Consider the following 72,089-nt stretch of genomic DNA (forward strand, 5'->3'; position numbering starts at 1 on the left):
TACCATGAACCAAAATATATGACTTTTTTAAAATCGGCCGTTTACTCTGAGCCTATATTTTCAGAGTGACTTGTGATAGCGTAAATGAAACATCAGCATTGTGCTTGGTGCAACTTTCAATTTATCCACAATCTGCATGTCTGCTCGAACGTTCCGGTTGTCACTGTTCTTAGAGGATACTAATTTATCCTGACAGTGGATCCAGACAGATTTGTGGCAGGTACAGACCAGTCAGCATTCACCGGGAGAACAGCCTGAAAATAGTTATGGTCCGATGGCAACTGACCATTCTTTTAAGCTGTGCCCTTTTGCACCAAGACGGAACCAAGTCACAAAACTAGCAACACTGGGCAAGGACGAGTCGCCATTCGGCTTATCCCGGAACAAGTTTTGATCACGAAGGGATCGGATTGTATTCATGGTCATAATTATTCAAAGACGACATTATAATATAACTTGAAAGTTTGTAGAGTGTGTGATTTAGAGGTTGTGAAACAATGTTCATATCTTGACGACGTTTCTGAGTTAATTCTTGCTCCTTCATCAGATGAAGGAGCAAGAATTCACTCAAAAAGTCATATATAGAAGAAAAAAAAAGTTCCTTCTTTGAGAGGCATTTTAGAAGCTGTAAAGATGAAAGACAACAGAGTTCTATGGATAGTCAACTTATTTATTGCAATGAGTGCACCGTTTCGTGTAGGTACTAACACTGTTATCAACCGAGTGAAAAATCCATAAATGTCATGCATGCAAGTTCGTCCAACTTCTGAATGCTTTTCAAGAAGATCTTGAGCATCGAGCTAACAACTGGGATATAGTTATGTCCAAGCTGTCATCGAAGCTGTAAATATTATAGAGTTCTTTTATAATTCATTTCCCAGATGAAAAGGATGTGACACAGATGCTGCGACAAAACAAGTCATTTGCAATTTCATTGACTATTCTACGCCCAGAAGTCTGCAAGCGTCATATTTCGACAATAATTGTACGACTGACCTATTAACCCAAGTTTTTGTAAATGTGTGTGTGTGTGTGTGTGTGTGTGTGTGTGTGTGTGTGTGTGTGTGTGTGTGTGTGTGTGTGTGTGTGTGTGTGTGTGTGTGTGTGTGTGTGTGTGTGCTCTGTATAGCAAAACTGTGAGCAATAGCTGCAAAACTGTGTTAGGGTTAGATATTTTAAGCATCCAAACAAATAGCCTTGCGATGATGCAGGTATTGGGGAACACACATTTGAAGATTAATTGTCTTTGTCACGTAGTTTCGGGAACAATTTCCGTTATTTGTTTTTAAAAACAAATGTCAGCGCATTTTCACTTTCTTGTTTTTATATTAACACTCTGACTCCAAATGTGTCTAAAATCGGCTTCTTCTCCGCAAAGGAGTGAGTGAGTGAGTTTACGCCGCTTTTAGCAATATTCCAGCAATATCACGGCGGGGGACACCACAAATGGGCTTCACACATTGTGCCCATGTGGGGAATCGAACACGGGTCTTCGGCGTGACGCGCAAACATCCACTAGGCTACTCCACCGCCCCTCTCCGCAAAGGAACATTCAGTGGTGGGGAAGCAATCTATACAGGATCACGTTCCACTGGACCAGTCGCCCTCCGAAACTAACGATACTAGCTTGATTCGGTTCGACTTTCATCTATGTGGTTCGTGCATATATTACAGGACTGTTTGATTTTATCGTCGCTTTTGAATTGCAAACAAAAACAACAAACACAGCTCCAGATAAGATTTAGCTAATGTGGGTACTGTACCCACTGTATCTTTTGGGAGTGGGTATTATGAATGTTGAGTGGGTATTTCATTTTCCGTTACCCACTGCTTTCAAATATGTGCGTATTTCAGTCATTTTACTCACCTAAGTATTATGTCATTGAGTAAGTTTACTAAGCAGGTATGTTCTGCCTCATGTCATACCTAATCAAAACCAACTTAAATATAATGGAAATGATTTCATAAAAAATCACTCATCCTATACTGACAGTACAACACTTGTCCTATACTAACAGTACAACTTGATAGCAATCATGTCTTTTTCATTACGCAAGCGATTTTTATAAGTATATACCGTCAGCATTTGTTTTAAACTCTTTGCGTATCTAACAGTTTAAATGCGTAATTCGTACGCAACAATTATTTTTCAATGCGTAATTGGAAATTTCTATGCGTATTTTACCCAGATACGCAGCTTATCTGGGCCTCTGTATATATATATATATATATAATATACATTACACTGGAATGATCCCCATGGTCCCTAGTATGGTGACCTACCTTCAGTTGTTGGCAATATATAGCCTGTTTTTTTATATTGTATTGTCTTCTAATAGTTGAAAGGTTTTAGTCTTTCATACTAGTTTTGTATCTACATGTATATCTGTGATCCTCTAGTTATTTTACTGTCCTTCGTTGACAAATTTTTATAATTTACCATTACTTACTATGTATACCAATTAATTGTTCTCGTCACGATATGGCTAAAATATTGCCGATGCGACAATAAATTGTAACTCACTCACTCACTGGAATGTAAATTAAAAGAAATGACAGTATGCGTGTAAATGGGTGATACCAACCATCCAATAATTGACATGAATACTCCAGATGAAGCATTACATAGGACACTGGAAGGGATACTCCGCCAGCTTGCAGACGACTTTCTGTCTGTCACGTGTCACCACCACTTGTCTGGCCAAGATGGCTATGCCGCCGTCTTCTGCCTCAACTTGTTGACCTCCTTGTAACGCAGCTACAGGTACTGTTGTCTCTGCTGTCGCCGTCTCGAGTTCTTCATCTATAAAACATAAAGGCATTAGTTACTCGATCCCATACTTAACTATAGAATCAATACGTATACAATAGTAACTTTAAACATAGGTGTATGTTTTCTTTTGCTCTGTTGAGAAACAAGCGTGACAGTGACTGTAAGGTGTTTGGTTTTCGTTAATGTAGTTGTTTAATAAATCAATGTCCTTTTAGTCCTTTTCAAACTGGAACAAAAGTAGGATGGTCCAGATTCGATAAACAATAAGCAAACGAAAAACTACCATCAGCCACAAGGTCACCTTGGTTTATTGCACACCTCGATATCTAATATAAACCTTGGACATTAGGTCCTAATTATACAGTACCACGTGACATTGCATCTACACATCCATGTAAGCAGATTTCATGATACACAAACGGATAAAAAACCCACAACCTGAACAACACGATGTATTCATATGGTGAGGCGTGCTGACCTAGAAGAGCTTCTTGAGACATATTATAAAGCGTGGATGACACCAGACAAGCTGATTATTATTATTATGTTTTACAGATTAAGATGAAAACTCCAGCAGAGAGGGTTCGCGTGATCCTGGCACAGTCAGGCTGATAAGGCTCATCATCAGCTCAGGGCCCTTGCCGCCTCTACACGCAGCCCAGACAGCGAATGGGACTTCTCCCCGCTGCCTAGTCGAACCCACCAAGAACTTTCCGGAGGATATGTAGACTCCCCAACACTGCAGCCTTCCGTATTACCCAGAGTGTCAGAAGGGCTGTGCTCCCGGTGGAGAACCTGGGCACTCTCCTGATCTGCTCCAAGAGATCAGGAGGTACCAAACCAAGGGCACCGAGAACGACGGGGAGCATGACGTGTACTTGGGATGTAAGCGAGACATTTCAAAGGCGAGGTCTGCATATTTAGAATGATTTTCCTGAATCTTGCCAAACACGTTGCTGTCAAAAGGGACAGAAAATTCAATGATATAAATGAATTTATTGGCTTTATCAAAACGAACAAGATCAGGTTTGTTAGCAGGAATTCTTCTCAGGCTGTATATGGGCATATTCCAGAGAAGTTTGAAAGCATCATTTTCCATGACGCCCTGGACATGTTCAGGGTCGTACCATGGATGGACCTCGGAGTCAAAACCACAGGCATGGTGAAGACGGTAGTAAAAGCAACGAGCCGTGCCATCATGTCGTTTAAGATATGCTGTTTGTGCCAAAGAAGGGCATCCACTGACAAGGTGTTGGACAGTCTCTGTAAATTCATTACACAGTCGACATTTCATGTTGATGTTGTCTTTAAGAATCACATTTAGGCGATTGCGAGTGGGAAGTGACTGGTCCTGAGCAGCAATAAGGAAGCCCTCAGTTTCAGATTTAAGACAAGTCGACATCATCCAGGCGAAGGAGTCGGATGGATTGCTATTCTGTTCCACATACTATTATTATCATAGGATATTTATACAGCGCACAAATGAATTCACGAAACTGGTACATGCTGAAGGCGCTGGTATTTTTCCCCCACGATCATTGGATGTCAATCTTAACGGCACATCGTATTATCAATCTCAACTTCCAGGGGAGTGTACAACTGTTGAAGTTCAGGGGCGTAGGAACGGCTTATGAAAAGTATTGAAAATCAAATTGACATTGTAGTTATGGTAAGGTAGATATGGTTTCGTCTTGAAAAAAAAGGGGGGAGGGGGGGGAGCTGGGGCTAAGCCGCTCAACTCATCACAGTAGAAACAGCAGATATTGAGATATCAAGATCTATTCCAGTCTTTTCGGGTTAAGCAGTAAAGCACTCTATATTTAATGGAAGCCTCTCGGGAGACAAATGGAATCAGCCAGCTGATGGACCACACTGAATATTCATGATATCGAACAGGTAGCTGAGATCTGGTTTGTTGGGTTGTCAGTATTCTGCTACCTACGACCAGTTAGCATGGATATACTGCTGCTGCCAGTCTTCGTGTTGTGGATAGTTCATGTAACAGGTAAGAAGTGTCGATCCTGATGAGAGGTCTGTGTGGTATTGGTTGATATATACTCATGCCAATAATGGTTGTCAACACCCCCCCACCCCCCACCCATTATTGGCATGAGTATATTTTGTGCGATTTAAAGCAACGTTGAATTTCTTCACTAACATATGTCGTAATTTTCATGTGACTTTATATTTATGCATTATTTATACCAGACAAGGCACGTCAAGATTCCCGGTGTCTGAATGATACCCATGCGTCGCCTGCTTGATTTTGGCCTGACTATGGTCGGTCACATTCAGACTTAGTTTAATCGTACGGTCTACGAACGGGAACAATCCAAGAATTGATCGATTCCCGGCAGACAACCTTCCTGTTATCCTTCGGTGACCATACCACACCAGCAAACTGAAAAAAAGTCGTCCGATTCCTTGGCGGTCTGGCAGGTGCCTGTAGGGTCACTGGTGGGTTGCCGGAAGATCTGCCACAGACCCGTTACTGCCAGTGTTTGCCCTTGACCCTGAAAAGCTGCAGGCCCTAAGGACCCAGAACCATAAAAATTGTGGGTCCGGATCAAAATATGTAGGCCCTATATTTCAGCTACGATACAAGTAATTCCCAACAAACACAAAAAGTGACAACTAACAAAATGAGTTAAAGAGTTTAATTTAACTCTAGTGACTGACTAGTCGTCATTTACAACAAAATCAACATCCATGTTAAGATCCTAGTCTTCCTCGAAAACAGTAGTCGTTTCACTTACAGACAACAGCTACTGATCGAGATAGAAACTAAATTAGAAATTGCTGAATATTTTCTGGAAAATTATTGGGGATGAAAAAGCTGTCGGCTATAAAGATTTTTTTTTCTCTTTATTTCTTTTTTTCTTGGTATAAAGACATGCACAAAACAAAGGCTGTGGGTCCGAGTGGTTTTTTAGTCGGCTTCGGGCCTAAGGACCGACGCAAATTTTGAACGCTGGTTACCGATGGGAGTGTGGACCACCGGTCGCCGTAAGAAAAATAACTTTTCTTCTGATTTGTCTACGATGTGTCAGCGAGGTCTTTCCGATGTCAAAAAATAGCCGATGCCCACGAATGATCGTCCAGCTCCCCGTCGGGTATCTCTCAATGTTGCCGATTGTCAGCCCAGCCAGGCCCGGCATCGTAAACTAATCTTTCATGGCAAAAGTGGATATGTGACCTTGGCATAAGCTACCCGACCGATGGAGTGAAGATCCTCAGATTAAGGAATGGGTTCAGCAGTTTCCCTTCATCATTTAATCATTGAGGTTCTTGAAGGCAATATGTCGTACAACACCTGGTATAATCACCATTAGACTCGACCTTCATGGACGCATGCGCATTTACAAGTCGCAATTTAAAATCAACTCACTTCTATTTACCTACCTGGGAGCCGATCCACAAAGCGTTCGTAACGTTAGGACATGTCGTAACTCTATAGTTTATCATAGGCTTACGAATGTCGTAAGGCTACGAACACTTTGTGGATCGGGACCCTGCTCACTAAAATCTTCTTTTGATATTGTCTGAACAGTTTCTTTCTGAAGGATACGACTGTGAGTAAACGTATATCAACGATGTTTATGTTGACCTACTTCCAGAGTGGAATCGTATATGAAATGGAAAAAAGCCACATGTCTCAATTGTTCCTCGAATGTATGAACGTGATGCAAATGACGTGATTATATACGTATGTTCCAAACGTCATGCAAAGGTAATCGTAAGTTTTGTCTGCCATAATGATATATTAATATATCTGGGGCTATCTGGAGTTTATACTACTTTGATTTCTTTGCTTTAACTAGATCATGTGCCGATTGATGGTCTGTTGTTTGATTTGTAACGCCACACCCAATATTATTTCCACTACATGGCGCCGGTCTGTAAACAATCGCGTTTTGCAGAAACGTTCCAGTGATTGCTATCACAAGTATCCCGGGCTGGTTAAAGGTTTTTTGGGATATCTGTCTCTTCAAATACAGAAGTCCATCAGTGGGTCCACAACACTTTATTCGGCAGCTAAGTATGCAATTACATGATAGCGCAGCAACGGCAAGGCAGCATCATAGAGGCGATCGTCAGCCCACCTGCCTAGCCGCTGTCCGAGGGTCAAGTCCCGTTACATTAAGAATTCATTGTCTATATACTCAACTGACTGTCAGGCTGCCCTGTATCATATTACGATACATGTATGGTCAACCTGCAGTATCCAGCATGCACCTCATCCACAATGTTAAACTTCCGTGGCCAACCGGCCATACTCTAAGGTTCATTAGGGTTAATTACACGCAGGCAGCTGATCTGTACATGGCTGTGCTGATGGTCATGATAATAAGCTGCTGATATTTCATGTATATTGTCAGCACTGTGATTTAGATTGAGATAACACAACTTTAACTTAACTCAGAGAATATACAAACATGTCTATATTTCCCGATAAAAGCCATACCCCATCAAAGTGCCTACGACACAAGTATCGGGCTATGCAATTCTGATACAATGGAATGATATATATAAACCAATTCATTATGCCTGAGTACCCGATCCTAACAGTTATCTCATCCGACAAGCATGGCTTGCTAAATACTATGAGACCCGAATCCTTTTGGGGCGACCTTTTTATGATCCAGACACGATATGAAGCAAAAAAAAAAACAATGGATATTTCAAACAATATCTTTTGATGATTTGCAAGAAGACGAATGCATATTTCGGTCAATGTCTCGATGATTTGCAAGAAGACGGATGCGTATTTCGGTCAATGTCACTTTTGTCATGTCTCTCAGGATACAGGGCAAGGACCTTGTATTGCGTTTTGTAATAAATAATAAAGTAATCCATAGACAGTCGTTCTACAACTTGCAGCTGACATATAAAACCTACGGATCAAAAAGTCAACATATTACTCCAATGCACCAACTTAACAAACAATCACTTACCGTAATTACTCATGGGTAAGGAGTTCTGCAATAGAATATGATGTCTGCGAGTCTGTACGTGTATTTGTGTTTCAATAAATATTATATCATGTCAGATGTTTTACAGACGTCGAAAAGACCATATTAGCTAAATGGTATTCACACATGTGTGTGCGTATCCTATGTGACCTCACTGAGTGAAAGACTGACTATTTTAGATCCATACCAATTCGATTGCATCCACGATGAATAATGAATGCATCAAATACAATGACTAACTGAAGTGTAATTCGCGTGAGAACATAGAAAAGTGGTAAATGTACAGGTGTACAAGTATTGCAGGTGGAATTGACACTGACAGTGAGTTGCATGTGGCTATGTAATTACCCTAAATTGAATTTTCTGCAAACAAAAAAATTCAGGGACATTCTCAGTGCTTCTGATGAATACATGTATATTAGTAAGACAATGTTGCATGTGTTTTATTACTTATTTTTGGACTCGGCAGCCTGTATCCCGATTTGGTCTCAGTGATGTTAAGTGCTCATTTCAACTTTTCAAAGCTCATAATAACCTAGTGGAATAAAGTAACTGTGTATTATTTCATGTTAGGCGTTCCCTCATGCAACGATGGGATGGGGGACAACTTTTTAACCGCCTCATGGATCTGTTTCAACAGGACAACGCTCGACACCAAACAGCCCGTGTAACAGGTGCCTATCTCGCCAATGCGAACGTGAATGTCCTTCCCTATTCTTCCAAATCGCCTGATCTGAACCCGGTCGAGCAGCTATGGGACAAAGTTGATCGACGCGTCCGTAATATCCCCATTTCACTGGGCTGTGGCACGGAAGGACATTCGCGGACGTGCGCTGACAAGCTTCGGTATTTTTGCGCTGAAAATTGGACAAAATGCCAGGGAATGATTGGCGGAAAATTCCACGGAGCAACTGCAGAACACTCAGGAACGAGCACGGATTACAACGGAAAACATTCAGATAATTTGCAGAACACACTCGTAAACCGCGGACATGCCAGGAATAGCCACATTAGGTTACGGTACTAATCCAGATGGCGAGGAAGAACTTCGGAAACACTGCGGAATCAGCGCGGAATCTTTCCGTTCAGGATGGAATAAGCGCGTATGACCCTCGTAAATCACGTTCGATTTCGGATCGAATGCGTCATTTCTGCTGCAATTTCGGTATAGATCAAAGAATTTTCACCTGAGTCCGCTTATAAAAACGCTGTTTCGACCACAGAAGCTCATTCCAGCATGGAAAAGCCTACTGGAAATATGGAAAACTTGGAATGCAGAGTTGTTGAGAATGCCTTTGGCATCTTGGCCAATCGCTGGCAATTCCTTCTAACTACACTGCATCAGGGACCAGATGTCGTCAGAAGTATGGTTGGAGCCGCTGTCTGTCTTCACAACATACTGAGGACGAGGTACACTGACATTCAGGATGCAGTTTTCGACAGAGAAGACGAAGACCACGACATGGTCAACAGAGACACTTTAGAAGCATAGAAACAGCGGGAGTACCTCAAGCTCTACTTCAAGAGAAGTTCGAAAAGTCGCTTGGCAACCCAACATCATCAGACAGACCAAAGTTTGAAGTTGTCCTTAGATCTTTAGCTGAAGTTACATTGGACTAACTGTGTGTTGTGTAATGTGAACGTGAACAGTGACAGCTGGCTGGACACTACTTCCATTGTGCTAACAAGTGGGTACATATACTGTACTCCGGGGGTAACATGAAAAGGGAGATGTTTGCGGAAAACATGCAGCTGATGCAGAAGATGCAGCAGGACCTGTAGACCTATTTTGCATGACAAAAAGTATTATCTCTGTATTTCTCTCATTCCGACTTCATTCCATGGCTTCTTCTTTATTATCTATTCTTGTTTTAATATTGTAACAGCTGACCGCTCTTTAGTTATTAATGCGTTGACTTTTCCAGTTATTAAATTATAATGAATGTTTACTGTGTCGTGTTTTCATTTCAAGTTTCAAGCATGACATGCATTTTCAAAGGGGTTGCTATATGTAACCCCTCTGGGGATGCATTCAGGCCTGTTAAAAGTTGTCGTATGTTGCAGCCTCACCAGTGTGTACTACGAGGCAAAACAAAGTGAACACTACAAAACTTAGTGTCATAATAGCCAAACACAGTGCTTGGAACCTGCACAATGCTATTAATATTGGCACTAAGTTTTGTGGTGTTCACATTCTTTTGCTCGGCAGTAAAGATACCAAAGAAACCACTGCATTATGAGAAGGATCCACATCGCCTATAACAAGGAACTTGTCTTGAGATGGCAATCGAAATCTTCACAGTAATCTGCATTTGCAAGTATGGACTGCAAATGGACTGCGGAAGTTTGCGGAATGACCTTTGACCCCGAGGAACAAAGACGGATTTTTTCGGCAAACATGTTCAAAAGCCCGTTTGCGGAATATTTGTAACTGGCGGAAGACTAACGAAGACGAGGAACACGTACGCATTAACTGCATTGATCGTTGAAAGTCAGCCATATGATTTCACTGTCAATAAACGTTACTGAAGCGCTAGAGTGCTGCTGCTTTTAACACATTTTAATCTGTTTTAAACTATGATGATGATGATGTTTGGGAAACATATTCTAACGCATTATTACAAGCTGTGCACATTATATTTCCAAATATATATTTCTAAATAAATATAGCAAATGGAATCTTTTCCTGAATAGGCAATTAAAATAACACTATTTTTCAGCAGAAGTCACTTCCAAAATAGACACAAAAATGACTTAAACAAACTGAAGCATTCGGCGCGAGTCCTATTAATATTTAGCGTATGCGTTGTCTACCAGTTATGTGAACTCGCGTGCTGCCATACACCCGGTGGAATTTGAAACAAAAACACGGAATTAAATATGAAGGTGCCCAGAAATGTCAGACTAAAATGTCCCCATTGAAATGAAATGGAAGTACAGTGTTTCAGATTAAAGTTGCTTATTTAAATAGAGGTATATTGTTTTTAAACTCACAGCTATTTACATTCACATTACCCCAAAATTCGGAAACCGCACGTATAATCCCCAAGGCAAGCGTGCAGGATCGTCAGAGAAAACTACCCGTGAAGATCCGGGTTAGAATATTGATCTTCAGTAACCCATTCTTGTCGTATGAGGCGACTAACGGGATCGGGTGATCAGGCTCGCTGACTTGGTTGACACATGTCATCGGTTCCCAATTGCGCAGATCGATGCTCATGCTGTTCATCACTAGATTGTCTGGTCCAGACTCGATTATTTACAGACCGCCTCCATATAGCTGGAATATTGCTGAGTGCGACGTAAAACAAAATTCACTCACTCAGAGTAAACGCTCAAATAGGAACATGAGAGCAGTTATGTGAAGAAACACACGTGCGTTTTTTATTCTCTGGGGGAGACTTTTTGGAGGTTGAGTAAAGTGGCGAGTGGTGACGAATGACGTATTCACGATCTTGTGTAACAGTTGTACCTGTATTCAGTATCATGTTTCTGTCGATATCGTGATTGTTCAAGACAAAGCGTCGAGCTGACCTCGAAGAAAAACGTAGGAAAAAGAACCGAGGATTGGTGTCAACTGGAGGGCGTGCAGAAGACGTGGACAGCAACGTTCCTAAATCTTCGAACGCGAAGCAAACCCTTACGTATTCAGTAAACAGTGATTTTTGTCCAAACACAAAATCTAATAATTGCAACAAGATCAAAGTTTGCACAGTTCCATGAAATCGACAGACCAACTCTCATGATTTGTCTCATAATTTTGGACACCCGGATAAAAAAGTTGTTTAACAAACGATCATTATTTTGTTGTCAATTTTCGAGTGGGGACCTCTTGGTGGTAGATCAGCCACGTAATCAACGAGCGTTTGTAGTGAAGGTTCACACGTGTAACTGACACACCTGGCTGTTTTAAAAGTTTGGTTGTATTGCAATTATTAGGTTTCCGGTTAGTGAGCAATTCATCGGTCTCAAATGAAATCAATGGACTGTACGTTTATTTCCGTCGAAATGCATATAACCCACAACGGTTTTATAACGACCTTAACTTAGTGTTATTAGTGCATCTCTGCACTAAAATGTTCGTTATAACAGTAGTCTATTTAGAAAACGCACACTTTTCTCAAACAAGTATATAACGTGGCTAAAACTATCAACGGATCTCTTCCATGTCGTTCATGATATCCTGTTAGTTATTATTTGTGTCTCAGCAGATGGAACCAGAGATGCTCTTGAAGTTGTGTTTACCGATGTAAAAGTCTCAGTGTTATCAGTGCTATCAGTGTTATCAGACACGGAGAGCGATTAATGAATGACTTTCTTGTGGAAGCCGCGGTGGCTGCGTGTTAGACGGCTGACTTGGTGTGCTGGCGATTAGGTGCCTGACTTTGAGGGTGTGGGTTCGAAGGATGGGTCTCAACCCAACAAAAGTACTAGAATCTGTAGTTTACTCAGAAAGTGTTATCCCAAATCCCTGGCATCGATTACACTTCCACCTCCAAATGACGACGTCGATTAAGGCAAAGGTCGCTGAAATGTTCTCCTTGCATACGGTCCCAGTCTAGTCATCTGAACTTCATAAGATAGACTCTCAATACGAGGCCAGGTTTGCCTGACGGTGATGTGGGCGCATTTATGTTTGCGCATCATCCATCGTATGGACTGGTTGTTGTGTGGTCTGTTGTGACATTATTTAGACAGAACCTAGGAAATCTCCAAAGTGCTGTTAATGTAGCAGTATAGATGCCGTAGATGCATCGACCGAATGTGGCTATGTGTGTTATGGTGGATTATTTCGTTGACTTGCTGAGACAGGAGCAGGACGCCACCGACATTATCCTAATGCAGCTGAATGCCGGGGGTCGTTTTCCACCTACCACGAAGTAAAGAGAGCTTGACAACGCCTTGGATTTGGCTAAACGTCGCCCACATAATGGGATACAGTATCGTGGTACTGTTCCTGAGTGATCTGTGCATTCAAAAGACGACGTTTAGTCAAATCCAGGGTGTTGTCAAGCTCTCAATACTTCTTCTCCTTGCAGTGTGTAGGTTGTTGTCAATCTGTTGTATTACATTGTTTGCGAGGATTTTGCAACAGAAGTTTAATAACATTGTGTTTTCACTTTAACTAGCTGTGCGGAATGTACTATCTGATATGTATATATGTATATCGATACTGGTGCCCCCTGACATTCCCTGACATCCATAATACATTTATGTGGAGCATTCTGCTCGTGACAATCTTGAGTTTCATGATCACGAATAATGTTTTTTTCACAACCGTGAGTACGTATTTGTCAATACACGTATTTAAAAAATACGATCAATTTCCCTTCAAGCGAAAACATTGCATTGTTCTTTTGTTTTCTTGAGTGGGATGGTTCTCTGCTTCACATGGTTAATGTTGATAGCAGAACAAACTGATTGTCCTATATTCCTGTGTAATTTGTTGTTGTACAGACCGTTCATAATTTATAGCTAGTGGGGTGACGACGATTTTAAGGGCGGGGAGAGTTTACCCATTTTGTTCTGGGGATGTAGGGGAAGGGGTGTCATCAATTTGTACACATGTACTACTCGGGGACAGCAATTTTGTACAGCAGTGAAGCCCCGTTAGTCCGGACTCCGATAATCCGGATGTCTCGGCTCACGGACGATTTTAGCTTGTTACCAATCTATGCCTATTTAATTTGCCTCGATAATCCGGAAATTCGGTTTCCGGAACCGGACGGTAAGTAGCTGTAACCAATCAGTAAAATAAACAGTAAATTGCTTCACAGTCCGGAAGCTGTAAGTCGTGTTTACGAACCATAACAACCATAATTCGTCTGGATTAACGATATATATATATTAAAAAATTATGTATGCTTTAACCGGGGATGAGGGTAAGTGATTTTGTAAATGACATGCAGGGGGGTCACTTTGTATATACATGCTTCTCCATAAAGTCATCATCATCCCCCTCCCCCCTAGCCATAAATTATGAACGGTCCCTAAATAGCATCACATTGTTTGCAAAGATTTCATAACATTGTGTATTAAAAAATACTAGTTGTCAGGTATTACAATCTAACACAAGCAGTGGTACTATGTTACTATATTTTAATACTTTTGGAGTCAGGTGTAACGGTAAAACTATCTGAACAGCTATTGACTAAAGCAAAATGTTATAAACCTTTCTAGAACGCATTTAAAATACATAGGTGGGCAAGCACATGGCTTTATTATTTCAAGTTACATATAATATTTTCACCCTTAAAATCCAGCTTATTTTGGAAGCAGTTGCTGCCTGATGAACAATGTCATCACTGACTTTACTGCCGGTCACACCGATATTATATATTGTATCACTGTTGTAATTGTAGTGCCATTGAAGTTAGTACTGCCACTCTTTTGTGTACTGCCATTGTGATTACTTTCCACCGATTGATTTACAAATCTAGTTGCTGGTGTTGGTTTCGCACTGAAATCTTTTACGCATTGATTATCGGATTGACATTTTGATCCAATTTGGTAGCCGACTGGAAACCACTATTCCTCATCAGACCAAGACAAAACTCTAGAGGCGGGTGGTTAAAGCGTTCGCTCGTCAAGGTTTGATAACCGACATGGGTACAATGTGTGAGGCCCATTTATGACATCGCACTCCGTGATATTGCTGGAATATTGCCACTACGTCACTAATTTACCGTTATGACTTGACGCTTACGCCGATATCTAACAAGAAGCCTGAAGGTAAGGCGTTTTAAACTACCATGATAAACATACGTTAATGTTCTTGTATGCAACACATTTAAAGTTAAAGCAAAGAAATACAACATAATTTCACGAAACACGACCTACTTATATCGGCGTCACTGGCGTGTTGTGTTGACCTACATGTACAGGAGCCTACTGGGACACGTCCGCGACACGCCGCCATACTGACCATCAATACGCTACTGACTCATTCAAACATCACAGTAGGTTTGTGGTACATTGGGAAAATCACTAGGAGCATTGATTGAGATACAAAAGGGTTTTCCATTTTTTAATTATACCTAATATATTAAACCTATAGCAATCCTCGATTTAAAATATATGTGTTTCTACAAAATATACTGTCCTTCATAAATGCTTCTTATGTTTACCAAAGCGACGTAAAACCCAACTCACTCACTCACTCACTCACTCTTATGTTTACCGTTGGATGTTGAAAAGAAACTTTCTGCCACAAAAATGTAATGTTACAAGATGTATTTATAAACAACATATTTAGACACATGACCGTTATTAAAAACATATCTAGTCTCCATGCAATATTCCACAGCTATTCTGAACTGAACTGTTTCTTTGACCGAATCACTGAATTCTAAGCACAGCAGAATAATACAGTATTCATGCAAATAATACATTTACGTAACCATAAGAAATCCGCACCCAGGATAGAGAATCTTGCAGTACTTTGACTTCGTAATAAGCATGTGTTTATGAATCTTCACCAAATTGTAAATGTGCAGGTGTTAGCAAAAAAGGGGAGCGTTTTGGACCCGGCAACTCACACCCATCAAAAATACATGCAAAGACAAGTAAGTTATTCACCAAACAACAAGGGGGCACATATGGCAAAGGTCATACTAAGGAATTGCAGGGCCTCTGTTACGTCATTAAACGTAGAAGAGTGAGTGAGTGAGCTTAGTTTTACGCAGCTTTTAGCAATATTCCAGCAATATCACGGCGGGGTACAACAGAAATGGGCTTTACACATTGTACCCATGTGGGGAATCGAACCCAGGTCTTCGGCTTGACGAGCGAACACTTTTACCACTAGGCTAATCCACCGCCTCTAAATGTAGAAGAAGTTCCTGAATGTGAACACCAAACTATACGTTGTATAGGAAATGTGGAAGATACCCTCTTTACATAAATTCTCAACTTCCATACATAAAATATTGATTCAAAATACTGAGAATGCAGGGTCTACCGAAAAAATCCGAAAACATGTTGATAATCTAGGTAATTATGGTTTTATAACATGGGCATAAAAATATTTGATATAAGGAATCTGCTATTTTCGTATGGATTTGAATATGTGTGGCGTTTCCACGGTGTTGGTAACGAGTGCCTATTTATTAAAAAAATCCTTAAAGAGCTGTTTATGTGTTTCGTGAGAATTGGATAATGCCCTTAGTTTAAGTTCTAGGTTTGATATATATACATCCTTTAAAACAATTATAGAAACCTGAAAGATATTTTTCAAACATTACAAGCAAGAAACATAGAACTATATTATACGATTTAGACTTAGTTTGACATATAAATGTATAATGGTTAATGCTGGACAAAAAGAGTCACTGGCTGGACATTTGTATGACGGATATCGAAGACGGATGTCATCTGATATTTATAATTGATGCGTATGTCAATATAAGAAAGGTGCATATTGCACAGAAATAATTCTGTCACCCTACTAGGGAGTGTGAGTGAGTTTAGTTTTACGCCGCACTCAGCAATATTCCAGCTATATGGCGGCGGTCTGTAAATAATCGAGTCTGGACCAGACAATCCAGTGATCAACAGCATGAGCATCGATCTGCGTAATTGGGAACCGATGACATGGGTCAACCAAGTCAGCGAGTCTGACCACCCGACCCTTTAGTCGCATCTGACGACAAGCATAGTCGCCTTTTGTGGCAAGCATGGGTTGCTGAAGACCTATTCTACCCCGGATCTTCACGGGTCCCTTACAAGGGAACACTTATCAGATTAAAGTAATCATACAACGAATCTGTTTATGTAAAATAAGCCCTGTTTCTAACACATTAAGAAATAGTTTAATTTGGTGCAATTAATTACATAATGTTATGATGCTTTCCACTATTTGCACTGCCCATACTTTGGTTGTCATCATAGTACGCATGCGCGCCGGAGTCCTTACGTACAATAAACCATCTTGAATCTTGAAACAGTTTTATGCACGAGTACATCATTTGGATCAGTACTTACAGGGTATGCTTGAACGAAACCCAAATTACAGCAAATAATTACAGAAAATAATCAAAGAATTAGATAATTACCTCCAGTTTTCCAAGTTAAACAATTAGAAATGCACTGGAAGCCTTTCACGACACAAGTGAAACCAACCGGATGACGTACCCCACTGAATATTCATGATATTGAGCGGCGGGAGGAAGCTGCCAGACCGTTATTGAGTTGTCGGTATACTGCTGCCTGCGTCTCAACAGCGCGGGTATGGATATAATCCTGCTAGTTTGGGTGTTTTGGATAGTTCATGTAACAGGTAAGAAATTTCGGTCCTTACAAATTCCATGTTTTGTATTGCATTTTGCGTTGGTTTAAATAAAGCAAAGTCGTTGAATTTCTGCCCCTAAATAGATCGTAGTGTTTATGAGACTAAGGATAGTTTTGAATACACTCGGATGGTTGGGTTCTTTCTATACAATAAACTGGTTTCTTTGGGGACTGGTGTCCTGTTGAACAGAGGTGGTGTCGGAGACACGTGGTTCGAAATTTGTTTACTTTCAAGAATAATTTATGTTTGAATTGTCCGAAGCATTTATTGTATATATTCAAGGGCACTGGAAATGCCTTGCATTTACAAGAAAGAGTGAGTGAGTTTAATTTTACACCGCATTTAGCAATATTACAGCTGGCGATTGTAGTCAGATTTTGCCATACTATAAAATCATTAAAATACTACGTCTAAAAAATCTGGTAGGTTTAAATTTACCTTGAATGTTTCGGGACTTACGAACCCTCTCAGGAGGACAATAATTTTGCACTACTTCAATCCCCTTCGAAGGTACAGCCACTAACAATCTCAGCTGCTGAATCATACTACCAGTTATAAAAATACATCTATCAAAACAGATCAATCAAAATGTATCAGTTAAGTATTTTTCTTTTAAATAATCAATAATAAAATGACAGTTAACATTATTAAAATGGTCTTTAATCGTTTTTGCACTGAAATATTAATACAGTCAAGCGGGACATGTTTGACCGTGATTCCTTCATCACAAGGGATACAAAACGGAGGATCCTCGCCATTTAATAAATATTCATGTTTATATCCGCTGTGGCGAATACGACATGACCGTATAATGACCTCTTCAAATCTGGACTGACAACCAAGTAGATGTAACCGATGGTTGGTTTGATTGCATGTAATTATATTGATACCTACTTGAGTGTCCCACCTCTTTTGCATTAGATCATGATACAAGATCTAATGTCAGCTTTGTAGTTATGGGGTCAGAAGTGGTGTCAGAGATTTGTAGAGTGCTGTCTTTGCAGCAAAATCGGTCATTGTGTTTCCAGAAATTCCAACATGGCTGGGTAACCAACAGAGGACGATGTCGTATTGGCCAGTAGCAAGATCAATTATAATTCAACTACATGTATTTCGATTAAAAGTGGATGTTTACAAGATAGATTGTTTTTGTAATCTGAAGGCACGAAATAGTGTCTAAGATTATATATTGTTTATATTTAGCGTGTCTATTAATATATCTAAGTGCTTTTAGTATTGCGTGTGTTTCTGCCTTGAAAATTGAACTATCATCGGGTACTCTAGAAGATATTGTTCTGGATCTAATGACAGACGCAGGTCTTTGGCGTGACGAGCAAACGCCTTAACTCCTAGGCAATCCCGCCGCCCTGTATGAAAGTATGACTGCAATGGTCTTCATTTTTATCCGAATAGGAATAGTTCCCTTAGTCGCCTCTACCGACAAGCATGGGTTACTGAAGATCAATTCTAACCCGGATCTTCACGGGTTCAAGACGTTATAAATGCCTCCATTGTTGAACATATTTATTCAACGTTTCTCTTTACTTGAGACAAGCTAATGCCTTCAGGATAGTAAGATATGTCATGGAAACATTCACTTTTAATCTAAATTCTGGTATTAAATGAGGACTTAGAGGATGGAGAAGATTACAATGTCTTTTGTTGGTTACCAAGCCATGCTGGAATCACCGGTACCGCAGGGACTAAGGCAACATCCCCCTAATTCGTGACACCACTTCTGATACCTTACAGTAATTTTGAACCTATAACTAGAAGCGCCATCAGAAATCTAATGCAAGAGAAGTGTGACACCCAAGGACATATCAACGAACTTCTTTTTTATTGTATACACAACGTTTCCTTGCCCTTTCGTCAGGTGAAGATGATGATGTTTTGCGTCGGCTTCTGGCTGAGGCCAGTGTCGCCTACGGGGTAGGTGGGAGCTACATAAATAATTTACCGACGACGTCGTCATATCGGCCACAGCAGATTAAAACATGACTAGTTATAAAAAAGTGAAGATCCTCCATTTTGTATCCTTTGTGATGAAAGAATCACGGGCAAGCTGTCTTACTGGTTTATTCGCAGGAAGGCGACTTTTTAGTTTTAGCTTTTCGAACGAAGGCGAAACACGGTACCCTTTGATGTTTAGTGTTGATGCAGTTATGTTTAAGTAAGGGCTTACCGGGAGATTAACAGGGGATTAAAGTAAGGGTGTCACTAAATTTGTACCAATGTCTACGTGAACACAGTTCCTGGGTCGTTCATGCTGACACTGAGTTCGTGAACAGTTTTTGCCGAACTGTTATTTGCAATTTATTGGTTATCATAATAATTGTGAGTTCGTATCAATCGCATAAAACAACAATGTCAACAGTTTAATATAAATATGCCGATACAAGAGTCATCATTACTCGATTTCTGAGACATGGCGAACACTCAGCTACAGTGCAAGTATGTATCTACAGCTCGAGGTGGAAGGTATTTGGTAGTTGGTAGCTATATGTACAGAATCAGTAAGAGGAAAGCAAATGAGGTAGATTATTGGAGATGTACCACGAAAGACTGCAGTGCCTCACTGACAACGAAGAATGACATTCCAGTGAGAGGCGACGCAACTCACAATATATATCATTATTATTATTTTACAGATTATAGATAATATTTTTTGTAGTCAATCCAGCACTTGGAGAGGTTGCGGTGATATGTTGAAGCCTCTTCCAAAATCATTATTATTGCTATGTTTTACAGATTAAATGAAAATGCAGCAGAGAGGGTTCGGGTGATCCTGGCACAGTCAGGCTGGTAAGGCTAATCATCAGCTCAGGGCCCTCGCCCCCTCTACACGCAGCCCAGACAGCAAATGGGACTTCTCCCAGGAAACGCTGCCTAGTCGAACCCACCAAGAACTTTCCGAAGAATATAAAGGCTCTCCAAATCTGCATCCTTCTGCATTACCCAGAGTGTCAGAAGGGCTGTGCATCCGGTGGAGAACCCGAGCACTCTCCTGATCTGCGCCAAGAGATCAGGAGGTACCAAACCAAGGGCACTGAGAACAATGGGGAGCCTGACGACAGTGTACTTAGGATGCAAGCGAGACAGCAAGGCGAGGTCTGCATATTTATCATGCTTTTCCTGAATCTTGCCAAACACGTTGCTGTCAAAAGAGACAGAAAATTCAATGATATAAATACATTCATTGGCTTTATCAACAAGGTCAAGATCAGGTTTGTTGGCTGGAATTCTTCTGAGGCTGTATAAAGGCTTATTCCACAAAAAGTTTAAAAGCATCATTTTCAATAACGCGTTGGACATGTTCAGGGTCGTATCATGGATGGACCTCGGAGTCAAAACCGCAGACATGGCGGAGACGGTAGTAAAAGCAGCGAGCCATGCTATCGTGTCTTTTAAGATATGATGTTTGTGCCAAGGAAGGGCATCCACTCACAAGGTGTAAGACAGTCTCTGTGCATTCATTGCAAAATCGACATTTCATATTGATATTTTCTTTAAAGGTCACATAAACCCTAGGGGGGTAAAAATACATAAATCACTAACTCGCATCGTTATAAATGAAACCCCGTCATTAAAACTACTCATTTCGACCTTTAATTGACTTAAATCGACCTTTTTGACAACAGTGCACAATTCTCACCCGCGAACGAAATTTCAACCAATCAGAGCGGCGCGACTCTGTGACGTCATATGAGGAATAGCTTGGAGGGCCTGTGCAGAATTCATCTACATTTTAGGGGTTAAATTATCTTGTTTACAGACTTGTATAAACCTGAAATCGTGACAATTGTTGTGGAAAATGAAAGCTATATGTTCTCACAATCTACTGTCATTTAATTTTGTCTCATGCTTTGCCTAGTTTCCGAGTTACAACTTGTTTTCATAGACGATTCTGTCAAAATCGATTGGTGTCGTTAGGCCCTATTTGTATAATGACTGATCCAAATTGATCCCATTTCTGTGCTTTTTTACCTCGATATTTAATCATGTCATGTAAAAATCTGTTTGTATTCTCAAAACAGTGTCGGCCCATAAGTTTTCACATGCAATACAGCAATTAATACTCCCTTGTTGTAACCCGTGTTAGGTGGTATAAACCTACACATGTTATTTGTCATCATTCACTTGATGGTCAGTTAATGAATTTATAACAGGTATAATTAGTGGTAACACACTTAAATTACCTGACAAAGGTTCCCATTTGGCATTTCTTGTGTCTGGAGTAAATATTCAACATTATAAACATCGATCAAAGGATTAACCGATAACACGCTGATTGATTAATTACTTTTATCTTACACAGCGGAATTGTCAAAAGGTAGTGTTTATGTATGTAGATTTACTAATCTATACTGAATACACTCTGTCGTGTCGGTGTCTGCGTAAAACAACGTCCTTCTTTCAAAGGATTAACCAGCAATACATTGATTGATTGCCCATTATTGGCTAACTAAATTACTGTTTTAAAGAAAGGCGGACATTATGCAATTAGTTGCCAGGTGTGCTATCTTGGGTGACCAATGAGATTATACACCAATACCTGAAAAGATTTATCTCTTTTTCGTATATTAAACTGTTAAAAGACACATCATTTGGAACAGTTTTGTGGATATTGATGGATACATTCCTCGAACAAGGTAATGGCCTGATATTGTTCCTATAACTTTAATCTGTTTTAATTTTAATATTTGCATTTTGTTTTTTATTCATTTGTCGTAGCATTCAACAGAATCATTGTTTTCACCGTGAAGTGTAATGAGACAGACAACATGCACTAGGTGTGTGTGTGCGAATTATGATTCACATTGGCAAACTATAAAATGTCTAGATATTACAGTTCTGTTATAAATTCACTATAAGTATCAGCAGATCGTCTGCTTTTATTTAGTTTCAAAATGCATACAAGTATGATAATAAACTAATTAGGATTATAAGACCAAATATAAAGACGCACATTGACTAGTATCTACATACTGGTGAGTGGACATTAACCATGGGAATGTAGGAAGAAATTTATCGCAAGAGTATTGTGACTTCGACTCCCACCTCGCTTCCCGTGGAAGAAATCGTTATGTTATAAGTTGTGTCATGCAAAATCCGGTTTGGTTATGATTCCAATACATATTTAACTACGAGTAGAAAGTAGTCTTGATTTTCTAACTTGATGAAAACAAACCATAATCTCCTTTAATTCTAACAGATTTTTTTTTTTAAAATGGCGGCACCTCTGTCGGGAACATCCGCCAGTCTGAGGATAAATGGTATTTAGGTTTGTTTCACCGAGTTGTTAAATCAAAACTATTTTCTACTGGTAGTAAAATATGTATTTTATTGATGGCCAATAGGATTTTGCATGACAAAGCGTATAACATAACAATTTCTCTCGTGGCAGCGAGGTGGGTGTCAATATAGTACTACTTACAATATTATTGTTACTTCGACCACAACCTCACTTCCGAGGAAGAAATCGTTATGTTACAAGTTGTGTCATAGAAAATCTTTATGGTCATCAATCATATGCATATTTTACTACAACTAGTAAGTAGTTTTGATTCTTTAACTTCCGTGAAGCGATCTGAACACAAGTAAGATATCGTTTCAGGCTTCCACAACGCTCGCTTCGCACTCACAAACATAACCCATTTAGCACGAACTGCGGGGGTCCTGTGGAAATCTGTGCATGGGGACACCATCGCCCGACCCCTAGGAGCAATTGACGACAAAGCAACGATTCGGCATGTCGTCGTTGATGTCGAGAAATCATCAAAATGATGAGCGTGCTACACATTTTCTATACAACTAACTGAAAATCGTTCCTCATATGACGTCACTGCAGTGCTCTGGCGACAGAGTTACGTAACCTGTTTGTGGTTTCGTTGGCGGGCGAGAGGGAAGCAGGCGACTTTTTTGGCCACTTTTAATCGCTCGGTATTAAATAACCTCAAGTTTTTAAAGAATAAATTTGGTGTTCCGCATAAGACTAACCACAAATCTTTCATATGTAATGGTTAAAAGAGTGACAAAAAACAAAGTTTAGTGGTTCTTTAAGAATCACCCCTTGGCGATTACGATTGGGAAGTGACTGGTCCTGAGTAGCAAAAAGAAAGCCCTCAGTATCACATTTAAGACCAGACGACTTCATCCAGGCGAAGGAGTCGGTGGGATTACTATTCTGTTGCACGCACTGCATGTACACACGATGCAATGGCTTCTCAGAAAGCATCTCCACAAAAGACCGACTCTAGGCAGACTTGGTGAAGGACTTCACCTGGTTTACTCCCATCGCTGTACCATCCAGCAGTACATCGCCATCAACAATATCAACCTCAAATTTGAGATTGTGACCACAACCTTGGCACGCTTAAAATAGTTGTGGAATTCTTTGCTTTCATCATGAGTCTTCACATGCATCACCAGAGGATCATCCGATAAATTAATATGTGCAAAAGTACACAATAAAATTCTATCATGAAGAGCCTCCACATTAATCAAACCCCGACCTCAAGAATCGATTGGCATGTATAAACGATTGGGAGAGGAACGAGGGTGGTGGGCTCTGTTATCAGACATGACCCTTCTGGTCAGACTGTCAAGACTCTGGATGTCTTGTTTTGTCCAATCAATTACTCCAAAGGAATAGGAGAGGACTGGCACAGTATTGGTGGATTTGACCCTGATTAGAGCATTAAGCTCTGAGCTCCAGATTTTCTTTAAGCGAGCTTTATACTCGGCCCGAAGTTTTTCTTGAATCTGGGCATTCTGGAGCTTGTCTCGAACTTACTTGCATTCCAAGATAGGTGTAGGCCTGATGTTCCAAAAGATGCTCAATAACTCCTCCCCTCTGTAACGTGACCGATCCATCATTAACTACCTTGCCACATTTCAAATGATGAGTATTACATTTGTCGAGTCCAAATGTCCTGCCAATATCATTAGAAAGGACTCGACAAGGAGAATCTGCTCTTTCAAATTGAGTTCTCCTTTGGCAAGTAGTTCGATGTCATCCATGTAAAGGAATGAGTAAGCGGTGTTGGGGTGTTGGGGATCTGTGCAGAGGAGGTCCGGGATGGTAACCCACCTCTTTATTGAGCAGAAAGCTGAAAGGATTTAGAGGCAAACAAATAGGCAAAGGACTGAAGGAGTCCCCCTGAAATATTCCCCTTCTGATTGGAATAGATTCCGAAGTCTACACCTGACCTTGCGAGTACATCTCAAGTTGAGTCGACCAGCAACTCATTAAAGACTTGAGTGAATCAAGTAGTCGCTCCGGGAGGTCAATACAACGCAGAGACTTCAGAATCCATTCATGAGGGACAGAGTCATATGCTTTTTTGTAGTCAATCCAGCACAAGTAGAGGTTGCGGTGATATGTTTTAGCCTCTTCCAAAATCATTTTCTGTACAAGAAGTTGATCCTTGCACCCCCAACAACCCTTTCCCTTCTGCTCTGTATAAATTATATCATTGGAAGAACAGTAGGATGACACGAGGTTTGTCAAACACCCTGTGAAGATTTTATACTGAGTATTCAAACATGTGATAGGGCGGAAGTTTTTGGGATCAGTCAAGTCTCCTTTCTTGGGAATGAGTATAGATGATACTTTCTACATATCTTTTATTAAGAAGGACAGTGGAAGTGGAAGTGAAATATTTTATAAAATGATACGATTACAGTTATTTTGTACATATGTATGATTACAATGAACATGAACGTCTTGTGGTTGTCGCCTTCCTCTGAGATTAGGGTTCTTGTATAAACACCTGAACCCATTGTTGCAAATTTCCACCCTTTTCGCACAAAGACGAAAACGGCCCATGTTTTTACACGCCCCAAAAAGTCGCCTTCCTGCGAAGACACCGGCTAAACATACAAAGCAAGATTTGGCTTTTTAAATCCGTCCCATCAGAATTACCCAACCGTACATTCGCTAGAGCGCAAATCAAATCAACAGACTACTTAAGCACAAACAGGCATCGACGCCATCTTTCCTGGTTCCCCATCCCTCGGAACCATCCTCCAAGCTAATGGCCCTAACCTACTCTCCTAGCAAAAGAAACCCCCCAAAAGTGATCAACAAGAGTGAATGTGATGACTGGTGAATAGGTGAAACCTCCCGTCCCGTTGTTACTCGCAGAACATAAAACCTGAACAGAAAAGGCAGATAGCAAATCAGCCCTCATAGACCAGCAACAAAAATGCCCTACCCATCTAATCCAGTTTGACAAAGTTGAAGTCCTATCCACCAGAATCAGGACTTCACAAACAGAAAGCCTTTGATCAACTGATACTGAGGGTATCACACCGGCCTGTAAAGAATTAATCAAGCCCACAGCCTCTATCATAGCACCCTATCGGTTTGTTTTTACTGCTTGATCCCTCCTGCTTATTGGCACCATCACCTGTACTATTAAGGTTCATAGTCCCAAAGGGGCAGTAGGGTAGTCTAGTGGTTAAAGCGTTCGCTCGTCACGCCGAAGAACCGGGTTCGATTCCCAAAATGGTGAAGCACATTTCTGATGTCCCCTGTCCGGATATTGCTGGGATATTGCTAGAAGCGGCGTAACCTAAACTCACTCACTCATAGTCCTCATCAAATAATATGCCACATGCTATTCAATTACATTCTGCTGTTAATGTTAATCTGTTGTTTGTGATAACATACTGTGTGTATATACTCATCACTTTTTGATTGGCAACGGTGTGAGAATTTATGCCCAAACGTCGCTCTGTGCACAAAACATGAAGTTGTCAGCAATAAAGTTGTGTGCTTCGTTATCCACGAATGTATATGTACTTCCTGACCTGTTTTCTAAGTCTATATGATTCATGAGAACAAACGTCATCTTCGGTAAAGGGATTTCCATCTCATCAATCATTGAAACCTCTTCCAGCATGCTTAAGTTGCTGAATTCTTTTTTATGTCATGCTAAACCAATGCGCAGTATTTTACAATTTCACGGTCTAGTGAGAAAATTTAACAAAAATGCATAAAACAATAAAACCAAACTTTTCTTTGAACACAGAGTTCAAAGAACAATTGTAGTAGTCAATTGTGAGTGAGTGAGCGAGTATGGTTTTACGCCGCTTTTAGCAATATTCCAGCAATATCACGGGCGGGGGACACCCGAAATAGGCTTCACAATCGGCCTAAAGATATTTCACGGGGCGTATATGGCAAAGTGGTACTAACATGTATTTGAATAGGGGTCTTCCTACTTACCCAACTCCTATTGTTTCAGTAGAAGAAATCACTGGGGTGTCCCCTTTAATCCCTTATTTTGTTCCCTGTGAAATAGTATCCGGGACCAAATGGGATAAAATACTACTACTTTTGACTCAATGTTTGTCTATATTTATTAATCACATATACAAATTATCCAGGTATACACGTTATCCAGTTATACAGCTTTTAATATACAAAATCAACATCATATCACATATTACATCAATATTTCGCAGTATACCTTTCACACTTAATATCCAGTTAAATGTGATACTGAGTCAATGTTTGACATGGCAGTTCTGGCACCAGTTGTTGGTTCTCTCTTGTACATTTCCAAGGTATGGTTCAGGTCAACATATCTTCTCTTCCTAGGTGAAGGTCTGGCACCGTTTCTTTGCTGTAGAACATATGCCTCTACCCAGGCTTGCTCCTTCTTAAAAATGTGGGGGTGACTTTCGGCAAACTCATCACTCACTTTACGATGCCACCCCTCCACATGATTTGTTGTCCTAGGACATTCCGTTCTGAAATGGTTCCACACTTCACGGCCATGATTACCCACCACCCTCCTTTTCTTGATACTGAACTTACAGTCCCTGTAGACCAAGTACTGACCGCCGCGTTACATTGGGTATGAAACAAGTGCTTACTTGAACGTTTGTCATAGTGCAATGGAGAAACGAGGACATCTCCATAGTTTATAATACTTGTCATTGGCATAGTTCACTCAATTAAAATTCAGTTTATAACAAATGATATGAATATAGTTCACTTAGTTTATCTTGTGAAATATGTTCACCGGTGGTCATGAGATTGTTCCGTTTGGCCATGATTGGAGTGCTGGGTGAACTTGTGTCACAACCAAAGCAGGGGTAACAAATTCACCCTGCACAATCACTGACCCGTAACTGTTAATCTCTTTCAATCCCCCCAGCATGTTGGGTAAGTGGGAATGAGCCTTTGAATAGATCCCACAAAATTGTCAAGCATGACCTGCCTCGCCGGAAGTACGTGGCATTCACACTACTCGCATACAGCGTTATGTCTTTCCACTGACACGGTACCAAATATACAGATTTTCTTAACACTAAGAACACATTAATTTTGTTTTACGTCTTCTTTGTGCAAATGCAGAGACACGTGAGTATTTTGAGAAGCACTTTAGAAGTTGTAAAGATGAAGGAAAACCAAGTTCTATGGATTGCGTTAAAGAAGTTGACTATCCATATGACGTGATTTTCCTTAATTTAGACATAATGCGATAAGAACAAGTAGTGTTGTTACTATCCTTTACAACCGTCAGCGTAGGACATAATGACTCAGAGAAGGACACCAAAATTAAGAATGGGATTATGGATCACCAGTTTGAGTGAGTGAGTTAATATTTAAGTCACATCGGCAATATCTCAGCCATATCGTGAAGACCAGTTTGAATGGCAAAGACACCATGCCACGCAAATACTAGACATACGCTGACACTGCCTCATTCAGGGGTTCCAGCAAGATTTACAACCATAAGTTTCAGCCGGGAATAAAAGTATACAGATATTCCGATAAGATATATGTAAATATCCTTTGAATGAGTTGGTCTTATGTACCCTTTCATGGAAACAGTATTTTCCTAATGCTACTGCCCCATCGAGAGCACAGTCACAATCAGTCTCAGTTAATAAAGATATACTACCGATTTATATACTAGGCACATAAAGAAACTGTGCATACAAACATTTTAAATCTAAATGTATCAAACCTGTGTAGACACATAAGGATTTAAACTCAGAGATTAGTGACATGTATCCAACATGCATGCACGTGCCACGTTCCGTGACGTCAGTGGGTTCGTCCTTGAGACGTGCAATACGTTGTTGCACGTGCATTCCGGGAATGAGAAACAGAGCAAATGAATGCCACACAATACAATCACTTTGGGAAGCTCAACCCCTGCCCTTGCGATCGTTCAAAAAAAAAATTATACGGCTATTGAAACGCATAGCATGCCAAGGCTCACGTCTGCACAACGTCATGAGGCCATTGGAATGGTCCGTGGGGGAATGTCTCAACGACAAGTGGCTGCAAATTTCAACTGCCATCGGAACACCATTTCTGCACTGGTGAGACGCTACCAGAACACAAATGACGTCATCGATCGGCCACGTTCTGGACGTCCACGTGTAACAACGCCAAGACAGGACAGATGGATAAGGGTGACCCATCTTCGCCACAGGTTTCAGACTGCAGTGATGACTGCCCGAACCATCACAGGACTTCGCCGTATCCACCCCAACACAGTTCGACAACGTTTACGTCATCATGGGATCAGACCACGACGTCCCGCCATACGGCCTATCCTGACACAACGTCATCGACAAGCTCGCCGAATGTGGTGCCGAAATCATGTCCGCAGACCCTTGTTTTGGTGGAGAAATGTTGTTTTTACAGATGAGTCCAGGTTTAACATTTCCCATAGTGATGGACGTCAACGTGCCTATAGACGCGTGGGAGAACGTTATGCACAGGCCTGTGTCTTGGAGAGGAATTGCTTTGGTGGTGGTTCCGTGATGATTTGGGGTGGAATAACAGCACGCCAAAGAACTCCTTTGGTGATTGTTCAGGGCAGCTTAACTGGTGTGGGCTACAGGGATCAGATCCTTCGACCTCTGGCAATTCCTTATCTGCATCGTCATGGCCCTGGGTTAACATTCCAACAGGACACTGCCCGCCCTCATATGGCAAGGGTTGCTATGGATTTCAAGCAACACCACAACGTTGACTTACTGCCTTGGCCTGCAAATTCACCGGATCTCTCCCCGATAGAGCATGTTTGGGACGAGATGGATCGACGTCTACGCCGTCTTCCTCATCCGCCAGATAACGTCCTTGACCTTGCAACAGAACTTGAGAGAATCTGGCGTCACATCCCACAAGCCTTCCTTGCACGTTTAATAGGCTCTATGCGTCGTCGATGCACTGCTGTTCTCAATGCCGATGGTGGACATACCCGTTATTGAGCTTGTGACATGGTCGTTTGACCCCTGTCCCGCTTGTGGACTCCTGACGTCATTGTGATTGACTTTTCAATTGAAATTCTCCCGACTTGTTATGGTCTCATGATCCCTCCATTAAAGTTTATATGTACCTTTGACATTGTTATCGTACTTATCAACTGGGATAATAATTTGACAATGTACAGTTTCTTTATGTGGCTAGTATATAATACATCGCTTTCTAAATACTTTTAAAACTAGAATTTTTATAACATATATTTCTTCAAAAAGCACAGTATTAACTGATAATAATTCGACACCAAAATTATCCTTTTATGTTTTAACATTGAAATTTTTAACCTTTATGATGGATTAATCAACACAATCACGCCACCCTTTACGCTAATCTCCCGGTAAGCCCTTACATCAACAATACTGCAACAGGTTATCTCCCATTTGACAGACACCCATTTGACAGACACCCAATTTGCAGACACTGAACTAGAAGGTTAATTAGGGTAACACCTACGGGTATAATGGAACAGTCCACTGTCTAGTGAGCCTGAAACAGGTTCGTTACTGAGAAGTTGGATTGTGGGTAAATAGAACTTTGTTGTGATTAAATAATAAATGATTTCTATTCTCAAAATTAATTTTACTACCAAATACTATCGAATATAAAAACAGGTTTGTCACTGAGGGGTTTGATTGTGTTTATTGATAGAAAAGGCCCCTCCTAATAATAGCATATGTACAACAGAAGTTAACTGAGAAAACGTTTTGCTAGAGAGATATAGATATGTACATATTTGAAAACATTCTGATTTGTAGTAAATGAGACACCTGCATTGCCATGTAAGATACGATTAATACCAATCAGTGTTCTAATTTTAACAATACTGTCTAAAGATTGTAACAGTTTATGTTTTTGAGTAGTAACACAATGGACACAATAATAATAATTGGCTTGTATAGCGCCTAGTTTCCATAACAGAAGCTCAATCTAAATAAATCGTAATTAAGTGCACTTGTCATATATCTTAATATTGTGTACAAAACATATAACTTCTTTATTCCATAAGAATAATATTTAGGTTCACATTTGTCTTTATTTGATTTATATGATACATAAGTGTCGCAATTTCTAATAGCTAAGATAATGTTTTCAATATGATGATGCCGACTCCCGTTAGACTAGAACATCAAAGGGTACCGTGTTTCGCGTTCATGTGAAAAGCTAAAACTAAAAAGTCGCCTTTCTGCAAATAAACCGTTTAGCCGCCGTGAGAACATATATGCTTTTGGTATGTTTTTATACCATCGTGGCATTTGTTGTGACGACGTATTTGAAGTATTTAAAAATCAAATCAATTACACTTGAAGCATATAATTGAAAACGTACAGTGATCATTTGTCTTATTTATAATATTATTAACGCATGGATCTGTGCTTCACAAGGTTTATGTTGATAATTGAAATGCTCACTGTTCAATTGAAGTGTAAGTTGTTGTTAGACTGTTGTAATAGTATTACATTGTTTGCAAGGATTCAGTACAGCTTCATAACACCTTTTTATAATAATTAGTTTTCCGGAAAGTATGATCAAATATAAGCAGTAGGTAATCTTAAATGTATTTGAACAGCTATTGGCTAATACAACACTCTATGGAACTTTCTAGAAGCATTTCTACTATAATACCCGTCAAAAGTGTGGACTCAATTAAAGCACTTACTATATGCATCAAATTACTGAAAAGCGTGTGCAAATGTCGTGTATGTGAACAGCTTCGTTTTAGTGTAAAGTTTGTTAAGAATTCTCCAATTTTCACCGAGTTTCATCATTTATTGAACCTATGACAATAACCTGTTCAACGTTACGAATTTGTTTTACAATACATCACTTCATGTGTAAACAATACCTAATATTTGGCAAAATCTAGTTCAGAACGGTTGTACTGAAGTAAGTGAGGTGAGGTGAAAGTGGGTTTAACGTCGTATTTGAGAATATTTCGCTCATATGACGACGTGCATGCGCGTGTATGTGTATGTGCGGCTGCTTGTACTAGCCCAGACTGAAGCTGGTTTTATAGTGCTAGCCCACTGAGATACCATGCCGCAGTGAAGCATGAATACCCCACTCAGACACATCATACGGACTCCGAGCCGACCAGTCCTTGTTGTACCCATTAATGCCGAGCTCCAGGCAAGGACCAACAAGTACCATATTTTAACGTCTTTTGGTATGACGCGGCAGGGGATCGAACCCGCGACCTTCCGCTCTCCTACTGAAGTAAGTGACTAGCTTTACACTAGTGAGTCTAAACTTTTTGATGAGTAGTATATATAGGTGGACAAGCACATGCTCTATTATCTCACGTTACATTAAGACCAGCGGTTGTGTTGAGTAAAACCAACCAGTTGTTGTAACGTACTAATATCCATTCACTCTAACAGAGTCAGCTCGTTGTTGTGTTAGCAGTATACTGCTGTCTGTGAATCAACGGTGTTCGTATGTATATACTGCTATTTCCCACCGCCCCTGTATGAAAGTATGGCATCAGTATTTTTTAGGTTCCGAGTCTGATAGAGATAGTTGAAGATATTGAGTTGATATCCAAGTAGCAGGTAGGGTGGAGCAAATATCTTTCTGTTAAAGAACAGGTTAAACAGTTTTCCTCATCAATAGGTTATTGATGTTCTTGAAGGCATCGATTGTGGTTCCACCTGCTCTCATATATATTTGATGTGGATTCGAGAAGACATGCTAATGATCGGGTCGGAATTGTACAATCGATTTTGCCAAATATTACCTATTGATTATATTTTTGTCACTTGCTGGAATCCTATTTGGTATTTTCAGTTATATCCATCAGTACAGTGTAAGATGTATATCGTTCTTGAAAGGCATTTAGAAGTTGGACGAACATGAATATATGACACATTTTGTTATGGATAACAACTTCTTTTTATGCTTTATACGACGTTGCAGAGCTAATTCTTGCGCCTTCTTTACTTGTACACATAATCCGTTAATCAAAATTAACATATTCTTTATTTCAAGAAAATCTGTAAATGTGGTATTGTCTTGTCCAAATAACAATATCGTAATAACAATTAAGAAATACAGTTCGCTCTACCACCATGTATAGTGTAATAAAACACACTTTCGCCCTGAACTATTATAGTTAAAGTGCGAGGACGCTTGCGTCCGAGTGCTTTAACGTTAAAATAGTTCAGGGCGAAAGTGTGCTTTATTACACTATACATGGTGGTAGCGTCCGAGTGCTTTAACGTTAAAATAGTTCAGGGCGAAAGTGTGCTTTATTACACGATACATGGTGGTAGAGCGAACTGTATTTCTTTTCTAAGATGCCAAATTTAATACTTTCTAAGGATAATTACGATTAATTTAAGGCAGAAAACAAACGACGGTGTCGGTGACCTAAATTAAGAATCCTCGCACAGGGCTAACTGACGCGCTTTTCTATTGATGTGTCTGCCCCCCCCTACGTTAAGACGAACGTTACCAGAAAAAAACAAATGATAACAGTTTGATGACGGTTTACGTTCGGATTAAATATCTTCTCTGATTTATTTTAATTGCATCTGTCATAAACGTAAACCATATGGGGCAATATGAACGTCGCATTTCTTCTACCAACGTAAGTTTAGATCAGTACATCCAGATGAAGCTGGGAAGTCAAGCGACATTCCACGATTGCATTGTGGGAATGTAAACATTGCGAACGTTACCGTGTCGCTGAAAACTTGCGAGTCGAATTGACACATTTTAACCGTCGTAAAACATAAACGTAATGTTTCCACCAGTGATGTTAGCTGCGTGAAGCAACTGCAAACCAAGAAACGGGATGCAACGGAGTAGTTTACTGTAGGGGGCCGTACGAGGCGATGACAACTGACATGCATCGTGACGTCGCTTACATTGTGACGTAACGTAAAATGGTTCGATTACGAGGGGGCACACTAGAATGGCGCAGTGACGGGATAACGTCATTCAATTGTTACGTCATACAAAAACTATACCTTTATTGTCCGATAATGTATTTGTTTTCGATTGTTCTAACCGCTAGGCATCTTAGAAAGTTAAATACAAGGAGACAAGACATTACAAAAGTCTTTTGATAATTTAATATGCTTCTTGATCAATTTGAAGTCTCTAAGGTGGAAATAGGTGTGTCTAGGTCAAAAGCCCTTGGGACAAAAGCCCCTTGGTACAAAAAACCCGTCGACCAAAAGCCCCTCAGGACAAAAGTCCCTCGAAAAATGACCAAAAGCCCCTCACTTTACGTATTGGGAAAGCCTGAGTTTGGCTGTGAGAAATGTTTGCTTGTCAATTATTATTATGAAATACATGAATCGAGGGGCTTTTGACAGGGGTGCTCAAATTATCGAGGGGCTATTGTCCAGAGGGGCTTTTGATCGAGGAGCTTCTGTACCAAGGGGCTTTTGGCCGTTTCCCGAAATAACTTGTCTTGCCTCAAAGCAAGGGATGACTCGAAACTGACACCTTGATTGTTTGCTTCGGTACAGGGGCCATCATCAGAGTTTCAGTGGAGGAAACCGAAATTTAAACAGTGTTGAGTTTGAACCAAAAAATGATAAATTCCATCTTGTCTGCTTTCCGTTAAAGACAGTGAGTTCATATCCAATGTCTTTTGTGCAACAGAAGAAGACACAAGTGGTCTAAATCTCATTTACATGTGGGAATCATTGGCATACAGGTGAAAGCCACATCTGTACTTCCGGATAATATCTCCTATTGATAGTGTGCATAGTGTAAACAGTATGAGGCCTAAAACTGATCCTTGAGGAACGCCATATGCAAGTCACTGCTTCCGTGACTCCTTGTCATTAATAGCAACTGATTGACATCGGCTGCTTGGTACGACTCAAACTACCCCAAGGCATCTCCACCTAGGCCGACACTCATTTCGAGTAAGGACAGGAGAATGATCTGTGGTGTCGATTACTGGGAATACGCCAAGCTCCAGGAGAGCAGCGGTGCCTTCGAAGTGACGGACACAAGCTACTCATTCTGAACACGGTTCATGGCAGATTCCGTGCTATGGTCGATACTGCTTTTGGTTGTGCATGTGTGTTGAGGGTCTGACTAAAAAAGTCTGTTTTACTCTTTGACAGATACGCTGATGGGTGACTGACATGTGCTTTCAGGACATGCTCATCGTTTTGGCGAACACCTGATGTCATGAGTAATTACCGGTGATCTATTCATACACTTTTTGATACCTTGTCTCCTTTCATACCCTGTGACATCGGTTTAGGTGGATGCCCCAGACTAATTAACGTAATATATTCAGGAAAGCAGTGTCATTCGCCAGTGTCAATAAATGGAGAATTCCATTTAAAACAGCCCATTGCAGGAGTCGCGCCACTTCTTTTGATCTCTTGTAAAGCCGAATTCATCGAATTCGAAGTCGTGACACGGGTGTTCATCTTTGCCATCGAAAACAGTGCATCACAGGAGTCTCACAACATGTTTTGTAATGCCCCATTAATCCGCTGTATATATTCGTGACAGATGCCTAGTCAATATGATTATCTGTAAGTGCCATGCCGTTGTTGTGGAGCAATGCCATTGTAGTGTCGTCACGTTGGCACTCAGCGTCAATGTATATGTGCCTTAACATTGGCAATGACATTGTAGCAGGCAAATGGAAACTACATTATGCTCTGCGTTCAAGAAAAGCTTTGTTGTTTTGCACTTGTAACTGATATTTTCTCACTCGACCGTGAAATTTGAAAGCGCTGCTCTTTGCTTTGACTTACGGGTCAACAAATTCAGCATGGTGAGGTTTTAGTGTTTGCTGACTGATGATTAGGATGGAAAGTCCCTTTCATAGGTTTACACCAGCTTTCTCGTCATTTGCCAAAACAGCATGTTCAGCCTGAACAATAGAAATATTAACTGGTGTATTATACGTTTATGGGTGGAAGGCAGCGAGATCAGTTAACTCTTCTCTAAGTGTTCTTTCTCTCATCGTCTCTTTCATATGAATATTTAAAGCGTTTGCTCGTCACAAAGAAGACCCGGGTTCGATTCTCCATATATGTACAATGTGTTTTCTGCTGTCCCCTAGCATGACATTGCATGACAAAGCATCAAAAAACCTTATTCAGTAACTCACTTGTTATAAAATGATGTGATCGTTCATGTTCGTTGTATTGATTCTATTGGCGTATCACCTTCAAAAATCATGCTAAACAGGAATTCATATGCAATCTTAGAATGCAGCTGTATTAAGCACTTACAATTACCTTTGTGCTCACTAAGAGCAAATTTGATAAGGCGAAAAATAAATAACCGCACTCAGTAATATTGAAGCTACAAGACTCCGGCCTGTAAATCATCGGGTCGGTACAGACAATCACGTAACTGACACTAACTTTCATCTGCATATTTGGAATATGCTGGCATGCATGATAAAAAAGCCCGCGAGCCTTATCCAATTAATCATACAGGTACATATTAAAGCTATCAAATGCATAGGAAAAATATACTGAACATCATTGAAGACGCACCAGTCTAAAACTGTCGCTATTTGCATCAAGATGGATTTCAGCATGACAATGATCAATGAATATAACTAACATGAAGTCGAAGGGCATGTCCAGTTGAAAAAATGCTTTAGAAACAAATTCCTGTCCACAGTATGACTCTTAATTCCAAAATGCATCAACATGCAGCCACGCCATGAAAAAAGCGCGAATTTCATTCTGATTTCATACTGACTGTGATATTAAAAGCAGGTGTACGAGAACCGATGCTCATTGCTTCACTAACGATTGTGAAACGAGGACAGAGATGCCGAGGTGAACACCTCACGAAAGAGAACGTGCAGTAGGCATGATTCAGGTTTGCACCATCAGCAGGGATATTGCTCGACAACTTGGACTTTGCCGCTCCACCATCGTTAGGCTCCATCAGGATCGCCATATTGACCTTGTCCATATCAGTGATTGAACACTGCCGACTGCCAGGACTGCTGCACCAGTTCAAGGTTGACGTGGGGGTCATCAGCGCTGACTCCATGCGACGCCATCTACACGCTACAGGGCTCCATGCTCGACGTCCTTACGTTGGACCAATTCTGACTGACAGACACCGTAATGAGCGTATACAATGGGCTAGCAGGCATTTTCAGTAAAGCTTACAACAATGACATGGTGTGGTAGTCACTGACGAGTCACGTCTTCATGTACGTAATGCTGACGGCCGACTACGTTTTTGGCGTAGACGTGGTGAACGTTATGCTGATGAGTGTGTGGTTCAGACAGACCTTTGGGTGGTGGGAGTGTCATGGTCAGGGGTGGAATAAATTACAATCCAAGGACTGCCTTCGTGTCTGTCAAGGGAGAGTTAATGCCCTTTATTACCGTGACCAGATTCTTCAGAATCACATCGTATCTGTCTTCAATCACCACCGAGATGTCCATACTTTTCAACAGGACAACGCACGGGCACACACAACAAGACTTTCCATGCAGTATCTGACCCAGCAACACATCCAGGTTATTCACTGGCCAACACAGATGTATCCCCCATGGAGCACTTGTGGGACGAAATTGGTCAAAGTCTTTCGCGGCGACAACAGATGCGAAACATCCGGGAACTTGAGGCTGCACTACTGCAGAAGTGGAATGCCATCCTCAAGAACTCTATTCGGACGCTTATTGACTCAATCAGGAGACGTTGAACTGCATGTGTCACTGCAAATGGCGGTCACACGCGATATTGACTTTTCGATTTGACCCCACGTGTGTTTGATCCTTTCTGACTGTGGAACATTTCAATGAATGAGCGTCTTTTCTGTGTTGTTGTTTTTGTCAGTCGTCCATCTGTTATTATCCAAGATAAAATATCCAATTCTTTACACGTGCTTTTAATAATCTGAACTTTTATAAGTGGTGCGTTTTCAATTATGTTCAGTATACAACAATCAAGTTAGAAATAAAACTAAACGTGCAGCCACAGCATACATTTGGGATACCGTGGCATGCATGAACAGAGTCCGCAAGCCTTTTCCAGTTACTCTTACGGGTAGAATGATTAACTGAAACCAATTCTAATTGTTTGATCGGCATTCTAGAAGTAGGTGACTCAAAAATGAAACATACATCTTTATGGATGACAACTTTTTATTGCATAGAGCGACGTTTCGATGTAGATTCTTACATCGAGGGGGCGCGGTGGGCGAACTGGCTAAAGCGCCAGGCTAGTGATCCAGCGAGCTTGAGGTGATGGGATCGAGCCCACCTGTGACCGGGTGTAAAAACCTTGGAGTCAACTTTGTGTGCAGACTCGTTCAGTGTTGTCACAACCCGTGGTGTACAGTACACAACCCTGTGCACTTAAAAGAACCCACGAATCCGTTGGTATATGACCAGATGGTGGCCACATGAATACGTGCAAACACCCAGTTGCGGGTACAGCAACGTGCAGTAAACTTGGACAAAGAACTGTGACTATGTGTCCCAGTCCACCCAGCTGTGAATGGGAACCTCGTAAGGATGGGAATGCCACAATAACTCGGTGCGCCTAGTGGCTGCAAGAGTTGTATGATCCTCCGGGGAGTTGAGATTGACAATACGATGTGCCGTTGAGATTGACATCCAGTGAACGAGGGGAAAACAAAGCGCCTTTGAGCAGCTGAGCTGAGCTGGATATCGGCGCTATACAAATGTTAGTATGTATGTATGTGTCGTTATCAAACTAAAAGTGAATACAACCAGATGATGAGGGGTATGTATACATAGTATGTTTTGACAAACGGCAGATTGACATTAACAACAACATGTAATTGAATAACAACTGGCAGATAATTATGAGAGGCCAGTGGGGGACTAAAAACAACAAACGAGACTGGTGACGAAGCCAATAAACAAGGGGAATTAAGTTGTAATAACAAGCCGATTGGGTGCTTTTATAGATTCTATAGTTTGATTAATTGTTCATAGGCCAATGGTAAGTAGTATCCTTGGGCACTGTTGATGAAAGGTTTGTGGCGGCGGATTTCGATGGCTTCCAAAAGTTTTCTTTTTGTGAAGTCCTGATTCTTGGTTGATAGGATTTCAAATTTGTCAAACTTGATTTGATGGTATAGACAAACTTTATGGATAAACAACTTCTTTATTCGGTAGATGTGACGTTTCGATACAGATTCTTGCATCGTTGTCAAGCATGGGTAGGGAATTGGTGATCGGAAAGGGCTGATTTACTGTCTGCTTTGGCTGTTGAGGTTTAATGTTCTTTTATGCGGATATCAACCCCCATCCAATCTGTCTGCTGGTATAGGAAGGGGGATGACACCTTTGTCATCCTCAGGAAAGACCAGGATCCAAACTCACTACTACAGGACCTCAACACCCAACATCCTCGAATTAAGTTCTCTATGGAGACAGAGAGTGAGAGCACACTCCCCTTCCTAGATGTCCATGTATCGAGAGACCCGTGCAACCAGATCCAAACCACAGTCTACAGAAACCCCACCCACTCCGACCAGTGCAACCAATTCTAACCAAGAGATTCACAACGTAAATCTATCAAATGCTTGAAAACAATTCAACCCCCAACTGTTGAGAAATACAAATAAACTTGCAACCACGAACCAATCAACAACATGCAAGATGTTTTCAGCTTTTCATTTTGGATTGACCCGTGAAGGTCCGAGTTAGAATATTGGCCTTCAGTAACCAATGCTTGTCGTAAGAGGCGACTAACGGGATCGGACGGTCAGGCTCACGGTTCCCAGTTGCGCAGATGGATGCTCATGCTTTTGATTACTGGATTGTCTGGTCCAGACTCGATTATTTACAGACCGCCGCCATATAGCTGGAAAATTGCTGAGTGCGGCGTAAAACTCACTCACTGAAGGTTCATTCTACCCCGGATCTTCACGGGTCTACTGAAGAAATACGGCATCTCCAGACAAAATCACAGCCTCCTCCCTCCCACCAGTATATGATATAAACATGATAACTGAAATATCAGCTGTCGAGACATATTTCTGTAATCTGAAATATGTGCATAAGATCAGCGTAAGACAAATTTAATGGATAATTCATTTTCCCCGTTTGCATTGACGGTGTATTTGCATGTGAATAAGAGATAAGGATAATTCCACAAGAAAGGGAATCCCCAGGATTGCGTATGATACTCAATCATTGACATCCATAAAACATGTCGAGCGTCATTCTCGTGATCAATGGTTAAGACCCGAAACTTGTGCACAAGATCAACTGAAGACTCGTTTAATGGATGATTTCAAGAATTCCGTTTCTATTGACGAATAAGAGATGACGATCCTTCCATTCCTATGGTCCTTGCTCCTTGGATTTCCAGACTGAATCAGAAGCTTTGCCAACATTTCCTTGCTTTTAGCCAATACGTTTGTTTAAAGTCTCGTTCAATAATGGTGAAATGGCCAGTTTCATTCCACTTCTTTACCCGCCTGAACCAGATTCAAGGGCGACATGAAAAATGACTAAGTTTCTCAAAGAAAATTGATTCTACTGCTCCAGCCTTTGGTGTCTACATCTCGTAACGTTTGAGGGGCGGTGAGGTAGCCTAGTAGTTAAAGCGTTCTCTCGTCACGACGAAGACCAGGGTTCGATTCCCCGCATGGGTACAGTGTGTAAAGCCCATTTCTGGTGTCCCCCTCCGTGATATTGCTGGAATATTGCTAAAAGCGGCGTAAAACCATACTCAGACTCCATCGTAACGTTTGAGGTAGAATCGAATCTGCGTTTTCTCAAAATATTTCAAAGAGCGTCCTGCGTCTCTTGCACATATGTTGTTTGTAAAGTTACATGTCCAATCACAGGCAAATGAGGCAATGTACTTTCTCTTGCTTCGGAAAATATGTTTAATGTCAAAATATATGATATCGCCACCATTGTGCTCGTTGTGTTCTCAGGTTTCCAACCCTTATATTTAATAACTACTCACATAAAATATACCTCATTCAACATTTTAAGCGCCACTCGTGGCATATCAAATCGTTCTTCACCCCCATTACCCCTGCCAGTTTCCGGTTCAACGGGGTGAAGGAACAAGAATAAGCAGAAATTAAAAATAAATATCATATTGCATAATTTTACTATTAAACAGTTAAAGATTATTTATCTTATCTGCCGTCGTTATCGTTGCAATATTCGTAACATTTATTCTGAAAAAGAAACACTTCTGACGTAGCGGGTGAATGAAAGCAAGGGAGGTAACTCTGGACGACGATTGTCATCTGCGAACTCTCCATATGGCCGACACATGATTCAACAAGTATATTGAGAGTTAACTCCCCTGTTCCTTCACTCCGTATTTTGTCACTTTTATTTCCTTCTATATCTGTCTAAGCGTAAATTCTAGAATGCAGTAATTATGTTTAAAACCCAAAGGTAAGACTTCCTAAATTATAGCATTACATTGCTATATTTACCACACAAAGGTTGTCTGAGACTTGCCAATAAAGACGGTAACACATTCGTTTACTATCCCGACTTCATTACCATGGGTAGTAAATTTGCATATTTAACAAATATAATTTGGCGTTTGCCCTTTGCTGTAAAACAAAGAAAACACACACACACACACGCACGCACGCACCACGCACGCACGCACGCACGCACGCACGCATGCACGCGCTTACGCACACGTACAAAATGGTCAAGTGTTGTCTTCTTTACTTTTCAGATTCTGAACTGGTAATATTTTCAACACCAACAACTCATACCTACCACTCGCTGTTTGATCATAATGTTAAACGAAGACACCACAACTCCCTCACGTTTAAGGTGAAAGCCTGTGGGGATGCCCATGTAGCCTTGCAGACAAATTACCAGAATTCAAACCTCCAGATGTACGAAATCGTCCTGGGTGGCTGGAGCAACACCAAGTCAGTGATGAGGCGATGTGCCCAGTGTGATCCAGTAACGCTTTACCATGGAGCCGTGGTGTCCTGTTCTCAGTACAAACAATTCTGGACGAGCTGGGTCGATGGAACGATTAAGGCAGGAAGGGGTGAGACAGTTGGTCAAGACACGATCCTTTCTTACACAGATCCCAGTCCACATACCATCAACTACTTTGCTGCTGCCACCGGATGGGGTTCTTCTGGGGAGTGGATGTTTGGTAAGATTAATACAACTAAGATAAACTTCTAAAGTAAACTAAATACGACCTCATTGAGTCCTCTGTAGTTTGATACCAGTAGAACACAATTGGTCCAGAGTGATTGCGGAGTCTGTTTTGACCACAAGCTTCAAAGGTGTGTTTGTCGTTTAACACTGCACTCAGCAATTCTCCAGCTATATGACAGCAATCTGTATATAATGGAGCCTGGACCAGACAATCCAGTCATTTACATCATGAGCATCGATCTACGCATTTGGGGATATGATGACATGTGTCGACCAAGTCAGCAAGCCTGACAACCCAATCCCGTTAGTCGCTTCTTTCGACAAGCAGGTTACTGAATACTAATTTTAACCCGGATCTTCACGGGTCAGCTTTCGAGGTAACAGTTTCACAGGTTGTTATATAAGACAACTGTAACTGTCGGGTTTAACTGTTGTCACATGTATTTCCCTTTGCGCGGTCATATTAGTGGCAATTAAATGGCACCATGTTATGATGACAATAACGCAATGTCTTGTTGTTGTAGATTTCTGTGAGCCCAATCTGCAGTTTAAGATCCTTCAGAACAACTCGAAGTATGACGGAGGCACCACTACTGATTTCAAGACAGTTCAGTCCAGAGCACATTGTTCGGTCACCTGTTTCTCCAAAATCTGGTGTCGGGGATTCAGTCATGAGTCGTCCACGAACACCTGCAACATGTTCGATGATATTCCAGCAACGACAGCCCTCACCTCTGCTACGGGATGGACTACGTGGATTGTTTCCAAGTGATTATTTCTTTCAAATGTTTTGTCTGTTTGTACTGTGTTCCCAAACCTCTACATCCAATTCGGTGAACTTTTAGTGGGAAACCAACCAACACATCGTGTCGTCGATTAATTCAAGGGATCCATTCATTTGATGTCCATCGTTGTTTCGTCCTTTATGCCAAATGGAATCAATGTCGGCAAAAACCGAGACTGGTTACTTTCTGGCATTGACGTTTTACGTCAATTGCTTGTGACTGATTTCACACTGAATTTGCATTTTGATAACTGGGTAAATATTTTGTTTCAGATTAGAAATCGAACGTATTCATAAAGACGCACTTATGTCATGACTTGATGAAAAGTGTTAAAATGTACATGTACCAACCAAGAAAAATAAATGTTGTACAATTATAATTTGTATTACAGAATTAACTAGGTTCATAAATAGATACAAATTAGTGAAACAGTAATGGCAGTGCACAATTTGGTGGCAGCAGAAAAATTCAACGGCATTGCATTTGTAAAGGCAGAAAATATAAGCCCTAAGATTCTTCTCTAAAAGATACATTTAACACTACTTTAATACACGATACACTACACATTTTGCACTTCATCACACTGTATTTACGCCATTCTCGTCTGCCCCTCGTAATCAACCATACCCTTGGTAACCGACGTCACGATGCATGTCAGCTGTGACAGTTGTCATTGGCTGGTACATTCTCTTACAGCCCAACAAAGGCTTAGCACTTTGTAATTCTGCTAATAATATTCACCTAGCAGCAAAATAAGCCTTAACCTGATCTTCACACAGCCACTGGATTCAAATGTGACTGGATTATGGATTCCTTAAAGGTCCCAGATTACCCCTGACTCAAAGGAGCTTCAAAACATAGTAATTTACACACGGTACCTGACATTAGATAGTAATACTTTCATGACAACTAATTATAGTTAAATCACAATGTTATGAACTTCTACAGAATGGTAACAGAGCTAATATAAAACAAATACAACAATGTTTAAGAATACATTACCTTACTATATCACTTGTCAATATCGGAAAAGAAAGTTTGAACATTGCGAGAACTTCCTTTCGTAATTATGGTGACAAACCTCTGTTTGCAGTAAATAATACTGATACTTAAAGGGTAATTGTGAGACATATGATTGTTTACAAAAATAAAATAGTTGAAGTCACTAACGACCATTCCAACCAACTACTGATAATTCATCATCAAAACTGTGGTCTTTGCCTCTTATATGCTGGAGCATTCTCAGACAAAATTTCTTCTTTAAACAGATAAGTTATTAAATATATCTTGGCACCTGCCTGAAATATACCTGAGTTGATGTCAATACGACTTCTATTTCATAAAAAGTTGGCTGACGAAATTATCAACACTGTAATTACTGATGTCTTCCCTCAATATAAGACATTAAAATCTTAATCCAAAATCCTGACAAGTAATTCTGACATACATATTACATAACTCATTTCATACAGGGTTATTACAATGGCAATATTCAATAGGTTGGCAGTACAAAATTCGATGGCAATATAAATACAATGGTAAAAAACCCCAAATACAATGCAATCGCATTCGTCTGGGCAATAAACTATCAGCGATTATACTGTTCACTTCGTGCTAACAACGGTCAAGCATACAAAACATTCCTGACTAGTCTACAAACCTTCTGGAATATTCCGTGCCACATTGGACTTGTTTATAGCTGTTTTAAAGGGTTCCAAACTTGACTTATAAAGCATCAAAATAGTGTAACTTCCCTTACAACTGCTTACACTAGATAGTTATACCTACCTGACAACTAACTATTGTTAAAAGACAATGTTATGAAATTCCGAACCTCATCAGAAACGGTTTAATAGAATTACGACGTTTAACAATAAACGACATTGCCATATGAGAGTCCTCATTGATGCATGATAACGCTTAATCAATGTGAGCTGCAGGAAGTAATCCCCATCAACATTTTAGACTCACTAGTGTAAATGTAGCCACTTACTCCAGTCAACTGTTCTGAACTAAATTTTCTACAATAATCCATACAGTTTAAAGGTACTGTTTATACATGAGCTGATGTATTGTAAAACAAATTCGTGACGTTGAAAAGTTTATTGTCATGTGTTCAATATATGATGAATCTCGGTGAAAAATGGCGATTTTTTATCAAAACTTTACACCAAAACGCAGCTGTTCACATGCAAGATATTTGCACATGCTTTCAGCAAGTTGATGCATGATCCTCGTGCAATTAATCTGCATAAGGTTTGCAGATGATTCCCCCAAGTTAGTGGAGAAATTCATCTTCGTTGTAACCATATGTACATACATAACATATAGTGATTGATTTAAGCGAGTCTAAACTTTTGATGGATAGTATATATATTGTGTTATGTAATATGACAAACGTTGCACTAAGTACTAAGTGGCCCGATGTTTGTACATTTCATTTTGAGGAAGGAAAAATATCTTTGTGTGTGATTCTGTTATCAGTTGGACTTATAAGTTAGCTCTGAATGTGCCTTTGTTTCCTCGTTCAACGTATATGAAACTGTGTATTATGAAACTATCCTCTCCGTGTGCACGGCTTTCCCCGCGATATTCAAGAACCTTTTGGCCGAACGTATCATGGAACGATTAGGAGATAAACATCATGTGTTGGCTAATTTCAGGGTGTTATTGAGTATTTGAAGCACGGGAATTCTTTTTGAACCGACGGCGTTAGCCGGTGGTTCAAATTACATATTCCTCTGCTTCAAATACAATGGACGTGCCTTTTTGTGTTTTTGTGACAGGTGTTCCGATGGGGCACTCTATGTTCATCTTTATTGTTTTATGTAATGACTATGCCCTTTGACCTCCTGCCATGTGACGTAAATATTTACACTGTAATTTCTGAAACAAACCTTATTCATTTCCTTAAGTGGCATTTAGAAGCTGGTATGATGAAGTGGAACATCTTTTATTGATAGACAACTTCTTTGTTGCAGTAGTAGTTGCAGTTGTTGCAACAAAGAAGTTGTCTATCCATAAAAAGTGTTCCACTTAATCCTTATTCATATATATTTTTCTGTTTAAGTTATTATATTTGTTATGACGTTATTTAAAGAGACGGAATCTATTCTACATTTTGGCATATTCTGTTCTATAGAATTCTCTGAACAGGGGGAACCACATACTTGACAACACTGTCCACGACCCGACGATTCGGGTATTATGAATGCAATGTTTTATCGATCTTGAGATTTTTCAATTTTTAAAAATTTATCTTTACGCTATAGATATCAGAGTATTTGCAATGAAGTTATATAAATGTTAAAAATGAAAATACTCCAGCTTTAAGAACTGTTGCAGCAGAATATTGTTAAATGAATAAAGGAATGAGTGAGTGAGTGAGTAGTTGTTTGTTGCTTTATTCGATAATCCTGCTTTATTCGATAATCCATCCATACACGGGGGGGGGCTGAGGGATGTGTGAGTTATTATCTTCACTGTTACACTAGTCCTCACAGTTAAAAAACCCTCTGTGCTACCGTTGATGCGAATTGAAGTTCATTAGTGCAGGCTTGTGTTGTAGTTAACCACGCATTGATCACACGTTGAATAAATAACCGTAATAACATAAATTAAAATACATTTTCTTCAGTGACAAAAGAAGGGAGGCTGTGAACACACGACAACTGCTTTTCAGTCACCCGGAATGTTGGAATCGATATGCTTCTTGCATGATTGCGGTGTTGGAATTGATGTAACAAACTCTAGAGGGAAATCAATAAAACATGGTGATGAATGTGAAACGGTTGATTGTGAACGAGTTAGTATTAGTCTCCATCTGTCCTTTTTGCATTCTTGTGTAACCATGCACCCCTCGCAGTCTGCTGATATTTTGGTTTCGTTGTTGTTTAACGCCACACTCAGCAATATTCCAGCCATAATCGAGACAGACACTCCAGTGATCAACAGCATGAGCATTCATCTGCGAATATGGGATACGATAACATGTGGGTTAAGTCTATGCGTGTGATTATTCCCAGCGGAATAGGTTTGGGGTTTGGGGTTTGGGGTTTGGGGTTTGGGGTTTAATGCAAAAACTGAAATACAGGGCAGGAAGAGTAAATGAATTCAGTCAACTGTCATCCAGTGTGGCAGTCAAACAGGAAAGGTTGGAGTTGTTCAACTGACAAGGCTTCAAACAGCGTAAACATATATGTATATAGCTCCACTATGTTAGCTTGGCATGGGGTATGGCAGCGGTTTATAAATAATCGAGTCTGGACCAGACATGCAAGTGATCAACAGCATGAGCATCGATGTACGCAACTGGGACACGATGACATGAGTCAACCAAGTCATGGAGCCTGACCACCCGATCCCGTTAGTCGCCTCTTACCACAAGTATAGGTTACTGATGCGGCCTGTACTGGTTCGTCACAAATTCAGATCGGTTTCAAGCGTTTCCTGTAAAATCGCACGCACGCACTGTATGGCAGGTATTCATAATGTCTAAAAAATTACCATGTATATTTCATGACGTGTAAAGGGAAATTTAACTATGTAGATACTGAATATGTGACCTGCACTCTATAGCTTGTTGTCAAAATCATCTGATCAGAACAGTCGGTTAGTTGCTGGTTGTATAGCAATTCCGAACTCTATAGCTTGTTGTCAACATAATCTGATCAGAACAGCCGGTTAGTTGCTGGTTGTATAGCAATTCTGAACTCTATTGCTTGTTGTCAACATCATCTGATAAGAATAGTCGGTTAGTTGCTGGTTATATAGCAATTCTGAACTCTATAGCTTATTGTCAACATCATCTGATCAGAACAGTCGGTTAGTTGCTTGTTGTATTGCAATTCTGAACTCTATAGCTTGTTGTCAACATCATCTGATCAGAACAGTCGGTTAGTTGCTGGTTGTATAGCAATTCCGAACTCTATAGCTTGTTGTCAACATCATCTGACTCTGTTGCTTGTTGTCAACATCATCTGATCAGAACAGCCGGTTAGTTGCTGGTTGTATAGCAATTCTGAACTCTATTGCTTGTTGTCAACATCATCTGATCAGAACAGTCGGTTAGTTGCTGGTTATATAGCAATTCTGAACTCTATTGCTTGTTGTCAACATCATCTGATCAGAACAGCCGGTTAGTTGCTGGTTGTATAGGAATTCTGAACTCTATTGCTTGTTGTCAACATCATCTGATAAGAACAGTCGGTTAGTTGCTGGTTATATAGCAATTCTGAACTCTATAGCTTATTGTCAACATCATCTGATCAGAACAGTCGGTTAGTTGCTTGTTGTATTGCAATTCCTGAACTCTGTAGCTTGTTGTCAACATCATCTGATCAGAACAGTCGGTTAGTTGCTGGTTGAATAGCAATTCTGAACTCTGTAGCTTGTTGTCAACATCATCTGATCAGAACAGTCGGTTAGTTGCTGGTTGTATAGCAATTCCGAACTCTATAGCTTGTTGTCAACATCATCTGATCAGAACAGTCGGTTAGTTAGTTGCTGGTTGTATAGCAATTCTGAACTCTATAGCTTGTTGTCAACATCATCTGATCAGAACAGTCGGTTAGTTGCTGGTTGTATAGCAATTCTGAACTCTATAGCTTGTTGTCAACATCATGATGAGGGATGTGTGAGTTATTATCTTCACTGTTACACTAGTCCCTCACAGTTAAAACCCTCTGTGCTACCGTTGATGCGAATTGAAGTTCATTAGTGCAGGCTTGTGTTGTTGTTGTTAACCACGCATTGATCACACGTTGAATAAATAACCGTAATAACATAAATTGAAATAAATTTTCTTCAGTGACAAAAAGAAAGGGAAACTGTAAACACACGACAACCGCTTTTCAGTCACCCGGAATGTTGGAATCGATATGCTTCATGCATGATGGCGGTGTTGGAATTGATGTAACAAACTCTAGAGGGAAATCAATAAAACATGGTGATGAACGTGAAACGGTTGATTGTGAACGAGTTAGTATTAGTCTCCATCTGTCCTTTTGCATTCTTGTGTAACCATGCACCCCTCGCAGTCTGCTGATATTTTGGTTTCGTTGTTGTTTAACGCCACACTCAGCAATATTCCAGCCATAATCGAGACAGACACTCCAGTGATCAACAGCATGAGCATTCATCTGCGAATATGGGATACGATAACATGTGGGTTAAGTCTATGCGGTAGATTATTCCCAGCGGAATAGGTTTGGGGTTTGGGGTTTGGGGTTTGGGGTTTGGGGTTTAATGCAAAAACTGAAATACAGGGCAGGAAGAGTAAACGAATTCTGTCCCAGTCAACTGTCATCCAGTGTGGCAGTCAAACAGGGAAGGTTGTAGTTGTTCAACTGGACAAGGCTTCAAACAGCGTAAACATATATATAGCTCCACTATGTTAGCTTGGCATGGGGTATGGCAGCGGTTTATAAATAATCGAGTCTGACCAGACATTCAAGTGATCAACAGCATGAGCATCGATGTACGCAACTGGGACACGATGACATGTGTCAACCAAGTCAGCGAGCCTGACCACCCGATCCCGTTAGTCGCCTCTTACCACAAGCATAGGTTACTGATGCGGCCTGGACAGATTCGTCACAAATTCAGATCGGTTTCAAGCGTTTCCTGTAAGGTCGCACGCACGCACTATATGGCAGGTATTCATAATGTCTAAAAATTACCATGTATATTTCATGACGTGTAAAGGGAAATTTAACTATGTAGATACTGAATATGTTACCTGCACTCTATTGCTTGTTGTCAACATCATCTGATCAGAACAGTCGGTTAGTTGCTGGTTGTATAGCAATTCTGAACTCTATTGCTTGTTGTCAACATCATCTGATCAGAACAGTCGGTTAGTTGCTGGTTGTATAGCAATTCTGAACTCTATAGCTTGTTGTCAACATCATCTGATCAGAACAGTCGGTTAGTTGCTGGTTGAATAGCAATTCTGAACTCTGTTGCTTGTTGTCAACATCATCTGATCAGAACAGTCGGTTAGTTGCTGGTTGTATAGCAATTCCGAACTCTATAGCTTGTTGTCAACATCATCTGATCAGAACAGTCGGTTAGTTGCTGGTTGTATAGCAATTCCGAACTCTATAGCTTGTTGTCAACATCATCTGATCAGAACAGTCGGTTAGTTGCTGGTTGTATAGCAATTCCGAACTCTATAGCTTGTTGTCAACATCATCTGATCAGAACAGTCGGTTAGTTGCTGGTTGTATTGCAATTCTGAAACTGCAATGTTGTTTCAGCAATACCATAGCGAGTTGAGCGAAAGTGTAACATCGGATCAGCAGTATCGCAAACACACTTCGAGTTGAGTGCAAATTTAACATCAGATCAGCAATATGTCAAGCACATAACGACTTGAGTTGAAAGTGCAATATCGGATCAGCAACATATCTCAAACATATATTGAGAAGAGCAAAAGTGAGTGAGTGAGTGAGTTTAGTTTTACGCCGCACTCAGCAATATCCCAGCTATATGGCGGCGGTCTGTTAATAATCGAGTCTGGACCAGACAATCCAGTGATCAACAGCATGAGCATCGATCTGCGTAATTGGGAACCGATGACATGTGTCAACCAAGTCAGCGAGCCTGACCACCCGATCCTGTTAGTCGCCTCTTACGACAAGCATAGTCGCCTTTTATGGCAAGCACATGGGTTGCTGAAGACCTATTCTACCCCGGATCTTCACGGGTCAAGAGCAAAAGTGTAACATCAGATCAGCAATATCTCAAACGAATATCGAGTAGAATGAGATTGTAACATCGGATCAGCAATAGGTCAATCACATATTGAGAAGTGTGAAACTGTAACATCGATCGCTTCAGCAATATCTCAAACACATATGAGTAGAGTGAAGTTGTAACATCGCATCAGCAATCTCTAAACCACGTAGCAAGTTGAGTTAAAGAGTAACATGGGATCCGCAATATTGTAACACTATATCGACCCAAGGCATGCAGAGTTGCTTGAATGTGAAGGAAATCTTACTGACTACCATATATACACTGTTTTATTATGATTGCCTCCTCTTAAGATAGGTGTACATTACTTTTCTTGAATATCCTGATTTATAGATTGGACAATGGCGTGGATCAGGATGACAATAAAGTCTTAAATTGTCGTTTGAACAATAATGTCTGATCACGAACACCACAGACCCCTCATCCCTCCCACACACATTATCTATTAACACCGATACTGTTCAGTTCCAGGGGTGGTGGTGGTGGTGGTGGTTGTGGTGGTGGTGTCTGGTAGTCTAGTGGTTAAAGCGAGCGCTCGTCACGCCGAAGACCCGGGTTCGATTCTCCACATGGGTACAATGTGTAAAGTCCATTTCTGGAGTCCCCGTGATATTGCTGGAGATTTGCTAATAGTGGCGTCAAACTAAACTCACTCATTCACTCAGTTCCAGATACACAACGGGAACCTGTACATAACAGAGTTTGGATCAGACAATCCAGTGATTGATAGTAGGAACAACGATCAGCTCTATCGGAAATGCCACACAATCAACCACGTTTCCAATCCCGACCACCTGATCAAGTTGGTCGGCAATATTTGAAATGAAACTGGCTGATCCATCCTTCTCATAGATCTGTACGACGACATTAGATTCCTGTTGTCACCTTAATGAGACAAAGGAAGATACGGGTGACGTGTTCAGCTGAATGTTCATGAAAAACTGAGTTGTCATCACTGATGAGGACAAGCCTGTGAAGTAAATGCTTCAGAGGTCGCTAGGATGGTAATTACCAACAAGTAGAACCGTGTAATTAGTTGGTGTGGGTTAGGCCAGTGCGGGATATTGTCCATAGTCGAATAGGCTTCTGCTTGAATGCACAAACTGAAATACAGGAACAGAAGGATCAAACTCATTCTGTCCCAGTCAATTGTCTGCAGTCAAACATGAAAGGTTGTAGTTGTTCCACTGACAAGGCTTCAAATAGAGTAAACATATAGCTCCACTATGTTGTAATGGTACAAGAAATATATACGTCCCTTTTTGGCAGCGCCCTTCTCGAAGAGTGACTGACTGACTAAGTTTGGTTTTACGCCACTTTTAGCAATATTCCAGCTATATAACGGCGGGGGACACCAGAAATGGGCTTCACACATGTACCCATGTGGGGATTCGAACCCGGGTCTTCGGCCACTAGACTAGATTGACATCCAATGATCGAGGGAATAAATACCAGCGCCTTGAGCATGCACTAGTGCGTGGATCTGTGCGCTATATAAATATCCTATAATAAATAAATAAAATAAATATATACTATCAAAATTCATAGGTCTCAACACCATTATACTCGGAGAGTTGTCCCCAACTTTATTTAATTTTATGATTAATGACATTTTCCCAGAAAAAAAGAAACCTCAAAATTTCTACAGCTAAATTTGCAGACGACATTTCATTCTGGACCTCCTCCACGTCTGTAAAACAAATCACCAGTAAAACCTAAACTATGCTAAATCATAACCAAAAATGGGCTCGAAAATGGGGTTTCCATATTAACGTAAAAAAACGTGGGCATTCTATTCAAAACACAGCGAATGCAAAATTATACCCACAAACTGCACCTAAATAACGAAGAAATTGAATTAAAAAAGAAGCTAAATTCTTAGGAGTAACTTTCATTTTATTGAATGCAGATATAGATATAATATCCTTGTATATATATCTCCGTATGAATGCATTGTATTTAATGCATCAATTTCCAAACATATATTTAATGCATCAATTTCTCATTGTATCATATGAGTAGGCAAAGATAAGTACAAAAGTACAAAAATATAGAGAGTCAAACCATCCAACATCCCTTGCGTCTTTTTTGGCATGATCCAATGTTTTGATAACTAATTAATAGTTAAGATCACAGTGCTAATCCGTCGAATGCATTTTACTAATCTGAAATCAGAAATTCGACGGATCGGTACGCGACCACCAATACAGCCAGCCTGACAACCCGATCCTATCGAAAACCAATTCTACCCGGATCTTAACGGTTAAATTGTCATTGTATTTGCACTACCACTCCATATGGTACTGCCATTGAATCTGAATCCATTACGTCGACTTATAATGTGTACACTTCTGGTGATGAACTTCCTACAAAGAGGGCAGAGGGGTAGCCTAGTGGTTAAAGCGTTCGTTCGTCACGCCGGAGACCCGGGTTCGATTCCCATTTTCCCATGTGAAGCCCATTTCTGGTGTTCCCCGCCGTGATATTGCTGGAATATTGCTACAAGCGGCGTAAAACTGAACTCATTCACTCACTCACTCACCTAAAAAGAAACCCCTGCGGACTTTCTTCCCCTTTCTTTTGAAACTGAGCTTTGTTTGAGATATATATCACTCGATTTGATGGCGAGGTACATATTGGAAAAATGAAGTTTTTTATGACGTTGTCAATAACACGTGGGCGTATTCAAATATACACATGTTTAAAGAATTACATTGCCAGGAATTACGTAGACGGACGTATTGTTACCCGGAGATAAATAGTTTGGTCTTCACACAACGTAGCCAATGGTTAAAGGCATAAATCCATTTCTTTTGTAAATTATGGGTAAGCAGGTTCGTATCCGATGGAATATTGATGTTTCTTAGTGAAAGTAAACATAAGTTTTGTTCCATTAGTATTCGTCAAAGACATCTATAAATGTGCATGCATTTGGACAGTCGATTTTGTGACAAACTGTTTTGTGTCAAGACTTCAAGAAATATACGTCTCTACAATGAAGAACCTCGATATTATCTGGGGGTTTGATGGTTATTAATGTAATGAGAATAACAGACTATTAATCTGGTCACCGAAATTGTTTACCCTGTTTAAGTCACATGTCCCTCCAGCTCGGGAACCGCTATAACCTGAGAATCCAGCCATTATTATCACGGCTGACCATTAAGATAAAGATAGTCAAAACATTATGTCTGAAACAAAACCCCAGGGCATCACCAACAATTGTAAATAGTCCAATATATAATTGTATGCAATGTAGACATGTCCCTATACAACGACACAAAGTTCCAATGATCATTAACAAACATCTACTTAAAGCAGGACATCATTGCAATTCACTGGTGACTTACCCCACTGACCCAAATACTGAATATAAAATGCTACATTAAATATTTTATTTTGATTGTCAATACCTTCACCATTCGGCTAGTGTTTATATATGGCCTTTGTAGTTTTTAAAGAAATATTATCTTAATTGATTTCTTAATCCATAGTTCCAAAAGGGACCAATACTACGTTTACCCACGCCATTATCAGACCAAGCAGGTTGAATCCTTTCTGTTTCTGGTTCATGCAGTGTGTGATAAGCCCACTCAACAGACAATTGCACCCTTGTCCCTGCTATACACACTGTACACTCCGGTCAATACCTAGACCGAAGACGCAAGAAGTTGTTCATATCAAACAAATGGAGCTCCCGTCCAAAGTCCGGAAATTGTCAAGCCGAGAGTTCCCTCTGGTAAAGAACAGGATGCGCCGTTGTCAAAAGATGGAAGTCCAGCGTGAATGACAACAGTGTGATAAATCCATTAGTGTGAACGTTTAATGGACACTTGTGTGCATTGGATCTAACGATCGTATTGGGAATATATTGCGGTTATATAGATGCATACTTTTACGTCCATTGTTCCAGATATGCCGTGTCAATGGCACAATTCTGATTGAATGCTGCGTTGCCCCAACAAATAGATTTACTATAGAAGTGTGGTATGATGATACGCATGTCACCGTATCCCAATTGCGTAGATCAATGCTCATGGTGTTGATCACTGGACTGTCTGGTCCAGACTCGATTATTTACAGATTGCCGCCATATAGCTGGAAAATTGTGCGGCGTAAAACTAAACTCACTCACAGAGTTATATATGTACACGTCATCTACAACGTAACACACCAACATGCAAGTATCTCTTGACCGACGTTGTTATACTGTCAGATGATGATTTGATGACGTAGCTCGGCATCCACGTTACCGACGACGGACCTAACCCAACCCCACATCAAATTGTTTGTTTCATCGATCTTCATTGTCCTGTTTCCCTCGAAACAATGTGGGAAAAATTTCATAATGATGCTAACATACACATCTTATGTTTATTCAGGTAAAAATGCATATTATGAAATACACACCCTTTGGCATTTCCAAGCAAGACTGTGTCCCCAGAAAACGTCATTGAGGTTACGCATAGGCGGATCCAGAGGGTGAGGTGCAGGGGTGCGCGCCTCCCCCCCCCCCCCACACACACTTTGTGCTGAAAGTTTGTTAAATGACCATTGAAACTCGGGTGTGCACTCCTCCTTTTCTTAATAGTGTGCACCCCTCCTTTCTCAAAAAGCTGTATCCGCCCCTGTTAGGGCCACTGTCTTGGTTCTTTATGTGGACTGACTGACTGAGTGAGTTTGGTTTTACGCCGCTTTTAGCAATATTCCAGCAATATCACGGCGGGGGACACCAGAAATGGGCTTAACACATTGTGCCCATGTGGGGATTCGAACCCGGGTCTTTGGCGTGACGAGAGAACGCTTTAACCACTAGGCTACCCCACCGCCCCTCTTTATGTGGACGTGGACAGGAGTTCGTCATAAAAGAATCATTGGAATACAGTTGGTGATCAAATAGATTACACAATTGACTTCTTTGAGTGGCATATTAGAAGTTGGAAGTTGGAAGTCAGATAGAACAAGTATATATGGATGACAACGTCGTGCTCTAGAATAAAAGAACTTGTCATCCATATATACTTGTTCTATCAAATTACACAATTAACTCACAGCAAGTTATATGTCAAAAAAGGACAGGGCAGTTTTAACAAGTTTCGATAAGGAAAACTGACATACTTCAGCGGTAACGTTTACATGTTGTTATTATATAATAAACTAAAGCAAAGAATTTTGTTAATAAGGAAAATAGTAGCGTGTATTTCGTCAGTTTAACGTACCACGACTTGTGCCGAGCTACCTTTAAAGCAGGCAAGGTCTGAGGAAGGATATCTTTACGACAGAAACATCTTTGATCGTTAGTGCCCCTAAAGCACGCATATTGATATACATTATTCGCAAAGTCTCATAGGTGAACGTGGCTGGTGTCTATAAAACATACGGACAACTGGCACTCGACATGCAAATGTGAAATGAGAAATCGATGGTTCCTTAAAGCAGGTAGATATACCGAGGGTGCTTTCAGGCACATAATTTCTCAGCACTCGAACACGACCTATCACGACTGTTCTTGCAGTCTACAAGTGTCACCTTCTTAATGACTTCAAGAACGACCCATCTAGAGTTCAAAACAAATCTTATGATACAATTATAGTCCTCGGTCAATATTTCTTTTCGCGGGTCCATAAAAACAAGTATTGACCGAATTCGCCAATCTATAATTGTTTTATTATGTAATTACCGAAAAAAGCTTCTAAAATCCAAAACATGTCCATTTAGTCAAGAAAAGTAATTTTATTTTCACTACAAACCAATAACGTTATGTCAACAATACTGTGATATGTAAACAATAAATAGCTTGACGTGAATTTCGTCATAGCTTGACGTCATAGTAACTCAGGTCAATATGGCTTTTGGTCGGACCTGGGTTGGAGTCGATATGCTTTTCCGTCGACGGTCACGTGACCGCCTCTAGACCAATCAGGTAGCCGGAAAAAATATGCTTGCATACTTACTTGATATATTGACAGATGTCAAGATATTTGTGTTTACCACGAACAAGGTTTCAGCATAACTTTGATGGACAGGCCAATATATGCAAAAATACAAACACTTTCAAGGGACCATGATCACACTCAAGCTGGGAGTTCTGTTTGCATTCGTATCTGGTAAGACCTACGTTGGGTAGCTGAGAAGTTCCAGTGTTCGCTCATATGGCATATGGGACCGGGTTTCATTCTTGTCTGAGTCCATCCTGTAAACACCACAACACTGTAAGACGGCATGGGTCGTTGTTCATGCTGTCGTCCACAGGTTGGCATGAACTGCTGCAATATGCATCTTATTTTACTAAATCAGTGTGTGACCTTGTCATGGGTCTTCTTCCCCCTGTACACCCGTCAACACTGAATAAGCTCTTTTTCTCATCCAATATTGAACACGTATCATTTTCACAGAATACATTTTGTATGATCATGGCCAAAACAATGTAAATTCTTCAGCTTATTGACCCGTGTACTCAGGTGTATTCCATCCAGTAGTACAGGTGACCCTATAGATCGGAGAGGCTTCACTGACGTAGGTGTGAATATAGAGCGTTGGTCACAATATCAACTCCTGGAATGACCATTATTCACAGAGTGCCGCCATATAGCTGCCATTTGTGGAGATAACTAGGCCTTAGAGGGGTTAAAGGTGTATGTTTGTATATTTCGCTATATTTTCATTGCTATTGGTATTTGCATTTTGACTGATCCCGACAAATCTCATTTATTTCAAGAAGGTTCTTTTCAGAACAATTACTCATGGTAAGATATCAAAGAAATCAAGCAACGTTTCACTGATGGATAGGTCTACAAACCATAAAACCCACACTGTTTACTAGATTGGATAGTTATTGATATTTGCTTGAAACATTGGGCTAAACAAGAAGCTGATTCTACTAAATCATAATAACTACGGGATATTCCTTAATATGACATTTGGAAACAAGAATATTTATGGTTCGTATAATTTATCATTATATCACAAATTTCAGGAACCACCAGCTGTTCCATTTTCATATACAAACACAATTTCATCGAAGAAACACAGTATTTGAATAAAGCCAATCGTCCAGTGAAGCTGATGCTCAAAATTCAATGCGGATTTGAAAATTTAAATAACAAACTGTATTCTTTGGAAATTGTGTGCGAGAAAGGGCCACGTTTCCTGACGTGCAAGGCGTATGTATATTTCCGTGCAGTAAAACGGCAGAATCTCACCTCAAGTCAATGAAAATTTAATTTATGTTTGAACACAATTATCTCATGCCACAATAGTATGGACAGGCTGTCTTTTGTCCATAAATGTGGTAACCTTCCATATAGGTATATCTCAGCGGTTCCAGACTATTTACTACTCAAATGAAACAAAGTCGTTTGAAGGTAACTGTAATGTGCTGGATAAGCATATAAGCAAACTGTTTGCAAAGCAAGTAAAGTGTGTTGAGAAGACTAAATCGAAATCTAATTATCACCCTTCCCATTGCAAAATAGAGTGAACCCACCTGTCGTTGAAAAGCGTTAAACGGCGCTTGCTTAAATATCGTTTGATCATTGTTACAACATTCAAGGCATTAGTAAAGATGCAAAGCGATTTATTTTATACATCTACGGTAAACAGGTGCTACTGTTGTACGGATATGCTCTCCTTTTACTGAATAAATGGTACATATTGATATTGTGGTCAGTTCAAACATGCTGTTATGTGTTGCTTTATTTGTCGAAATAATCAGTTAATCCTGAAATATACGCTTGGAAATCCATATAACTTACTTCAAAGGTATCACGGTGGCAGTTCATAATAGAAAGGCAGTAAAAATGGGGCAGTACAAAGATTCTAATACAATTACAATGGTAATACATAATATAAGGGCAGTTGATTCTAATTACATTATCAGTACAGTATATGAAGGCAGATTATATGGCAGTACAATTACAATGGTAATACATAATATAAGAGCAGTGCAAAGATTCTATGACAGTACAATTACAATGGTAATACACAATATAAGGGCAGTACAAAGATTCTATGACAGTACAATAATAATGGTTATACACAATATAAGGGCAGTACAAAGATTCTATGACTGTAGAATTGTAATACACAATATAAGGGGAGTACAAAGATTCTATGACAGTACAATTACAATGGTAATACCTAATATAAAGACAGTACAAAAATCCTATGGCAGTACAATAATAATGACAGTACCAAATAATAAAAAGGCAGTACAAAGATTAAACTGACATCCATTCAACTGCGAGACGACGGAATTCGATGACCTAAGTTAAACTAAGTAGACCCCTGAGACAAGGGAAGACTGCCAGGTGACGCGTTGACCTGAATGTACCTGATGAAACTGAATTGTCATCACTGAGGTAGTACATGCTTCAGAGGTTTCTAGGATGGTAATAAAAAACAAGTAGAATGTAATGCGTGTCCGTGTGGGTTTAGTTTGAGTGTTAGATTATCCCTGGAGGAACAGAGGTTTGGCTGAATGCACAATCTGAAACACAAATTAAGGAATAAACCAAGTGTGTCCCAGTCAGAAGTCATCCATAGTTTGGAGGTCAAGCATGAAAAGCTGTAGCTGCTCCACTGACAAGGCTTCAAATATGGTAAACATCTAGATCCGCGAGGTCAGTTGTTTGGTCTGGGAAGAACTTTATATGAGGAAGGCTCAACTTTGCCTCACTACTATTCCTCGTTTGTTGGGCTCCATTAATATCCCTGCAAAAAATTCAATATTGCGGTACACAGCAAATTTAATGCCAAATTCCAGTCTCAAAGATTTGCCTTGGTCCTTAATGCAACCAGGGGCATTATTTATATTTACAGAAAGTATTTGAGACAAATAATGTGATCGGTACATGTTTTAAGTCCAAAATATTGCTGCAAAGAGTTAACAAAGAGACCGGAATTTCATGTTGACCGTTGCCATTTTTCTTAGGTATACAATTGACTAGCATTTGCACGTCTTAATGACGGGTGCGACCTTTTGCTTTAATGTGATGTCTTAAATAGATTGATTAAATGTTTGTTGCTTAGCGCCGCATCCGAAATGGCCATCTGTTAGTGGAATGTACACGGAATCAGCAATCGGACAGTCTGTTGAAAATGAAACAGTTTGTGAATACACCGGTTGTTGTGTCGGTGCACAGAGCTCCTGCAGAGGCATAGTCCGAGACAGGGCTCATTGTCTTTCTGACATGAGTAAGGAGGACATTGTTGCTGAACTAAGAAATCAAGGGGTGATCGCTGTAAAGCGATTTCCTGAAACGAAAGATGATGGAACATTTTTAAAATCAAACACATACTTGTTTACTTCTGCACTTTCGGCTCTTCCGAAGTGCATAATTGCTTTTACTTTAACTTTGGGGTGTCGTTCGGATACCAACGGAAATGTGTGACACAAGGAGATCTTATTTCTAACAACGATCCATGTATCTTTAATGATAATTCGAAAACATATTTACATCCTGGTACAGGTACATACTCTTGTCTAGATTATCTCCCACTCACACAGCTTTGTTAAATGAATTTGAATGGTCAGTCCAAAATGGTCTGTGTAGCAGTGATAATTTTCTGACCATTCCCCAAGAAATATCTCCAGCTGATGTTCCTATCATCAAGTGGAACTTCAATAATGCTAACTGGCCTTTATTCGAATTACTCTGTACAAGCAAATTAAATCCTGCCAATTTATTGATACTCCAGATTCAGTGCAACTATTTTTCTGATGAACTAAGCAAAACATGTATTCCTAAGTCCTCTACAAATGCACATATACATAAACCATGGTTTAACAATGAATGCAAACAAGACAGGAAGGCACGGAAAAGAGCTAAACACTATTTCCGTCGCCACCTAATGGTGCATAATTTAGAGTAATATAAAATGTTAAATGCCAAACCACAGCATACATTTAAGCAAAATAAGCGCCAGTCTTGGCAAAAATATGTTTCAAAACTAAATTCACGAACACTGATGTCCAAGGTATGTAACATGGTCCAGAAAATTATAGGTAAGGGTACCAAATCACACATACATTATCACAAAACTGGGAATCAATTGTTAACAGATATATCTGATAGTGCAAGTAAACTGGGCGAAACATTGGCAAAACATTCCTCCTCGTCTAAGTTCCTAAATTTCAAATATACTAAAAACAACAGGAAAGATACAAATTTATTTTCGTTCAGATAATGGCGACGATTATAACGAATCGTTTTCTATTCATGAGCTTCATACAGTCATACTGCTCTTGAACAAGCTCACGATACTGCTACAAGAGTTAATAACATACATTAACTCCTGGAAGACTTACCTAGATCCTGCTTAGAGACACTACTGAACATTTTTTGTGACATTTGGACATCTCGTATATTTCCTTCATCCTGGCGTGATGCCATTGTTGTACCCATACCTAAACCTGGACGTGATCATACAGATCCCTCTAATTATTTCCTTGACTAGCTGCGTTTGCAAAACCATGGAACGCATGGTCAATAACAGATTAACTGGGTATTTTGGGTCAACTAAATTTATCACAAATATTCAATATTCGTAATATTCGTAATGAATGCCTTTATTTACAAGCAACATCCAGTGTCAATCTTTTTCGATTTAGGGAAAGTTTATGACACGACAAGGAAGCACGGCATTTTATAAGGTTTAAATGATTTTGGTTTACGGGGCCGTTAATAAATAAATCCGAGTCTTAAACGGACGGGCAATTTCAAGTCCGCGTGGGTTCTACCCTGTCTGATCATTATAATCAGGATCAGGGTGTTCCACCGGGCAGAATTTTGTCTGTCACATTATTTAGTATTAAAATTAACAGTTGACCAAAGTTTTAAATGATTTAATTGATGGATCGCTTTTTGTGGATGATATCAATAGTTCCTGTCGTGGCAAACACATGAATACTATTGAAAGACAGCTACAACTGTGTTTACTTAAAATCGGTAAATGGTGTTTAGAAAATGTATTTAAATTTTCAAAATCAAAAAACAAATTGCATCCATTTTTGTATATAAACATCACCAAGACCCGGAATTGTTTTTAGATGGCACCCCTATTAACGTTAGTTTTGTCCATTAGTATTTGTCAAAGACATTGCCTGTATAGGGACACGCGAGTTTGTGACAAACTGGTTTGTGTCAAGACTTCAAGATATAAACGTCTCTAAAATGGGGAGCCTCGATATTATTCCGGTATTTGATGCTTAGTAATATAATGAGAATGACACACTATCAGTCAGGCTACCCTGTTTAAGTCACCTTTTAAAATTACCTCCAGCTCGGGAACTGTTACATCCTGAGAACCCAGCCATTGTTCTTACGGGAACAAAGACAGACTATTAGGATAATAACAATTATGTCTCAAGCAAAACCCCAGGGCAGCACCAACAATTGTAAATAGTCCAACATGTAACTGTATACAATGTAGAAGTGTCCCTATACAACGACACAAACTTCCAATGATTATAAACAAACATCCACTTAAAACAGTGTTAATTTGCTCGATAGTCGACACCATGGCATTTCACTAGTGACCCACCACACTGCCCATTAACAAATGGACATATAGTCCTACATTAAATATTTCATGTGTGATTGCAATACCCTAACAATTCGGTTCCTGTTTATATATGACCTTTGTATTTTAGATAAATACATTAGTGTCAACGTTTAATGGACACCGGATGTTTATGTGGCATCTACCGATCGTATTGGGAATGTAAGTGCGTCTATGTATGAGTGCCGTTAAGTCCATTGTTCCAGATAAGCTGTGCCAATGGCTCAATTCTGATTGACTGCTGTCTAGCATCAACAATTTCCTACATAAGTGTGGTATGAATATTGATTGGTATCTAAGTCATATATTTCCGGTAATTCTTGAAGTATATATAATACAATCAAGTTACCTATAGAATAATTTAATTGGTGTATTGACCAACCTTTGTGTGTGTGCTGTTCAACGCCGCACCCAATAATGCCTCGCAATTGTAAAAACGAATGAGAGTAAAATCGGCTTGGATCAGGCCAAATAGTTATGCAGACAATTTGACTCAACCAGGCGTGTAATGGTTCCATGGTCCATGATTCGAAGAACGACATGAGAGATTAGATTCGAGCCAATTTTGTATTGCAAATTCGCACATTAATACTGCAGTTAAATCCGTTCACTAATCGCTTAAAAAATACTGTAGGCAGATCTCACAGTCACAGCAACACAGATTTCTTACTTTGGGTTTGTACGTTCTGGCACTGTCACTGATGCTGATAGAATATGAACACCATTACATATTGGAACTTCACAAAACATCCCATCGCACACATGTCGCACGCGGACCAAGCACATGGTCGACAAGGGAGATAACTCTAATGAATTGAACTGACAACTGCTAAGAAAACTCGACATTACAAGGAGTGAAGAGGAGTACCATGTTAAACTTATATCTGTTCAGTAGAAATTATTGTATTCCTTATCATTGTTGTCGTTACATGACTCGACACAAATTCTCAGAACAGATGATTGAAACAATACCAATTCATAAATGAGTCATAATTGTAAAGAAATATGTGTACGTGTAAACAAAGTTACCTCTTTTTGTTTTGACCAGCAAGAAGTTATTTGTAGATGGTTTCGCACTTGAACGTGCATCTGTTATACAGAAGCGTAGCAACACTTAACCACAATAAAATTGTAGGCAAGACGACTGAAAACAAGTATTGATATTCTGCTGCATCTGATGTCACTGGGTGAAATAGTAAGTTATATCATTGAAATTGAAATCAGGGTGTGTGTGTTTACCGCTGCATCGTGCAATGTTAAGCTATACGACAGTGGTTTATTGATAATCCGGCTCCAACAATCCTGTGATTCATCGATCTACGCAATCTGGATGAAATGCATCAACCAAGTTATTCTGTCAGTCGCCTCTTTGGATTATGAAGACCAATTATAACCCGGTTCTTCACGGGTCAGAAAACCAGTGATGGCGGCAGGTTGTATAATGCTGGAAGTGAAGAGGATGCTGGCTGTTGGAAATCTGCTGTCATTCTTCGTATCCCAGAGAGAGGTTCAGTCTCTGATAACCCCTTTGTATAGATGTAAATAAGAAACAGACGAGGCAGTCTCATCGTCCTCCTTATTCATAGCTCAAGTGGGTAAGTCTTCAGGACATTGGCTCTTTGACCTTTACTGAAAGATATCAGATCAACGATGTAACTTAAACTAAGTAAAGCAATGATTTGATTTTTGAATACAGTCTTGTGGATTTTTTGTGAGTGAGTTAAAATTTAACGTCACATCGGCAATATTGCAGCCATATCGTGACGAGAACAGTTTATATCAATATTCAAATCAATAAATGTATAACGTAAAAACCTGTCATCGAAGGACAGTAAAAATACTAGAGTATCACAGCTATATAAATTAAAAACTAGTACGCTAACGTAAAATTGAATCACTACAGACAGTACAAAATAAAAACGGGGTATAGATCACCAACAACCGAAGGAAGATCACCATACTAGGGACCATTGGGACTTACAGTACCTTTGGTACCTGCATGGACCCTAGCTGGATTTACACCATCCCTTCAACCATTGGTGATGTGGATATTTTGTAGTCAGTCAGAATCTTGTTCATAGATCTAAACATCCAACTGCTGAGGTGGTATTACTGGTTCGTTTTCATTCCAGTTCAGTTTGTAAATCAGTGGAAAGAAAGCGTGCATTCCGTAATGGATATTTCTGAAGCTTCAGTTAACTTTTGGCCCAATTCTCTTTTTGGCTTCACCAGAATCATAATTATAAGAAAAGAGGAGTACAGTTGGTGCCCATCGGACGCCTATTTCGTGCCTAAGTGTCGTATCATTGAATTCCAAATGTTATCTATGAGGAAGTTCAAGATTTTACATAATTATTGCTTTCCGGAGACCAATTGCTCTCTGTACTCAGATATAAGGAACTTTCTAAGGATCAACCAGTCCTCTGAAAGGCATTACTGGTCAGTAAAATGAAGCAACAAAACACTTTCTATATTCATGAGGAACCTCTACTAAAATACTTATACATATTGGTGAAGGTGAAAATAGGGAGCCACATAGGAAAGCAACATTCAAACTAATGCTCCAGATTTGAAAAGGCCCTCGATATGCCTACCATAGACCATTTAATCAAGTTAATGTTCTTCGATATAACCTTACTGTGTGTCGCCGCCAAGGACGTATAACTCACCTCTCGTATAGAAGGTTTTTCTCAGCATTTGTCGCAAACACACGAAGCTTGGGTGAGATGGAATAAGATGTCTCGGCAGTGTTCTTGAGGCACAAATCTGCAATAATAAGATTTAGGATATAAACAAAGTGAATATGCATCAAGTTCACGGATACACTTCTGTACACGTCAGCTAGAAAGTAGTGAGTGACTTTAGTTTCACCCCGCACTCAGTAATATTCCAGATATATGGCGGCGGTTTGTAAATAATCGAGTCTGGACCAGACAATCCAGTGATCAACAACATGAGCATCGAACTGCGCAATTGGGAACTGATCAGCTAGAAAGTAACACACTAAGATGCAAGTATCTTTTGATCTGTCTTTTCACACAGTCAAATAATATTTGAACCCCAACGTAGTGAAGCATCCCTTTTACTGTAGGGACCTATCCCAACCTCACATCAAATTGTTTGTTTCATCGATTTTCATGGTCCTTTCACCCTCGAAACACTTTATTAACACACACATGTTATGTTTATTTAGAAAAAAACAATAATATTATTTCACACTAATGTATTACACGTCCATTAGAATTCCTAGCTAGACTATATCCCCAGCAAACGTGTACGAGACAGCGTCATTGTGGCCAGGGTCACTGTCTTGGTTTATTGCGTGGAAGTGGACAGGTGCTCGCCTAAAACACACCACTGGCATAAAGTCGTGATCAAATATACTACAAAATTAACGCATAGCAAGTTATATGTTAAAAAGGACACGGCAGTTTAAACAAGTTTCGATAAGGAAAACCTGACATACTTCAGCTTCTATAACGTTTATATGTTGTTATTGCTTAAGGCATTAATATAAATTAAGTAAAGCAAAGAATATTTTGTTAATAACTAAAGGATAAAACGTAGCGTGTATTTCGTCAGTTTTCGGTACCACTACTTCTGCCGATCTGTCTTTAAAGCATATAAAATACCCGTATGCATGGTTTGATAAAAGATCTGAGGAAAGTAACTTTACGACAGAACATCGTACACCGTTAGTGCGCCTAAAGCACGCAGATAAAGTTTCATTGCGTACAAACGTGTCAGTTGTCTATAAAGCATGCTGTCAACTGAAACTCGACATACAAATATGAAATCTTATATCTTTAATTTCTCAAAGTACGTAGATGTACGTCAGTCATATCACGTGTGCTTCCAAACAAAGCACAGCACTGGATAACTTATCACGACTGTTCTTGCAGTCTACAAGTGTCACGTACATAATGACTTCAATAACGACCCACCTCGAGTTGAAAGCAAATGTTATCTTGATTTATTGATAGAAGTTAAGATTGTTTTGTTTACCAAGGCAAATTTACAGTATAAAGGTGACGAACAGGCCAATATATGCAAAAATACAAACACTTTCAAGGGACCAAGATCGTGGCGAAATGATCATACTCAAGCTAGGAGTTCTGTTTGTATTCGTATCTGGTAAGACCTACTTGGGTAGCTGAGTTCGCGCATATGACATATGTAACCGGTTTTAGTATCACAATATGATCACGGGTACGAATATTTCATTCTTGTCTGAGTCCATCTTGTAGAGAACAGAAACTGCCACAACACCCAACACGACATGGGTCGTTGTTCATGCTGTCGCCCTCAGATTTGCATGAACTGCTGGCCACAACAAAGTAGATTTTTCAGCTTATTGTGAATTGTGAATGTACAGCGCACACGTAGAGCGTTGGTCACGATATCAACTCCTGCAATGGCCGGTCAAGACTCCATTATTTACATGCCGAATAGCTGCCCTGGTCTAAGAGGGTCTAAAGATGTATCTTTGTATATTTCGCTATATTTTCATTGATACTGACCTTTGCATTTTGACTGATCCCGAAATATCTCATATATTCCAAGAAGGTTCTTTTCGGAAAAATTACTCGAAAGATATCAAACGAATCAAGCAATGTTTTCCTGATGGGTCTACAAACCATAAAGCCTAAACCTTAAAACTATTAGAAAGGATTGTTCTTCATATTTGGTTGAACTATTTGGCCAAACTCTTGTTCTTCATATTTGGTTGAACTATTTGGCCAAACTCTTGTTGATATTTGGTTGAAATACTAACTCATAATAACTACAGGATGTACCTTAATGTAAAAATTGGAAGCAAGAACATTCTTACCTTTCCCATAATTTCCCATAATATTACACATTCCAGGAGCCACCAACGCTTCCATTTATAGGGAAGTTACAGGGATGCCTTACAGAACGTGAACCAGGTAGACTGTAGAGTACATTCCACTTATTGTGTCTTACAAAGGCTCATGATATTGCAGCCAACATATTGGTCAGATAATCACAAGTAAATTCTTCATTGTAGTTGCTAACAAGTCTTCATCTATTCGAATGCAGCCCAAAATATCGGCTGTAGTCTGCTCTGTACCGTTTGAAAATCATAACTGACGTTGTCGAAACATGTTAAAAGAACAATTTAACATCAACACAGTGGTTACTAAGTTACTAGTTTGAACTAGTATCTCCACTCTCAAAAAAAGCCCTGAGATTTTAGACAGCAACTTGACCTGGTCAGGACATATCAGAGATCATTGGTCATCAATGAGTATATATGTAACATTTAGCTCCAAAACATTGCAAAATACTTAAGAAAATTAACAACACAACGTCAAACCGAGCTTAACTTGACTTCGAAGATCCGAAGAAGTTTTCAGATTGCATGTCAAAATACAGGTTTTGGATCAGCGTATTGCAATTACGTATCGTTTACATGTCTGAGCCGGTAAATACCAGGTAAACAGGTTATATTGCACAGCCCTGATAAACACCAAGCAAGTGTTATGTCTTCACCATATCTGCCGTAACTGTACATGTTATAGGTTTGCTGGCATTATATTGGAGTTAACATTGTACAGCCGTCAGAATAAAATGGTAAGGTAAACAGGTGCCACTGGCGGGGCAGGATACATTTTGGTATTGTGATTGATACAAACATGATGTTATGTGTCGATTAACATGTCTAAATAATGAACAAATCCTGAAGTCTACGCTTGCAAATCAATATTACTTACTACACTGTTATTACGATGGCATTTTATAATACAATGGCAGTACAAGCAATTCCATAGCAGTACAGTTACAACGGTTGTACAAATTTCAAAGGCAGTCAGAAACACATGCGGGAAAGTACAATTACACAAGCAGAGCAAAAAAATGAAAATAAATAAAACATAGAAAGCATGGCAGTACATAATAACAAGTCAGTGTAAACAATCCCATGGCAGTACGATTAAAATGACACTACATAATGAAAAGCAGTACAATAAGAATCGATGGCAGTGCAGTTATAATCGCAGAACATAAGAAAAATCTCCTTGACAACTCAATATTGGAAGACACAATGTTATGAGCTGCCGAAGTTAAAGAAACAATGTAATGCATTTACAGTATTGTTGATATATAACATATGCAACTGAACCAGTTTTTATCTTTTACTTTACACCAGACAGATGTGTACAAGGCATCTCGCTGGAGACATACGATGGAGCGGTGGCATCTGTAACACATTCCCTCCTATTCTTGAACAACCAGTCAGATTATTTCTTCTTCGAGGTAAAGTCATGCGGAGAGGTAAACGTAACGTTGCTCGATGAATACGCGATCAGTTCCGTTAAGGTGGCGTTTTCACCGAATGACGAGTCCTTGCCGTACGAGTGCTCTCTGAGCCATTGCGAAAAGAGAGGGGTGGATTTCGCAACAGCTGACTACTGCTCCGGATTTAAAGCATTCTGGGCATATAGAAGACGGAAAGATCCTACTGCGATTCCTGAAATATATTTTGGGGAAGGCTGCACCGTTGGGAAAGAGAATCTTACGAGCTATTATGTAAATTGGATGCAGAGCATGTACACCGACCCACCGTTCTACAAGATGGAACTAACTACCACTGAAAGAGCGACGTGGAAGCTGGGTGAGTCAATCGATAAATATCTACAATACTTTGTGTTTCGGATTAGAACTGGTTCTACCAAACTGTAAGAGGCGACTAAAGGACAGTGTGGTCGGTCTGTGTCACGTGGTTCATAGTGTATCATTGTACCCCTCAATGATATCATTGATCACATCACTCACTGACTGACTGACTGAGTTTGGTTTTACGCCGCTTTTAGCAATATTCCAGCAACATCACGGCGAGGGACACCAGAAATGGGCTTCACACATTGTACCCATGTGGGGATTCGAACCCGGGTCTTCGGCGTGACGAGCCAACGCTTTGACCACTAGGCTACCCCACCGCCCCTATCACTCACTGAACTGGGCAATATATCATACAACATCCCGCCAGATAATGCTGTATAATGCATGGTATCGAAGTTGTTTCATCCCAACACGCATGTCATTTAGAAGCCTCCTGAATGGTGCGCATCATCTCATTGTGGATACAAAATTTCCGTTTCAGGAACAAAATTATATTTTGCGCAAGCATGAGGGTAGAATACACTTAGCACAATGTTAGTCGGGTTGTACTCACTGATAGTCTTCTGATATTCAGAAATTAATTTAGGAGGGGGCCGGGGAAACATTTGGATAAGACACTGGAATTCGCTTACAGAGTTGCGTCCCTTGATCAGATCATCGTGTGCGTACATTTGTTCTGATCACAGTTTCTCAGCCCTGTATATGTGTTCGTGGGTTGCAATTCCCTAATTTGACTCATATCATACGTTCAGGAATTATTTCAGGTGAACAATTGACTAGACTTAGCATATGTTTATGACGGGTGCCACCAGTGGGGCAGGATACGCTCACCTTTTCGCGATCACCTGGTATCATCACTATATCATAGTGATTCATAATCACATGCTCCATCATGGTATCGCAATCGCTGAATAGTCTGGTCTAGACGCGATTTGTTTACGAACAACATTATACAGCTGTAAAGTTGCTGAAACAAATATACTGGACAAAAATAGTTAGGGATGTATGTAAATTTTGAAACTATGAATAATGATCTATTTATTCATCGTCACGTTGATGAAATATCAATCATAGAAATACCAATATCCCTAACATATTTTGTCCAGTATATATGCTCATGATATAGTCACAATTGTACAATCGAGATTTCTTATGAATGTGGAAAGGGTTTTGTCGCTTATATTTACAACAATCCAGTAAACATCCACCATGAGCATCGGTCCACAAAACTGGGAAACGTTCACAAGACAAACACAGTCACCGAGCCTGACCACTCGATCCCTTTTGTCGCATCTATCAATGACGTGAACAATGTAATAAAAAAGCGCCGAAAAACTCACTCACTGCCTTTTAAACAGGGGATGTGATTCTTTTTGTTTGTTTTATTTTGTTTGGAAAAGTACTCATTAACACTTCATGCACCTGTACGTCATTACACGTACATTTGACATACGCGTACGTTAATTCCTCGACAAAATTGGCTACCACGATTCTAATACGCTTATTGTTCATGGCGACGTAGTAGACGTCGGTGGTCAGGCTTTGTGACTGGTGTGCTAGCGTGTTATCGTACCGCGAGAGCGTGGAGTGTTTGTCAAAATATCAATCACTGGATCATCTTGACCAGACTATGATTTAAAGGCTTCTTTTTGTATCTGGAACTGAAACAAACATTTCTCATGTAGCATGTAACAAAATCACAAATGCCAGCGTTATAATTTTAGGGAAATCCGTTTGCCAGCCAGACACTACGACAAAGGCACCAACAACTACTACAACATCTCTAGTTCAGTGTCCTTCTGGCAGGAATGAAGGGTCATCAACTTCCATGCTGTCGATGACGACGATCTTTCTGATCGTCATGTCCGCAAGCCTCTAGGATCCTTGGTTAGCAAGTGTTTCACCGGACACCACTTACCAACAGTCATCATTTGGATGGTTTCCTTGACAGCGACGTCTCTGACCTTCATGTCTGCAACCCTCTAGGATCCGCGGTTAGCTAGAAGGTGTCCTTCCTTTAGCACTCATCAACATCTGAGTCGGATTTGGTCAGCTCAGCCGCATATTTGAACATCCCGAGTCAACCTGAAAAGAAATGTTTGGTCCCAGTTTCTAGTATAACAAGTTTATTTTCCAATTTGTTTTCGTTACTTCTAAGCATCGGAATCTCTGTACTTTGGCACCAGCAGCAATTCCAAAATATCTAACTGGATTCATAGATCACTTGATTGTCTAGTTTGTTTACAGGCCACTGTTGCATGGCAAGAGTGTTGCTGTGAAGCGTCAGACACAAAATACTTCCATTTTAGGCAAATTTTGTGAAAGGCAGGTGCTACCGGCAGGACATGGTTACCCTTTTCGCAAACACCCGGTGTCATCACTGATTTTCAGTGTTCTATTCATTATACATTTGCAACCATTTTTCCCTTAGCACCAAACAGAATTTGTTTCTGACGATAGTCAAGAGTTGGTATTCTTTTGCACTGACGTTCTCTATATACCCAAAAGGATTGGAAGATAACATTCTTCTCATTCTTAACACGTTGAGAATATTTTACTTTTTATGTTTCCTTTTATCACAAGACATTGTGGTATTTTCCGATGCTATTTTCGAAAGATCATCGTAATATCTTTTGATAAACAAAAATGATACATTGAATAAATAATTTGTGAGTGTATATTTCTTAAAATGTGTCCCTGATAATAAATAAACGTCGCCTGTTGCCCACAATCGGCATACTTTCTTCTTAGATTGTGTGCTATTTATTCATATTTCAATGAAACGTGCCAGTGGTAAAACATTATTGTACAACGTATCGTATGTTGTGAGTGAGTGAGTATGGTTTTACGCCGCTTGTAGCAATATTCCAGCAATATCACAGCGAGAAACACCAGAAATGGGCTCCACACATACTACCCATGTGTATACAAGGATGCACAGCCCAACATTAGGTATTACAAAACCGTATACAAGGATGCACACCCCAATATTAGGTATTACAGAACGGTATACAAGGATGCACACCCAAACATTAGGTATTACAGAACCGTATAGAATGATGCATGCCAAAACATTAGATATTACAGATATTACAGAACCGTATAAATGATGCACACCCCAGCATTATGTAATACAGAACAATATAAATGTATAACTATATACGTAAATGTTCTAACTATAAATATAACTATACACAGCTATATTATCACCTGTTAAGGTGAACATAACTACATGTATATGTCACAATGTTATCTCGTGTTAAGGTGGACATAACTATATGTCACAATGTTATCTCGTGTTAAGGTGGACATAACTATATGTCACAATGTTATCTCGTGTTAAGGTGGACATCACAATATGTCACAATGTTATCTCGTGTTAAGGTGGACATAACTATATGTCACAATGTTATCTCGTGTTAAGGTGGACATAACTATATGTCACAATGTTATCTCGTGTTAAGGTGGACATCACTATATGTCACAATGTTATCTCGTGTTAACGTGGACATAACTATATGTCACAATGTTATCTCGTGTTAAGGTGGACATCACTATATGTCACAATGTTATCTCGTGTTAAGGTGGACATCACAATATGTCACAATGTCATCTCGTGTTAAGGTGGACATCACAATATATCACAATGTTATCTCCTGTTAAGGTGGACATCACAATATATCACAATGTTATCTCGTGTTAAGGTGGACATCACAATATATCACAATGTTATCTCGTGTTAAGGTGGACATCACTATATGTCACAATGTTATCTCGTGTTAAGGTGTACATCACTATATGTCACAATGTTATCTCGTGTTAAGGTGGACATAACTATATGTCACAATGTTATCAATGTTAAGGTGGACATCATCTATGTTACCCGGTTGGTTGTTCCATCATCTTTACCG

General features: G+C 40.0%; 1 protein-coding gene and 1 long non-coding RNA gene across 2 annotated transcripts in view; one reads left to right on the forward strand and one right to left on the reverse strand.

The window, feature by feature from the left end:
- The first annotated feature begins 16,943 nt into the window (after positions 1 to 16,943).
- LOC124268710 (uncharacterized protein 5-like) lies at positions 16,944 to 42,544 on the forward strand. The gene is made up of 3 exons (XM_046703701.1): positions 16,944 to 17,023; positions 40,986 to 41,423; positions 41,956 to 42,544. Exons 1-3 carry the CDS (start codon positions 16,975 to 16,977, stop codon positions 42,201 to 42,203), a joined length of 735 nt encoding a protein of 244 aa, XP_046559657.1. The 5' UTR covers positions 16,944 to 16,974; the 3' UTR covers positions 42,204 to 42,544.
- A 24,368-nt stretch (positions 42,545 to 66,912) lies between these two features.
- LOC124268755 overlaps positions 66,913 to 72,089 on the reverse strand; it is a 15,602-nt gene continuing 10,425 nt past the window's right edge. The window contains exon 4 of the long non-coding RNA XR_006896346.1: positions 66,913 to 67,017. This is a non-coding gene — a long non-coding RNA (uncharacterized LOC124268755). The remainder of the gene's footprint in view (positions 67,018 to 72,089) is intronic.

This window comes from Haliotis rubra, unplaced genomic scaffold (assembly GCF_003918875.1).
Source record: "Haliotis rubra isolate DU_JTF1 unplaced genomic scaffold, ASM391887v1 Scf14, whole genome shotgun sequence".
In the NCBI taxonomy this organism is placed as follows: Eukaryota; Metazoa; Mollusca; class Gastropoda; order Lepetellida; family Haliotidae; genus Haliotis; species Haliotis rubra.

Coding starts and splice junctions, on each gene's coding strand:
- LOC124268710 (XM_046703701.1), top strand. CDS start 16,975: ATGGATATAATCCTGCTAGTTTGGGTGTTTTGGATAGTTCATGTAACA. Junction 17,024..40,985: donor TTGGATAGTTCATGTAACAG/GTAAGAAATTTC, acceptor TTTACTTTTCAG/ATTCTGAACTGGTAATATTT. Junction 41,424..41,955: donor TTCTGGGGAGTGGATGTTTG/GTAAGATTAATA, acceptor TTGTTGTTGTAG/ATTTCTGTGAGCCCAATCTG.